General features: G+C 56.3%; 2 protein-coding genes and 1 long non-coding RNA gene across 5 annotated transcripts in view; all 3 read right to left on the minus strand.

Annotated features, from left to right (window-relative positions):
- Positions 1-3,661, minus strand: part of LOC135983288 (uncharacterized) — a 4,175-nt gene extending 514 nt beyond the window's left edge. Inside the window, exons 1-2 of one of the 2 annotated variants that reach the window (XR_010600866.1) lie at positions 3,314-3,661; positions 1-1,949 (exon numbers count right to left, since the gene is read on the minus strand). The exon at positions 1-1,949 is cut by the window's left edge and continues 514 nt beyond it. This is a non-coding gene — a long non-coding RNA (uncharacterized LOC135983288). Of the gene's footprint in view, positions 1,956-3,313 lie in introns of both variants that reach the window. The other variant, XR_010600867.1, reaches the window with a different exon arrangement.
- Positions 3,662-9,290: 5,629 nt separating this feature from the next.
- Positions 9,291-19,329, minus strand: LOC122172792 (uncharacterized). The gene is made up of 3 exons (XM_065591050.1): positions 18,233-19,329; positions 10,802-10,932; positions 9,291-10,545 (listed from the first exon to the last, which is right to left on the minus strand). Exons 1-3 carry the CDS (start codon positions 18,864-18,866, stop codon positions 10,426-10,428), a joined length of 885 nt encoding a protein of 294 aa, XP_065447122.1. The 5' UTR covers positions 18,867-19,329; the 3' UTR covers positions 9,291-10,425.
- A 5,554-nt stretch (positions 19,330-24,883) lies between these two features.
- On the minus strand, positions 24,884-53,830 carry LOC122172793 (uncharacterized). 2 transcript variants are annotated; one of them, XM_065594120.1, is made up of 14 exons: positions 53,682-53,830; positions 51,370-51,699; positions 50,962-51,261; positions 49,860-50,159; positions 49,436-49,540; positions 48,833-49,276; positions 45,424-45,735; positions 44,780-45,133; positions 43,248-43,601; positions 39,994-40,347; positions 32,786-33,097; positions 32,141-32,494; positions 30,986-31,328; positions 24,884-27,522 (listed from the first exon to the last, which is right to left on the minus strand). In XM_065594120.1, the coding sequence occupies exons 1-14, from the start codon at positions 53,761-53,763 to the stop codon at positions 27,129-27,131; spliced, it is 4,338 nt and encodes a 1,445-aa protein (XP_065450192.1). In that variant the 5' UTR covers positions 53,764-53,830; the 3' UTR covers positions 24,884-27,128. The 2 variants fall into 2 exon arrangements, with proteins under 2 accessions (XP_065450192.1, XP_065450193.1); XM_065594121.1 differs by lacking the exon at positions 43,248-43,601.
- Positions 53,831-60,948: the final 7,118 nt, after the last annotated feature.

Raw genomic sequence — 60,948 nt, forward strand, 5'->3', positions numbered from 1 at the left:
ACTTAGTTTGTTTACAATGTAATAAGAACAATGTAATAGGGACCGAGCCTTTTATAACACAAGCTATACTTTTGCAATTGTTGTATAGACATTCATTTTCATTTAAAGTACATTACTAATATTTTTATACGAAATGTAATGTTTAACGGCTAAAATAAATGCTCACAATCTTCCATGAGAAGGTGTATTGATTTCCCTTGCTGAACAATTTGTTTCAGCAAAGGAGTTAACAGAATTTTTACCAAGCTTTTTAGAGTTAATTTGCTTGATACCAATTTCACTTTTGTTAACAGTTTAGAAGCACAACTTTAACAACCACTGCTTCCCATTAACATAACATAACAAAAGAAAAGCATAAAAAATTAAACCAACTATAAAATTAAATCAAAATAAATTTTAAGTACAGTACTTTGAGGGTATTTGAGGGTATACTTTTATGATGCTTTGCTATGTTTGGGAGCCAAAGGTGGAAACCTGTTCAAATTGTTTGGTTAGCTTTATGCATAAATTGTTATTTTAAAACATTTTGGTTATGATATTCTTATTACTATATTTAAAAGTGCAAACAAGTTTATAAAAAGCCCAAACAAGAAATTAACATTTTGTTAATATTATTTCTACCTTAATGTTGAGGTTTCCCATTACATTTTTTCTTTGAATAACAAAATAATAATAAAAAAAAAATCTTAAAAAACAAAACAAAACTGTGATTGATAAGAGAATATTTTTTGTTTGCAATTGCATTATTTGTTGAGGCAGAAATATATGTACATATATTTGTAACTGAAACCTTTTTGAACTTTGCACAAAAAATTGGTGCTAATAATACTATGATTATACCCCAACCATGATCTTAAAATAGTGTGGTACTACATACATAATTTTTTAAAAAGGGTATAAAATTGACTTTTGTTGCAACAAAATAAAAATAATAAAAAATAGTCACGTGACCCACACAACATACAACACAAGACAACACACATGACATACAGGACAAACTTACAATTAACAACAAATGGCACCAGAATTCTATCCATAACTATACAAAGTACGGCAAACAAAAATAAAAAATAAAAAGGGTTATATTTGAATAAACAAATTATTACCTTATTTAAAACTTGTTACATAAATTGTTAAAAAAATATTAATATTTGCCAAATGTATTGTATTAATTTGGTAACACGGAATTTTGCATTACTTTTTATTTAACATTATTTTAAAACTCTGCTACATGGAAATAAGAAACGCCCATGTTTCAAATATTAGTGAGTGTGACGAACTGGGCCTGTTCTCACTGTGGTCTGTGAATGCTGACAGGGGAGTGTGCTGGGATAGTCTGCACTGGAGGATGGGAGACTGCCCGAGGGCGCATACCTGAGTGTGTAACATGAGAACCCAGGAAGGGGTTGGAGGCCAGGTGACTCCTTAGCCCGGGAAACTGAACAAAGGCTGTGGGAGGGGTCGCTGAAGGCAGAGGGCTGGAAGCGAGCTGGAAAGATGGCTGGGAGGCAGAGATGGCTCTGACCCCCCAAAGGGGGGTGGGCTGGGATGCCCTGGGACCCCAAGCTGGACTTAACTGAGGGGGGTCCTGTTGTCTGTGCCTGCAAGACCTGTCTTGGACTGTATTCCTGTCATCCAAATAAACCTTCTGCTTTACTGGCTGGCTGAGAGTCATGGTGAATCGCAGGAAGCCAGGGGTGCAGGGCCCTGAGTCCCCCAATACTCCGTGACAGTGAGTGGTTAGGATTAGAAGCAGAGTGTGCATTTCTGTTGCTTGGCAACCATATCTTCAAGAAAGTTAGGGATAATTCCAGCTGTTGCATTCCTGAAGGGTTAAAATACTAAATTTACTGGGATTTATTTAAAGTAAAGTTTTTACCTTGTTTTCTTTTTGTTTCTTGTTTTATTCTGTTTTCAATTGCTTTATCTTTTGGAGGTTTCTGTAAAAACTATAACTTTTAACTTTTAAAACAAAAAGAGAGCAGAATTGAGGAGAGGCGGGGGAGATGGGGGGGGTGTGAAGAGCAACCTAGGAAGGTAGTGAGACCTGAGCCAAGAGAGATTAACTCTATCAAAATATTTGAAAGTACAGGCAGCAGCAGCAAGTTTAGCAAACTAAGAAAGCATATAAAGGACAAAACTTAACCGGTATGTAAAAATATTTGAGAAAGAATGTTCTATTTTCAGATATGAGCATGGAGAGTGGTTCCGTGGGTCAAAGCAGTTGGGAACCTGCACAGTTAGGAACCGCGCCCCTGTTTTTTATCCTGGCTTTGAGAGGAGAATGGGGGTAGTTACCTGCTCTTGTAAAACTTGAATTTGTTTTCCCAATGTCTGTTGCTTTTGTGTGCATGCCAGATGGATGGCGGGAGTGCCCTTTTTTGCTGCAGTTAACTGGTTTTGGGCAACTCCATGTGTTAATGCATTAATTCTAGGTGTTAACCCGCTTCATTTTGGTTTTTTACTTTGAAATGCTTTTTTATTCACTCCCCTGCGATCGAGTCGCAGCTCCTGTCTCCTAATGTGCTCTGTGAACTGTTCTATATTTTCTGTCATTTGATTTACCAATTCTGTGAAAGTATTATGTGCTACTCTTTCCTTCTGTGCACTTACTTGTCCTGTTCTGACAGGCACCAGTCTAGGTCTCAGTTTAAGTTTAACTGGAACCTGGCTTTTAGCATAAGGTGGTGGTTGCAATGCAGTGGACCCCGTTTCATCTTTTAATTTTACTAGGACCACTTTTTTCCACTTCTGTCCCCATTCTTCAGGCACAGGGGAGCTACCTGAAGCCTGCTGTTTACCACCAATATTTATAACAGGGGACGGCACTTTTTGCTTCTGCAGGTTTTCTACAGCTGTTTCCAATTTTATATTTTCCTGCTTCACTTGCTCGAGCATATCATGAGTTTGGACCACCTGTTGCTCTGCTAACAGAGCGTGGGCTTTCCAGTGCTCGACTGCCTGGGTTACCTCTTCTACTTCTCCTGTTTTTTCTGTTACTTGTTTGGCCAGCATTCCAGCATGCTGTCTGAGCCGTCTCACTGCCAGAGACATGAGTTGCAAAATTCTTGCTTTTTTACTCTTATTACTGTTTCTCAGAGCCTCGGTTTCTACCATCGCTCTACATAAGCCAGTCCATGTTTCCCCACTCTCTTTTTTAAATTCATATGGACCCCCTTACTGGCAATCCAGCGGGTCCAACAGTTATCAAACTCCGTGGGGATCATAAGGGAGGGGATAAGGGGGTTCCCTAGCTCAAGGTTTACTGCCATGTTAGATAGCGATTCTTACCACGGCAGTTTTGCTTACTTACCAGATCAGCGGTCGGGGTCACCAGTGTTGTCAGATGCTACCGGTGTGGTGCTTCTGCTTCCTCCTGTTGATATCACTCGGCTGCATGCGTGTGTTCCCTCTGTGTGCTGTCCCAGCTCTGCGCAGATAGCTGACACAGCAGACCCGACGAGAACCCCCAATAACCACAGAGTCTAGTAAGGTACAAAGGCACCTCGGCCAGGTTTATTGCGACCCTGACACAATTTCAGTTCCCCGTAGATTATTTAGTCTACCGGGCATACTGGTAGAAAGTGCCGCTCGGCAATGGACTCAGCTCAGTGGCGGGACTTTTCACTGCCCCCTCAGCCGGACAAAGACACCACCCCAGGGACACATTCTTATACACAGGTACAAACAAGTAGGGTTACCATACGTCCTCTTTTTCCCGGACATGTCTGGCTTTTCGGCAGTCAAACCCCCGTCCGGGGGGAATTGCCAAAAAGCCGAACATGTCCGGGAAAATGGCGGCTCTGCTCCTCCCCGACTCTTCGGCTCTGTTTAAGAGCCGGGCTGCCCGAGCGCTACCGGCTTTGGGCAGCCCCTATGCCTCTGGACCTTGCACCCCCAGCCGGGCACTTCCCCTCCTGGGCTCCGGCGGCGCAGGGTCTGGAGGCATGGGGGCTTCCCGAAGCCGGTAGCGCTGGGGCAGCCCGGCTCTTAAACAGAGCCGAAGAGGAGCAGAGCCTCCAGCCGCGGCAGCTCTGCTCCTCTTCGGCTCTGTGTAACTGACACAGTGTAAGTTACGCAGAGCCGCCGGAGCCCGGGAGGGGAAGTGCCCGGCTGGGGGCGCAGGGTCCGGAGGCAAGGGGGCTGCCCAAAGCCCGAGCGCTACCGGCTTCACGGTTTGCTGGGCAGCCTCCAGACCCTGCGCCCCCGGCTGGGCGCTTCCCCTCCTGGGCTCCAGCTGCGCTGGGGAAGCGCCAGCTGGGGGCGCAGGGTCTGGGGGCTGCCCGGCAAACCCTGAAGCCGGTAGCGCTGGGGCAGCCCTTTCCGCGTGGCTGGGAGTGGGAGGGAGGAGGGGGCGGAGTTAGGGTGGAGAAGGGGCGGAGTTGGGGCGGGGCTATGGGTGGGGAAATGGGCGGGGCCAGGGCCCGTGGAGGGTCCTCTTTTTTTATTTACGAGATATGGTAACCCTAAAACAAGTTACACATCACTCCTGACGTTTTGAGGTGCAACCCCTCTACGCAGTAAGGTGCAACCCCTCTACGTAGTAAGGTGCCGCCTCTCACCTTGTACATGTTGGTTCGATCAAAACAACTCTATCCATCATTTTACCCTTTTGCCCCTGTCATTGGGATGGGTCGGCCTGTTCCATGTTATCTGTGGAATGTTCCGGTATAGTGTATGTTCTGATATCTGGTGTTCGGTACCTTGTAGGTATGTCTCTTTTTGCAGCATCAGCCCTTTCCTTGCCAGCTTCTGTGAGCAGGGCCTGCCTCTGGCTCACAGCTTCACTTTGCTTTATGTTTGCAAAGTCTTGACCATTACTTTAGTTCAGGCCTCAGGCCTCATACCAGGCCTCTGATACCAAGGTTTATATCTCAGGGCCTCCTCTTACTACATGAAGAACAGTTAGCCAAAGACTCAAAAAGTAATAGCAAAAACATTTTTAAGTACATCAGAAGCAGGAAGCCTGCTAAACAACCAGTGGGGCCACGGGACGATCGAGATGCTAAAGGAGCACTCAAGGACGATAAGGCCATTGCAGAGAAACTAAATTAATTTTTTGCATCGGTCTTTACAGCTGAGGATGTGAGGGAGAGTCTCAAAACAGCCATTCTTTTTAGGTGACAGATCTGAGGAACTGTCCCAGATTGAGGTATCATTAGAGGCCTCTTAGTCACCTGGTCACCAGTTGTTGGGGTTCCCCATCTCCAGGACGTTGTCTGGGGCTCCCGGCTGCCAGGCGAGGTCACACCTGGTCCTCTGCAACAACAAACCCTCTCCCACCACCTTGTTAAACATGCAGCACACAGGGAAACTGAGGCACGCACTATTCATGTAAAACACTACAAAAATCCCCAACTTGGTCACAATTAGAAAGGGATAGATAATAAGACAGAAAATATCATAACTCCTCTATATAAATCCATGGTACGCCCATATCTTGAATACTGCGTGTAGATGTGGTCGCCCCATCTCAAAAAAGATATCTTGGACTTGGAAGAGGTTCAGAAAAGGGCAACAAAAATGATTAGGAGCATGGAGTGTCTGCCATATGAGGAGTGATTAATAAGACTGGGACTTTTCAGCTTGGAAAAGAGATGACTAAGGGGGGATTGGATAGAGGTCTATAAAATCATGACTGGTGTGGAGAAAGTAAATAAGGAAGTGTTATTTACTCCTTCTCATAATACGGGAACTAGGGGTCACCAAATGACATTAATAGGCAGCAGGTTTAAAACAAATAAAAGGAAGTATTTCTTCACACAATGCACAGTCAACCTGTGGAACTCCTTGCCAGGGGATGTTGTGAAGGCCAAGGGTTCAAAAAAGAACTAGATACATTCATGGAGGATAGGTCCATCAATGGCTATTAGCCAGGATGGGCAGGGATGGTGTCCATAGCCTGTTTGCCAGAAGCTGGGAATGGGTGACAGGGGATGGATCACTTGATGATTCCCTGTTCTGTTCATTCCCTCTGGGGCACCTGGCATTGGCCACTATCAGAAGACAGGATACTGGGCTAATGGACCTTTGGTCTGAACAAGTATGGCCACTTTTATGTTCTTATCCTCTATAACAGCCCATCATTTCCTTTTTTGACAGGGTTGTTGGTCTAGTAATTAGGGGGAAGCACTAGCCAGGATATATCTTGATTTTTGGTAAGGTTTTTGACACAGTCCTACAGGACAGTCTTATAAGCAAACCAGAGAAATATGGTCTAGATTAAATTACTATAAGGTGGGTGTGACATTCTCTACCTTGGGGGAGCATCCTGGAACCCCCATAGTCCTCATTTTTATATAATCATGATCTCACATAGAAAGCAGGCCTTGTAAGGTATCCGGGGAAAGGTTATGATCTGCTGGGAGTCATTTCTCTATCCCTAGATGTGTATCTTTAGTGCATAGGAAGTTATGAGATTGTGTTGTGTGGTTGTCACTGAACCATGCTGTGAGTTGGGGAATCGCCCACATATTAGCTCCCCAGAGGCAACAGCAAGGAAAGTAACTAACACCCGGGCGGGGTGTGAAACAGCCCATCACCAGCCATTGTCCAGCCAGGGAGCTACAATGCAATGACTCACCTGCACGAGGCCACACCAGGGGAATTGCTCAGCCTGGCCTGGGGACTCAGCAACGCCCCCAGACAGGCCTGGCCTTGTGTGTCCCAAGCACATGGACTGAGGGTATGAAACAGACACAGGGGCCCCACGCTGGGCCTTTCTCCTCCCCCCACCTATGCTGCAAGCAACAAGGGTGCGCAGAAGACTCCAGCTGAGGGGACTGGGCCAGGTTTCAAGGGTGAAATCTGTGTACTAGGAACTGCAATATCCCAGGGGGCAGTCAGGAATGCAGGGTGGGGGGTTGGATGGGGCAGCAGGGGGCAGTCTGGGGTGGGGGTTCCGGGGGGGGTCAGGGGACAGGGAGGGTGGATGGGGCAGGGGTCCCAGGGGGACCGTCAGGGAACAGTGGGGTTTGGATGGGGCAGGAGTCCGGGGGGGGGCGTCAGGGGGCCAGAAGCGGGGGGGGGCGGATAGGGGGTGGAGGCCGGGCCACGCCCCCCTCCCCTAACTGGCCCTCCATACAATTTCCAAAACCCGATGTGGCCCTCAGGCCAAAAAGTTTGTCCACCCCTGGTGTAGAGGGTCCCCCCAGGGACCGGACGGAGCTGAGAGAGAGCACAGGGCCTCGGAGTGCATGACACCGATAGATGTGCACGGGAGACGGGGACGGCAAACAGAGGAGTTTGGCTAGTTAGCGGTGCCGTGGTTCAGGTGGCAGACGGGCACGGGGGACAGGGACAGCAGGGAGGATGTTTGGCTGGTTAGCCGTGCCATGGTCCTGTCCCTTGCTGGCAGGTCCTAGTGCTGCCCCAGTCACACTTCCCTGTGGCTGGGAACTCAGTTGCTCCAATGCCCCTTGGGTTCTCCTGGGGCATTGGCCCTGCTCACAGGTTTGTGACCCCCCCTCTCTCCAGCTGCCCCGCTGCCCCCATTGCTTCTGTCTGACAGCTGTCACTTCCAGCAGCCGTGGAACCTTCCCGCCCCAACGTTCCATCACCCCAAAGGCCATGGAACCTTCCCGCCCCCAATGTTCCATCACCCCAAAGGCCATGGAACCTTCCCGCCCCCAATGTTCCATCACCCCAAAGGCCATGGAACCTTCCCGCCCCCAACATTCCATCACCCCGTCATAAACATATAGCTACAGGTAGCATAAAATCCCTCCTTTACCTGTAAAGGGTTAAGAAGCTCAAATAACCTGGTTGGCACCTGACCAGAAGGACCAATAAGGGGAGAAGATACTTTCAAATCTGTGGGGGAAGGTTTTTGTTGGGGCTGTTGTTGTTCTCTCGGGAGACAAAGAGAGAGACCAAGCAAGTAATCCAGCTCCTACTGAATGATACATCTAAAAGTACAGAAATTGTAAGTAATAGCAAGGAAATGCATTAGAGTATCTTTTGTTTTAGCTTGTGAATTTTCCCTGTGCTAAGAGGGAGGTTTATCCCTGTTTGTGTAACTTTAAAGTTTTGCCTAGAGGGGAATCCTCTGTGTTTTGAATCTGATTACGCTGTAAACTACCTTCTATCCTGATTTTACAGAGGTGCTTCTTTTACTTTTTCTTTATAATAAAGTTCTGTTTTTTAAAAACCTGATTGGTTTTTAGTGTCCTAAAAACCCAAGGGGCTGGTCGGTGCTCACCTTGGTTACTCTCAAGCCTCCCCCAGGAAAGGGGGTGAAGGGGCTTGGGGGGGATATTTTGGGGAAACAGAAACTCCAAGTGGTCCTTTTCCTGAATCTTTTTCTAACTCACTTGGTGGTGGCAGCAGTACCCATCCAAGGGCAAGGAAGGAATTTGTGCCTTGGGGAAGTTTTTAACCTAAGCTGGTAGAAATAAGCTTAGGGGATCTTTCATGCGGGTCCCCACATCTGTACCCTAGAGTTTAGAGTGGAGAGAGAACCCTGACATGGCGGCAGAGCGATGAGATCATTTTGAACCAGAAGCACAAACCTCAGGATATTAAAAGGATTTTTTCCCCCTTTCTTTTGGCTGCTTGGAAAGCAAGGGAGTTTTTTTTTTTAAGAAGGACACTTTATTTTTGTTTTTTTAGCTGAGAGCAGTTGGAGGGTTTTTTTCTCTGCCTCAGGGCAGAGTAGTTAAGTCCTGCAAGGGAATTCACAAGCTGTTTTTTTTTTCTTTCTAGCTCTCGGGTTAGGCTAGGCTAAGCGCAGGAAGGCTAGGCAGACAGAAAGTGATGTCCAGAAAAAACTAGAATTAGCCAGATTTGAAGCTGAAGAGAGCCAGAAAGAACATGAAAGACAGATGGAGGCAAAAATGCTTGGAGACAGAAGTGGAGACAAAACGCTTTGAGGCAGAGGTGAAACGCTTCAATACAGAGAGCTGAAGCGCTTAGATCTGGAAAGGGCTAAGATGGGTCTACCGAATAACCCCAAGAATCCTTCCCCAAAAATCCACAAATGGGAGCAACTATGTCCAGAGTATGATGAATCCAGTGATATTGCTGAATATTTCATCACCTTTGAGAGACCAGCCAGCCAGAGAGCACTTTGGTTTTATCCCACTGGCTAACCACAAGTCACACAAGCAATTCCCGTAGACACTCCAGTTTCCCAGTATCACCACCAGTGCCACTCGTTATGGGGACAAATGGTTATGAAAACCAATATCCCAGTAAAAGAAAAAAGGTTCTCCTGATCCCAAAGGACCAAGCCCCAGACCCAGGTTAATATACAAATCAGATCTTACCCACAAATCATGCTGTTGCCAATCTTTTAGAATCTAAAATCTAAAGGTTTATTCATAAAAGGAAAAAGATAGAGATGAGAGTTAGAATTGGTTAAATGGAATCAATTACATACAGTAATGGCCAAGTTCTTAGTTCAGGCTTGTAGCAGTGATGGAATAAACTGCAGGTTCCAATCAAGTCTCTGGAACATCCCCAGCTGGAATGGGTCATTCAGTCCTTCTTCACATCTGTACCCTAGAGTTTGGAGTGGGGAGAGAACCCTGACAACCCCAAAGGCCATGGAACCTTCCTGCCCCCAACATTCCACCACAAACACCTGTCAGGGATGGTCTAGATAATACTTAGTCCTGCCACGAGTCCTCTCGAGGTCCCTTCCAGTCCTATGATTCTATGATCATCCCAAGGGCCATGGAACCTTCCCGTCCCCAACGTTCCATCACCGCAAGGGCCATGGAACCTTCCCGTCCCCAACGTTCCATCACCGCAAGGGCCATGGAACCTTCCCGTCCCCAACGTTCCATCACCGCAAGGGCCATGGAACCTCCCTGTCCCCAACGTTCCATCACCGCAAGGGCCATGGAACCTTCCAGTCCCCAACGTTCCATCACCCCAAAGACCATGGAACCTTCCTTCTGCGTATTAAAGGGACTCCTCCCACAGGCAGCATTTCCTGTCTTGTAACCCAGCCTGACCCCATTTGAGGTGTTGGGGTCGCTGACCCTCTTCAAGGGGGTGCAGGGTAAGGGCCCCTCACAACCTGCCAGGAATTTAACCACCACAGCACACCCCATGGAGTCCAGCGAGACAGTTTATTTTTCTGGTCCGGGCACTGACCAGCCATTTGTGTGGGGTCAGAGCGAGGGGGGAACCACATTCCAGCCACATGCAGGAGTGAGGGGCTGGAGCAAGGCCCTGTGGGGCTGAATCTAAGGGTTTGCATGAAAGCGACAGAGAGGGGATACAGGGTCATCCTGCGTCTGCCGCACAGGGAGGGGGATGGGCAGCTTTTATTGACACCCGGATCTCGGGGAGCAGGGATGCTGCTGCGACCTCGCGGGGGAGACAGGACCGACAGACGCAGGGATGGACCCATCAGCAATTCAGCTGGGGCCCCAGTGAGAACGAGGCGCGATGCACAGGCAGCTCCATGGGCCGCGCTCATGGGATCCCCTTCTCTAGCCGCTCTGCAGGGACGGCACCGCCTGTCCCTCTGCCGCTTCCTCTGGCTGCGCCCCACGGTAATCTCCAGCGTCGGGGGGTCCAGATCGACTCCCGCACCTGTGCCAGCAACAAGGAGAGCGTTAGAGCCCAGGCAGAGGGGGACACGGTCGCTGGCAGTGCTGGGTGGGCAGAGCTCTGGCAGGTCCCTCGGACCAGTTACCCCACAGGGGAGATGCAGCCACGTCCTCCCTGCCCAAGGAACTGGCTTCCTGACGTAAACTCGTGTCATCAGACCGAGGGCTGGCGTCCCGGCAGGGCCGTACCAGTACCAATGCTGTGCTCGCCCGTAGGGGCCTCTGCCCTTAGCCCTTACCTGCCCACGCCTCCTCCCAGAGCAGTAACAGCTCCAGCCCCCCAGCACCATGGCCAGCAGGAGAGCCCCTCGCAGCATCCACAGCAGGATCTTCAGCCCCAGCTCCAGGCGGCCGCGCTCCTCCTCCGGCCCTGGCAAAGGGAGCAGGTGAGAGAGAGACGCCCGGCACCTCTGCCCCCCCTGCTCCTGCCGTGGTCCCTGTGACCTGCGGCCTAGCCAGGGAGCTGAGCCCAGCTCCTGGGGAAACGCCTGGGGGTTCCCCCGCCCAGCCCGTGGACACTACGGGAGATTCCCCCGGGACGTGCCTGCCAACGGGAGCCCAGGTGTTACCCCCTGTGACGTTATTGATATAATCTGGGACCATATAGATCATTGTTGCAACCAAGGTCCTGTAGTGGCACGCAAATCTTGTATAAAGGGGGTCAAATGGGGTGTCTAAGACAAGGTTATGGTTTACTGGTTATGATTATGCTGTCTATATGTGTGTATCACTTTTGTAGTTGAAGTTATGAATATTGGCTCTATACTGTCTGTATTTCAAACTTATGCTATGCTGCTGGGTGACATCCCAGACAAACTGGTGTTAGCTCTGCCTAGCCTGCTTGATGGCCCATTAAGGACCATCAGCTATACAATGGACCCATTGAGAGAAGGCAGATACGCCTTGTAACTCAGCAAAGTATGCAGGGACTGGCCCATGTGACTCCAGACTCCATTTTGCTGTAATTTTCAACAGTAAGAACAAAGAGGTGATCTTACACCTGGAAAAGACTATATAAGGCTGATGCCTGATCTCCATCTTGTCTTCAATCCTGCTTCTTACCTCTGGAGGAACTTTGCTACAAGCTGAAGCTTTGAACAAAGAACTGAGGACCCATCCCAGCGGGGGATGTATTCCAGAGACTTGATTTGAACCTGCAGTTTATTCCATCGCTGCTGCAAGCCTGAACCAAGAACTTTGCCATTACTGTATGTAATTGATTCCATTTAACCAATTCTAACTCTCATCTCTATCTTTTTCCTTTTATAAATAAACCTTTAGATTTTAGATTCTAAAGGATTGGCAACAGCGTAATTTGTGGGTAAGATCTGATTTGTATATTGACCTGGGTCTGGGGCTTGGTCCTTTGGGATCAGGAGAACCTTTTTCTTTTACTGGGGTATTGGTTTTCATAACCATTTGTCCCCATAACGAGTGGTACTGGTGGTAATACTGGGAAACTGGAGTGTCTGAGGGAATTGCTTGTGTGACTTGTGGTTAGCCAGTGGGGTGAGACTGAAGCCCTCTTAGTCTGGCTGGTTTGGTTTGCCTTAGAGGTGGAAAAAACCCCAGCCTTGGGCTGTAACTGCCCTGTTTGAGCAATTTGTCCTGAGTTGGCACTCTCAGTTGGGTTCCGCCAGAACCGCATTGTCACAGTGGCGTAGTCGTGCTTGGATCCACAGAACCAGGTCAATTAAGCTTTGGATCAGAACCCCACGTTATCCAAATTTGAATTTTGGGATTGAGAGTTTGGTTGGTTAAAGAACAGTTGCAATGGGTGAGCAAAGAGCATATGAGGGCCTTGACAAAAAAGCCCTGAAAGATTTGTGTTCAGAAAAGGGGATAAGCTTTAGAAAGAAAGCTACAAATCAAGAACTGAGAGATCTGTTAATGGCCAGTGATCAGAAGGCAGAAGCAATTGAAAAGCAAAAGGCAGCAAGTAAACTGCAACTTGAACATGAACAAAGACTGGCAGAAATTCGATTGCAGGAACTAGAAGCTGAGGCAAAAGTGCAAAGATTTCAGCTCCAAGTCAAAAAAGCAAGGGAAGAAAAGCAGAAATTGTATCCTCTTGAAAGTCCGGTTTAGAACAATGTTGGTATGTTGTATAACTCTGAGCAGTTGTCTGGGTGTAACCAAATGTACCCCAATTCTGCCACCTTTTATGTAAATGCTTTTACTGTGTGTTCAGTAAAGAGTGGCTCCATAACTGGTGCCAATGCTCTGTATGGGAGTGGTAATGAAAGATTCACAGAGAATGTAAAAGTCAATGGTAAAAGCTGTGTAGGGCAAATTATGGCTTCTAACATCACTCTTGTTAAAGCAGATCTTGTCAAAGAGGAAGATTATTTACCAAATCAGAGTGTGAATGTTGTAGTCCTCTATGAGTTTACTGTCCGTGTGCCTTTAGCCAGAATCCACCTTGAATGGAATGGTGCTAAGCATGAGGTTATAGCTGGTGTAAGGAAGTTATTGCCTAAGGATCTTTTGATTGGGGAAAATGTTAAAGCTTTGTTCAGTCCAGGTGGTCAGTCACAGGACAGGAATGATCTTAAACCTGTGTCCATTGTGGGCAAGGATTTGCCTGGGGAGGGTTGCTCCAAAGGTTTGTCTGAAAAGAGCTATTTGTCGGTAAATGAAGTTTCTGAATGTCGGTCTAGTGTCTCAGAAGTGAATCTGGAGTTAAATCAAGAGCAGCAAAATCTTATTGGGCAGGAAAATGTTTCTCTGGAGCAGACTAAAGAGGATGGTCAGGTGGAAGCCCTAGCTGAGGAAGGAAAGGGTGGATTTTTGATGGGTGATGCTTTGGTGGCTAGTACAGCTTGTAAAAGTGAATCTAAAAAGGGTAACTGTGATTTGCTGGCAGTGGCTCAGTGTAGTAAAAAGAGCAGTTTATCTGCTGGGAGTGGCAAGGTGCCGGGTAAGGAAGCTGCCCCACTCTCCCAGTCTTTGTCTGTAATCAGCCCTGTGTGCTGGGACAAAGGAGAGGAAGGCAGGAAAAGTTTGGAGGAGCCAAGGCGGCCTTGTGAGCTGATGGCTTTGTCTAGTCAGCAGTTTGGGAAGGCAGGGAGAGGGGAAGATGAATGTCCCTATACCTTACCTGTTTCCTGTGTGGAGAATAGTGACAGTGAAGGAAATGTGCCTGTGTCTGTCAGGGGTATTGACTTGCCTATGGAGGAAGCTACCTCAGTCTCCAAGCAGTTGTCTGTGAACAGCCCTGTGTGCTGGGACAAGGGAAATGAAATCCCAAGCTATGTGTCTGGTAAAAAAGGTGTCTCCAGCTCTTCTTTGTCTGTGGAGCAGACAGAAGGTGCCTTTCGGCCTGTGATGGTTGAGGTTAGTGCAGTTGTCTCAAAGTTGGTTCTGAATTCAACTAAAGCCCAGGAAGGGAATGGTCCTAAGTCTGTGTCTGCTGGGGAGAATGGCACTGTAACTAAGTTGCATCCAGTTAGTGTCTTAGCAAAATCCCAGAGACCAGACAATTCTGGTGCTTGTATTTTGCCTATTGCTAGTGTGTGGTTGGTAAAGGGTGTAGCAACTCTGTCTAATCAGGGTAATACCCTAGCCGGGGCACACAGAGAGCATGCAGGTGATTTGGTTGTGTTATCTACTGATGGTGTGGAAACTTGTAGCAAGAAGGAAAGGATTCCTAAACTTGTGTGTGGCAAAGGAAAGGGAAATGTTTCTAACCTTTCATCTAGGAAGTCTATGGGTTTGCCTGAAAGGGGATTGTGTAGAAATCTGCCTGATGGGCCGAAGGAGATCCTGGATGTAAGTAAGACTCAGAAAAAGTCTGTTGTTGCTCAGGAAAGTGTTCCTTTAGAGCAAGCCCTAGGTGAAGAGGGTAAGGGCAAAATTTCTGTGAGGGGTGATTTGCTGCTTAAAAAAGCTCCTGGGGAAAGGAATCCTCATGGTAATTTGTGCAAGCAGTTCCCTGCAAATGAAGGGTGTGAGAGTAATTTAATCAAGGAAGTTTCAGTTCCTAACAGCCAGAAATTGTCTGTTGTGAATGGATCCACTGACTTTCCTTTCGAAAGATCCAGTGTGGGTAGCTTTGAGAAGGTCTCAGATGGAGTAAAAGCTGTTAAGAAAGTTGAGCAGCCCTATAACCGAGTGGCTGTGTGTGGCCAGCTTGTTGGGAAGACAATGGTGTTGGAACAGGAATGTCTCCATTCTAATTCTTTAAGTGAGCAGTCTGTGCTTCAGGGTCTGAGGACAGATTTGGTTACTGGTGTTTCAAAGCAGAACAGTTTTATGGCTAAATGCTTGAGGATGCAGGAGAGAGCAAGCAAACTCTCACCCTCAGACTCTTTGAATTTGTGTGGTATCTCTTTAAGACAGAGTCCAGCCTTGGAAATGATAACAGTTAAGGATATGAAAACTGGTGGACTGGCGTCTGTCTGTGGTAATGCAAATTACTTGTCTGGCTGGGAGGGGAAGGACTTGCTAATAGCTGTTAGCACAGAGGGCCCACCCCATCAGCCAGTAAATTCTGTTAAGCAAGAAAAATCAGGGTGTGATCCTGCAGGACAAGGAGGAAAGAGAAAACTGAATTTTGCAAAGGAAAGCCACAGGTTAACCCTAAAATGCCCAAACTCCAATGGTATTAAGCCAAAGGTGTGGCATGACAACCATGATTGTAGATGGACACTTGCAATGGATTTATTGTTAATGCTAATGGTAATTTTGTAACTGATGTGTTGCTATTACCAAGAACTGTAAGAATGTACAGTGTTTCTAATCTGTTGGAAAATCCCTTGAACATGTTAAAAGGAATACATGAGAACACACTTTATGTTAAAAGGCCTTGTTATACTGATGTTTCACAGTTGATGCCTGTAAACAGTATTGGAACTTTTCACAGAAGAAAAAACATTCCAGACCTAATGTGCTGTATGAGAAGGGAAACTAAGGCACACTACCATATTGCCTTCATGGCTAAATGCCAAGATTCCTGTACTATGAACATCATTAATATCTGCATTTATTTGATGTTAATTGGGTTCCAAACATTTGCCCGAGCTTGTATGGATAAAGTAGCTGTTTTCTTTAGCTCTTGGCAAGGTCACATAAGACATACAGGAACCATGCTGCAAAAGCAGATCTAATCCACTATTGTTCTAACCAAGTTTTACCTTGTTTGTAAAGAGGTTCAATCATGTTGTTGAACACAATTTTGATAAACCATTTCTGTTGTTCTTTAGCCAGCTAAGCCATAGTGCCTAACCCCGATACTAGCCATAGTAAGATAAACCCAAGGATGGGGAGCTCTTGGGATGCAGTCAGTGATGTTTGTGTCATCCCTTCCTGCATCAATTTTGCGTTGGGGGTGTGACGTTATTGATATAATCTGGGACCATATAGATCATTGTTGCAACCAAGGTCCTGTAGTGGCACGCAAATCTTGTATAAAGGGGGTCAAATGGGGTGTCTAAGACAAGGTTATGGTTTACTGGTTATGATTATGCTGTCTATATGTGTGTATCACTTTTGTAGTTGAAGTTATGAATATTGGCTCTATACTGTCTGTATTTCAAACTTATGCTATGCTGCTGGGTGACATCCCAGACAAACTGGTGTTAGCTCTGCCTAGCCTGCTTGATGGCCCATTAAGGACCATCAGCTATACAATGGACCCATTGAGAGAAGGCAGATACGCCTTGTAACTCAGCAAAGTATGCAGGGACTGGCCCATGTGACTCCAGACTCCATTTTGCTGTAATTTTCAACAGTAAGAACAAAGAGGTGATCTTACACCTGGAAAAGACTATATAAGGCTGATGCCTGATCTCCATCTTGTCTTCAATCCTGCTTCTTACCTCTGGAGGAACTTTGCTACAAACTGAAGCTTTGAACAAAGGACTGAGGACCCATCCCAGCGGGGGATGTATTCCAGAGTCTTGATTTGAACCTGCAGTTTATTCCATCGCTGCTGCAAGCCTGAACCAAGAACTTTGCCATTACTGTATGTAATTGATTCCATTTAACCAATTCTAACTCTCATCTCTATCTTTTTCCTTTTATAAATAAACCTTTAGATTTTAGATTCTAAAGGATTGGCAACAGCGTGATTTGTGGGTAAGATCTGATTTGTATATTGACCTGGGTCTGGGGCTTGGTCCTTTGGGATCAGGAGAACCTTTTTCTTTTACTGGGGTATTGGTTTTCATAACCATTTGTCCCCATAACGAGTGGTACTGGTGGTAATACTGGGAAACTGGAGTGTCTAAGGAGATTGCTTGTGAGACTTGCAGTTAGCCAGTGGGGTGAGACTGAAGCCCTCTTAGTCTGGCTGGTTTGGTTTGCCTTAGAGGTGGAAAAAACCCCAGCCTTGGGCTGTAACTGCCCTGTTTGAGCAATTTGTCCTGAGTTGGCACTCTCAGTTGGGTTCCGCCAGAACCGCATTGTCACACCCCCGGCACCAGAACGGGGGCCGGAGGGGGTCGTGAGGGGTACATGCCCCGTCCTGGCTCTGAAAGGGTTAATGTGGGCCGGAGAGGCCCATCACCCACCTGGCTGCACCTGGCGGAGGGCTGGCCCAGCTGAGCTGAGTCCGAGGGGAGAGGGGCCGGGTGTTATGGAGGCAGGACGTGTGGAGCAGAAGGGGTGTGAGGCCCAGGGCCTCCGAGCCAACCCGGAGCCCTGTTGTCAGGACATTGGGCTGGTACTCGTTGGCCTTTGGTTTCCCTGGCAGGGGCGGCAGTAAAACGTGAGCTGGCCGGAGAGCGGGGTCAGGAGAAGGGAGACCGCGGCAGAGCCAGAGCGACGGCTGGCAGGGGGCACTGGCCGAGGGGAGCCCGATACGCCACGTCCAGCCACGCGGGGGCGCCCCAGCCGTGAGTCGGTTATTTACCGGGAGCGCAGAGACCCCGACGGGATCCGGCAGGGGGAGATCACGGGGGTCAGTGACTCTATCTCGGCATGTGGGTATGGGAGGGGGGGGTTCTGACGTGGGGGGCTCCAGATGGGGGGAGGGAGGGATAGTGCAGGGGAGAGCCAGGAGTAACGGGGTGAAATGATACAAGGGGGTTCTGGTTGGAGCATAGAATTAACCCTGGTGTAGGGGGGGTCTGTGAGCCAGGGAATCCCCTCTCCGTGGGAAGGGCCGGGAGCCCAGAGCTGGGGGGTCTGTGAGCCGGGGGATCCCCTCTCCGTGGGAAGGGCCGGGAGTCCCAGAGCTGGGGGGGTCTGTGAGCCAGGGAATCCCCTCTCCGTGGGAAGGGCCAGGAGCCCCAGAGCTGGGGGGGTCTGTGAGCCAGGGAATCCCCTCTCCGTGGGAAGGGCCGGGAGCCCCAGAGCTGGGGGGGTCTGTGAGCCAGGGAATCCCCTCTCCATGGGAAGGGCCGGGAGCCCAGTGCTGGGAGGGGGGTGTCTGTGAGCCGGGGGATCCCCTCACCATGGGAAGGGCCAGGAGCCCCAGAGCTGGGGGGGGTGTCTGTGAGACGGGGGATCCCCTCACCATGGGAAGGGCCAGGAGCCCCAGAGCTGAGGGGGGGGGTGTCTGTGAGCCGGGGGATCCTCTCTCCGTGGGAAGGGCAGGGATCCCAGAGCTGAGGGGGGTTGTGAACTGGGGGTCCCCTCCCCAAGGAAAGTCTGGGAGCCCCAGGGCTGGGGGGCAGGTTGTGGGGGATCCTCACACCCTGGACGAGGCAGACGTGCTGAGGCCTCACCCCTGAAGGCGATCCGGAAGTCGGCCTGGCGGGACTGATTCAGCAGGGGGTGCTGTGCCCGGCAGGAGAACAGCGCCCCCAGATCCCGCTCCGTGGGGGTGAAGCTGTAGACGGTCACCAGGCTGAAGGTCCCGTCCCGGTGCCCCCGGCGCGCGGCAGAGACGAAGGAGGCATTTAGCTCCTGCCCGTCCCGGAGCCAGGACACTGCGATGTGCTGGGGGTAAAACCCCCGCACGCAGCACACCAGGGCGCTGTCCTCGTCCCTCCGCACCACGGGGCTGGGCACCTCGACCCGCGGCAGCACTGGGGGAGACAGAGACGGGGAGTCCAGCGAGCCAGGCAGGGGAAGCTCTGCGGGGAGAGGAGGTCGCAGGGGAAGCGGCTGGGGTGGAAGGTCCCAGCTGAAAGGGCTGGGAACAGTTCTCCAGGTGTCCAGCGCCCCCCGCGGTGTCCGTCCCTGCTCCCCATCCAGGGCAGCCTGGGGCATCAGCCCCATCACAGGCTTTCCCACCAGCCAGTGCTGGCAGCCCCAAACCCGCCCCGTCCCCTCCACAAAGGCCCCGTGGCTCCTCCAGCCCCCCGGGAGCCCTGGGACTCGCTCACCTCCCCCCAGAGAATGCGGCTCTGCAGCCATCCCGGGGCTTGTCCGAGCTCGTCAGGGGCCCAGTGACACAGCCGTGCCCGGCCGGGAGCACGGGGCGAGGCCGGGGCGTGACTCTACCTGCCACCTGTAAGCGGACGCTGCCCTCTCCGCGCCGCCCCCCGTAGCGCACGGAGCAGCGGTAGGGGCCCTGGTCGGCCAGCGTGACGCGGGGCAGGAGGAGCGAAGCGTTGCCCCTGGGCAGCTCCAGGGCAAAGAGCTCTGCCCCCTTCCTCGTGGTGACCGCGATGCCGTCCAGCTCCATCAGCGTCTGGCCCTGGAAGTACCAGGTCACCCGCAGCTGCCCGGCCCCCTCGTCTGCCCCATGCGGGGCCGCGGGGAAGCTGCATGTCAGGAGCACGTCGGAGCCCAGGAGCGCCGTCAACGGGGAGGGGTCGGTGGAGATGAGGAAAGCGCCGGCTGTGGGGGAAGCACAATACAGATCTGGGGTCCTGGGGGGAAAGGCCTCATGTCCCATTCCCCCCACAGCCTGCCAGCCCCCTGCCCTGGAGCCGGGTGGGAGCTGGCACCCCCCAGAATGGAAAGGCCCCATGTCCCATTCCCCACCCCATCCCCCACCCTGAGCCAGCCAGCTCCGGGCTGGGGCAGGGGGTTGGGTTGTGTGAGGGGGCTCCGGGCTGGGGCAGGGGCTTCAGGGTGTGGGAGGGTCTCCAGCCTGGGGTAGGGGGTTGGGGTGTGGAAGGGGGCTCCGGGCTGGGACAGGGGGTTGGGGTGTGGGAGGGGACTCTGGGCTGGGGCAGGGGGTCGAGGTGTGGAAGGTGGCTCCAGGCTGGGGCAGGGGGTTGGGTTTTGTGAGGGGGCTCTCGCCTGGGGCATGGGGTTGGGGTGTGGGATGGGGCGAGGGATGCGGGCTCTGGGCAGGGCTGACCTCAGGCAGCGCCTGGGAAGCAGCGTCACGTCCCACCGGCTCCTAGGCAGAGGTGCAGCCAGGAGGCTCCACGTGCTGCCCCTGCTTCTATTGGCCGCAGTTCTTGACCAATAGGAGCTGCGGAGCCGGTGCTTGGGGCAGGGCAGTGCACGGAGCCCCCACGGGAGCCCCTGCAGCCTGCTTGTGAGAGCTGGAGGCATGTGCTGGCCGCTTCCGGGAACCTCACGGAGCCAGGTAGGGAGCCTGCCAGCCCCTCTGTGCTGCCGAGTGGAAAACCGGACGCCTGGCAACCTTACCTCGAGGGGATGGGGAAAGTTCTCATATCCCATTTCCCCCCCAACCCCACCCCCGAGCCCACCAGTCCCCACCATGGGGCTGATCAGAGCTGGTGCCCCCTAGAGGGACGAGCCCATGTCCCTGCAGCCCGATGCCCCCCCATAGCTGGTCAGCTCACGCCCCGGGGCAGGTTATTTCAGTTCCCCTCTAGGCCTGTGGGCAGGAGGGGGAAACAGCCATGGGGTGCCGGGGGGGGGGAGGCTACGACAACCCCACACTGAACCCTGTCAAAGCGGGACCCCCCCAGTTACACCCCAGCTAAAACTCAATGTGTATCCAGGCACCAGCCTGCGTCTCTGGAGCGAGACCATGGGCCGGTCTGTGTCTGCCCAGCCCGGGGGGACGGGAGCTTGTACTGCACAGAAACATCACTCACTGCCCCTACCTGCGCCAATGCCCCCGGGGGGCAGCTCCAGGCCCCTGCTGGTCTCTGCGGGAGCTGAGACGCTCGGAGACGCTGCATTCGGGGCACGGGAACTGGCTGGCATCGGGGAGCCTGAAAAGCCCCCAGAGAAGGGCAGATCAGAGCACGGCTTGGGCTGAGAGACTCTCGTCTGCTGGCACCCTCCCTGAACCCCTGCCCCCCACTGTCCCCAGTTCCCCGGCCCCCCACTTACTGCCCCCCTCTCGCTACCCACTCACTGCCTCCCCTACTCACCCCTGTCCCCCTGTTCCTGGCCCTGCCCCTACTCCCTGCCCCTCTGCTCCACGCCCCCCCCCCAATGGCTGCTTCCCCTGTTCCCTCCAGCCCCCATCCCAGCTCAGCCCAGACCCCTGTGTCTCTCTGGGTTCGGGCAGCGCCTGCAGCTCCCCTGGGCTGTCCCTGCTGCCGGCGTCAGCCCCTCCCATCAAACTCCAGCCCCGTCCTGGGTCTCAGCGACCCCCCACAGGGCAGGGCCCCCCCAGACCGTCACTGGCTCAGCCCCGGCCCTGCAGGGCGAGCAGACGGGGTCATTTCATCGCCCTGCCCCCGCGGTCGCCCAGGGAGCCAGGTGGGTCCCAGCTCCTACACTCAGGTCCCGGCTGCTGTGTGGGTCGGCCTGGGGCTGGGGCCGGAGACGTGTCAGACCCCAGGGCGTGGGGCAGCCGGGGGCTCCGTACTCACCGGCACTCCCCAGCCACAGGAGCAGCGCGATCCGCAGGGCCATGGCTGCACTGAGCCGTCCCGGGGGGGCCGGGTCAGTTTCACATCATACCTCGGAGGTGAGCGACTAATACAGGATTTCCGCTTCTCTCCACCCCCCCCCCCATGTGTTTGTGGGGACGTGGGGCCAGGCTGCCCTGGGCCCTGCAGGGCTGAGCGGGGGAGACCCTGCTCCACAATAGCTGTGTCTGTCCTGGGCCGTGCACGGGCTGCTTGTCCTGGCTCTGAGGAGCAGCCCCCCCACATGGGGCCAAGACCCCCTCCCCCGGCCCATAGAGGGGAGGGGTCTGCACTAGCCTGGTGCAAACAGCTGCAGGGGCTCTGGGAGCGCTGGGCCGGATGGTCCCATGGGGCTGGGCTGGGCTAGGGGTTCTGGGGGCTCTGTGCTCCCCCCAGGGGCTGCTGGGCCCCAGGCCGGGACATGGGCTCTGTGCAGGGCGCTTGGTGACACGGGAGCTGTCCTGAGCAGGTCCCTGTCCCCGGGCGCCGAGTCGCCAAGGTGCAGCCCCCAGCCCCCCAAAGCCGGGGTAACAGGCAGTGCAGGGTGAACGTCTGGCTGGGCCTGTCTCTGCTGGGGGCTGAAAGCAGCCACAGAGCCGGGAGCAGCCCAGAGCTGCCTCTAACCAGCTATTTCAGTTCCTCCCCGGCCAGGGCCTGAAATAGCGTCTGCTTCTGCTTGGCTGTGAGGTGGGCGGCAGCGTGCGCACGAGTCTCGGTCTGGGCTGGAGGCGTGCTGCTGCGTGCAGCTCTTGGACATTTGCAGTGAGTATTCGAGGGCCCTGCAGGGTCTGTGGCTGGGAGATTTGCTATCGAATCACTCGTGGCTTCAGCACTGGCTGCAGGGTCTGAGCTGTCATTAGTACAAATGCTGTGAGTTCCTAAGGCTGTAGGAAACCTTATCACGCAGCCAGAACGTACCTGGTGCACCGACACTGCCTGAGTCTGCAGCGAGCCTGCGACAATCGCTCTGCGAGGGGATCTGCCACTGGGACAGCCGGTTCGGAGCCGATGTAAATCATGGCACTGAGGCAGCCCTTGCAGGACGTCGGCCAGGAGCTCTCGTCCAGCTCTTGGGGGATTTCCCCTGTGCAGTTTTGCAGAGCTCCTTGTAGTAGGAAGAGAGCCTGAGATCTAAGCCCTTGTATCAGAGGCTGGTATGAGGCCTGAGCTAAAGCAGTGGACAAGCTTTGCTGATATAAAGGAAAGTTAGCAAAAGTCCGGCTGTGAGCAAACGTCAGGCTCCGCCTGCAAGTTCACAGAATCTGGCAAGAACAGGGCTGATATCGCAGAACACACTTTCCTGAGAAGTGCTAGGCACAGAGCTCTCCTGCAACATATCCCGATAGCAAGGATGGTTCGGACACATTCCCCAAGGAGAACAGGAACACACTGACCCCTTCTAAAGGATAAGGTCAGGATGACGGTACGTAATAGAGATGTTTTGATCAAACCAACATGTACAAGGTGATGGGTAATAACTAGCCACGTCAGGGGGCAGTAACTACCTATGTCAGAGGCAGTACTAACTTGTTTGTATTGGGTATAAAGAGGTATCTTGAAGAGAGTGTCTTGGTCCAGCCAAGGGGGGAATGGAAAGTCCTTCCATTCACTGAGCTGTGTCCATTGTCACGGGCATACATCTTGGTATCCTTGTAGAGTCTGCCAGGTGCTATTACTGTGCTTTGTTGACAATAAACCTGGCCTGGTGCCTTCGTCCCTTAACGGATCTTGTGGTCTTTGGGCGGTTCGCTTGAGGTCTGCTGCGCCGGCTGTCTGTGCAGGGCGGGGGCAGCACACAAGGAGAACACACACATGCAGTCAAACATTTAACCACACTCCTGGCAGGCAGCGCCGCTGTCAGTGTGACAGGTGAATGGCTGAGCGGGGGCATTGGAGCAAGCTCCATCTTCCTTTGCTTGTCGTGGTGCAGCCGGGGTGCTGCCGACAGACCCCAGCTAGGCGTGTCCCTGGCGCTCCCCACTCGGGGACATAACAGGGCTCTTTCTGGGGCTGTCTGCGTGCTGGTTTCTGTTCCTGCGGTGAGTGCATGTGGCACCATGGGCTGGCTGCTGGCCCTTGCCATGTCCCCCCACAGGACATGCAGCGCTTGCTGTTCTCAGCTGCCCACTGCTCCGCGTTGGGTTCCGCCTGTTCTGCTCCTGCTGCGGGGTCCCGCACCACTTCCGCTGTCAGACGCTTCCCAGTTGTGTAGTGATTCATAGATTCTAGGACTGGAAGGGACCTTGAGAGGTCATCAAGTCCAGTCCCCTGCCCGCATGGCAGGACCAAATACTGTCTAGACCATCCCTGACAGACATTTATCTAACCTACTCTTAAATATCTCCAGAGACAGAGATTCCACAACCTCCCTAGGCAATTTATTCCAGTGTTTAACCACCCTGACAGTTAGGAACTTTTTCCTAATGTCCAACCTAAACCTCCCTTGGTGCAGTTTAAGCCCATCGCTTCTTGTTCTATCCTTAGAGGCTAAGGTGAACAAGTTTTCTCCCTCCTCCTTATGACACCCTTTTAGATACCTGAAAACTGCTATCATGTCCCCTCTCAGTCTTCTCTTTTCCAAACTAAACAAACCCAATTCTTTCAGCCTTCCTTCATAAGTCATGTTCTCAAGACCTTTAATGATTCTTGTTGCTCTTCTCTGGACCCTTTCCAATTTCTCCACATCTTGCTTGAAATGCGATGCCCAGAACTGAGGGGGTCACTCTGTGGGGCTATAGGTGATGGGCGTGGGGAGCAGAGGCAGACACTGATGTCTCTCCATGGAGACCGTTGTGGTCTGTGCTGAGAAGTGGCGTTATCGGACACCTAGAGGCCTTGAGGGGCACATAGTAAATGTGATGGGCCGGGGAAGGACTCCGGTTTCTCGGGATTTGGCCTTTCAGATCCAGTGGCAGGGGGAGGAGGGGGGAAGAGGTTGTGGCGCTGGGAATTTCTCACCTTGTCTGAGCCTCGAGGAGATAAATCCGGGAGCTGTGTAGCATTAGGGGGGTTGTGCTCCCTGGCACTGTGCTCCGTTGGGGCCCAGAGCTGCTAGTCCTGGTCAATTGGCTGGTTGTGCCGGGCCCCACTCAATGAACAGCCCCCGAGCTAATTTGTGTCATTTCTGTTCTGCCACAAGGAGCCTTTTCTGTCACCTGGTCACAGCTGCTGATTGTCTCCTCGGGGCTGTGGCTGTTCAGGGCTCCCACAGGGGCCTGGGGCTGGGTCTTGGGAGGTTTTCCAGTATTTCATATCACTTCCCCCATTGGATCCCGGGTGGGCAGCGGCTTCCAGTTTGGATTAAAGACCAAAGCCAGACCGAGCAGGGTCATCTTACAACCATAACCCAGCAGGGACCATTCAGGGTGTCAGCATGAGACAAGCAACGCATCTCTCCTACGTGTTATATCAGTGCAGAGATGGTTAAGCTACGACACACCAGTGAGCTGTGAAACAACAAACCATACATGAGAACCCCCCGAGGAGAACACACCCGCAGTGTGGATTTCACAGCCGCTGTTTTACAAGTGGAATGAGGGTCACGGAGTGTTTCTGGCTGAACAGGGAGAACAGTCGATGAAGCTGGTGACTTCGTACAGATAATAATTACACAAATAATAAGAAATAGGGCAAGGCGAAGTATTATTAGTATTTAGTATTTATTGGTGTCACCCAGAGACCCACTCAGGTGCCGGGCTCCATTGTGCTGGGTGGGTGCCATACAGACGTGGGGAACAGGCCAAGACCTGACACTCCAGGGAGCTTGGCATCGAAGCACGTCCAGATTCCGGCTTTAGGTCTTTGGGCTCCTCAGTAAAATCTTAGGGCCAGATTCTCTGGCTCTCTCACACCCCTGTACAACGTGTGGGGTCACTGGCTCCTCTCTCACACCCCTGTACAGTGTGTGGGGTCACTGGCTCCTCTCTCACACCCCTGTGCAATGTGTGGGGTCACTGGCTCCTCTCTCACACACCGTCACTCGATGGGCTGTGTCTCCCACTCATTATTTGTATCACAGTGGTGCCTGGGGCCTATCATGGCCCGGGACGCTGTGGTGCTAGGGGCTGTACACAAGTGGCCTGTCAATCAGCACAGGGCAGTAAAGCGACACTGACTGACACCTGCTGGGGATGTGGCCCAGCATCTTGCTCTTGTTTGTTGGGAGCCAAGTGTCACGTGTCCAGGGGAATCCCTCCACGCCGAGGGCTGGGCGGAGCAGGGGTGGGGGGAGGCGGCTGCCTCCAGCTGGGCAAAATCGAACTCTAAGATGGGCCATTTTCACACTGTCTTAAACAAAGGGGATAAATTCCACAGTCTCCGGTTTAGTGACCACTTCCCTGTACAGCCCGGAGCTTATTCTGCTGCCATTGCCCGGTATAAAGCCCTGGCCAGGCCCCGGTGAGCTTGAAGGTCTCCCCCTACCCCGCCCAGGCTGAGCATCTCCCCAGGGGAGCCCCGGAGACACCAGCAGGCAGGCAAAGCGGGTAACAGGGGAGGGGTCCAGGCTGGGAGCTGCCTGCGGGGTGGGGGGTCCATTTGAAGGACTCTCCCCCCACCCCCCCCCAATGCCCCCGCACAGAGTCCCAGCAAACTCACTGATCACAGCCCTCGGGGGTGCAGAGAACTGACCCCTGTTGTGACACAGGAACAGGCCGGCCGCCCGCAGGGACTGGCTGCTGGGAAGGGATGCGGAGCAGCCTCTTGGCCCCTGTTCAGGGAGTTCCCAGCTCAGGGTTCAAGGCAGGGGGAACGACTCACTGGATACCTGCCCCGGCTGGGTGGGAGGCTGCCCCTGCCTGACACAGGCAGACCGCCCCGTGACCCCTGCGTGCGACCCCCAGGCCTGGCTCCAACCTGGGGACTGTGACTGAACTCCAGCGCCGGCCAGCGAGAGTGCCTGGCACCTGTGCTCTGGGACCCACACGGGTGCCCATTAACTACTGGCTCAGATCCAGCCCCCCATGGGCTGGGCCCTGGTGACGCAGGGACTGACTCTCCCCCCAGGACGTAGGGCTGGTCTCCAGGAGAACGCTGCAGCCGTGTAAGCGGCTCCGGGCGGGTCACTCAGTTGGGGCCTGTTTAACGCTGTCCGTGTAAACTCGCACCGCGGGTCCCACCGGCACAACTCTCCATGTGGACACGCCAAAGCCCAGGAGCATGGAACTGTCAGCAGCAAGGGGGGGCTGGGGACGGGGCTGACAGGGGGAGGAAGGGGGACAATTGTACCGGGTCAAGCTCAGATGCCCCCCAAAACATCTGTGCACTGGGGGTGAAATGGGCGGAGATGGGGACCAGGGCCCCAAATGTCTCTGGATGGGCCTGGCTAGGGGACAGTCTGCTTCGTGGGGTCCCAGCCACAGGAGAGCAGAATGACCCATGTGCTCAGCCCCTGCCGGAGGAAATGCCCCATCCCTGCGCCTCAGAGACCTCACCCCAGCATCCAGCTCCCGCAGAGTAACCGGTGCCCAGGGGAGGCTGCTGGGAGAAATAGCTCCATGTCCAGGAACGGGGGTGAGGAGCTGGGGTTAGACGCTCTGGGGAGATTGTGCACATCTGGCACAGTGCTCCGGCACCACGTGATGAGACAGAGACTAGACTGAGATACCTGCAAGCAGGGCCGGCCCTAGCGATTTTGCCACCCCAAGAAGCAAAAAAAAAAAGCCGCGATTGCGATCGGCGGCAGCTCTACCGCCGCTTCATTCTATGGCGGCAATTCGGCGGCAGGTCCTTCGCTGCAAGAGGGAGTCACGGCCCCGCCGCCGAATTGCCGCAGAACTGCTGGACGTGCCACCCCCCTCTTCATTGGCCGCCCCAGGCACCTGCTTGTTATGCTGGTGCCTGGAGCCAGCCCTGCCTGCAGGGACTTAGACTCTGCTGTCTTTCCAGTTCAGAGCAGTGGGGTGTCTCTGCCCCCCTGGCCGCATGCAGGGATTATGGATAAAAGCGGCTCTGTATGTGCCCCAGGAAACCAGTACTCCTGCCCCTTTGTCCCACAAGGTTCCCTGTCCCGGCTGCCCCCTGAGCCCTGCTCGGTGCGGGTCCCTGGGAGAACACGTAGCCGGCGCTGGAGGCTCACTGGGCGCTGCTCATCGGAGGATGCTGGAGAGACTGAACCACAGCAGAGGCTGAATCCTGAACTTTCCATGGGAGTAGCGGTGCGTGGGGCAGTTTGTTCTCTCCCCTCCGAGCTGTTGGGAGGTGTCTCTCTCTCCTCAGCTCTGGCCGTGGTGCGACTGCAGGACGGCTCATGCACCGCCCTGTCTCTGTTGGGAAGGGGCCACCTGGAGGGAGGAACAGAACGGGAATGAGGCCCCTGCCTGGGACCCTGTGAATACACCAGGCTCAGTCCCCGCGAGCTAAACTCCCCACGCTGCCCAGACCCTGCCGTCTACAGAACAGACCCTGCTGGAGACGGGGAGAAAACTCCCCATGACCTCACCCAGGTGTCAGGTTCTGGGGGCGTCGTTAACCAGAGGCCCTGACCCCCCCCCCCCCCCCCAGCAGGAGAGTCAGTGACAGGGGCAGTCGGAGGCCGGGGGGCTCCATGTGGTTCTGTGACACCCCGTCCGTCTCAGCCCCGATCCCCAGGGCCGGCGCGTTGTCCCAGCAGGAATTATTTCCCCAGCTTGGAGCGAGCTCCCCCCTGCCTGACCTCCCCTGGCCGAGCGCCAGGCCCTGAGCGTGGGGCTATGTGATGCTGTGACGAAGTGGGACTGTTCTTAATAAGAAGAACAGGAGTACTTGTGGCACCTTAGAGACTAACAAATTTATTAGAGCATAAGCTTTCGTGGACTACAGCCCACTTCTTCGGATGCATATAGAATGGCTGTTCTTAATGTTTCCTCTGAATACTGTGTGTGTGCCTCAGTTTCCCCAATGCATTTCTTAAGTCTCTAGGTGGAGGGATAAAGGCCAGTGTGCATAAATCACTGACACTCTGTCTCCCTGGCAACAAATGGCCGGGGCCCTTCCCTCCCTGCAAGGAAATAGCTAAAGGTGAACAAAGAGATCAGGTGACCTCCTGGCCCTGGAAAGAGACAAAGCCCAGAGGAGGAGGGGCTGGAGGGGGTTTCAGGTTGGAGCTGGCTGCGAATGTGGAGTGAGGGCAGAGGTGGGTGTCTGGCCCTCTGAACTAGGGTTACCATATTTTGTGCCTCCAAATGGAGGACACTCCACGGCCCCCGGCCCCGCCCCCAGCCCCGCCCAACCCCGCCCCCTCCCCAAAGTCTCAGCCCCCTCCCCTGCTTCCCGCGAATATTTGATTCGCGGGAAGCCTGAAGCAGGTAAGGGGGGTGTGGGGGGAGGAGGCGCGGCCCAGGCTGGCCCCCCGGCGTTTCCAGCCTGGGTCAGCTCGGGCCCTGGGGTGCCGGCCCCGGCCGACCACCCCCGGCCCGCCCAGCACTGCCGGCCCCCGGCGGCCCGGCGCACCCCACGGGGACCCCGGCCGGCGGGGAGCCGGGTCAGCCGGGCCCGCGGGGGGCCGGCAGTGCTGGGCGGGCCGGGGGTGGTCGGCCGGGGCCGGCACCCCAGGGCCCGAGCTGACCCAGGCTGGAAACGCCGGGGGGCCAGCCTGGGCCGCGCCTCCTCCCCCCACACCCCCCTTACCTGCTTCAGGCTCCCCACCGGCCGGGGTCCCCGCGGGCCCGGCTGACCCGGCTCCCCGCCGGCCGGGGTCCCCGTGGGCCCGGCTGACCCGGCTCCCCGCCGGCCCGGCTCCCCGCGGGCCCGGCTGCCCCGGCTCCCCGCGGGCCCGGCTCCCCGCGGGCCCGGCTGCCCCGGCTCCCCGCCGGCCGGGGTCCCCGCGGGCCCGGCTGCCCCGGCTCCCCGCCGGCCGGGGTCCCCGCGGGCCCAGCTGACCCAGCTCCCCGCCGGCCCGGCTCCCCGCGAGCCCGGCTGACCCGGCTCCCCGCCGGCCCGGCTGACCTCCCGATTTTCCCGGACATGCCCGGCTTTTGGGGATTTCCCCCCGGACGGGGATTTGAGCCCCCAAAAGCCGGACATGTCCGGGAAAATCCGGACTTATGGTAACCCTATCTGAACCCCATAATGGACCCGGCCGAGGGGTCCGGTTCTCTGGACCCACAAGCTCTGTTTTAGACCGTGTTCCTGTCATCGAATAAACCCCTGTGTTACTGGCTGTCTGAGAGTCACGTCTGACTGTGAAGTGGGGGGTGCAGGACCCTCTGGCTCCCCCAGGACCCCACCGGGGCGGACTCGCTGTGGGAAGCGCACGGAGGGGCATATGCTGAATGCTCCCAGGAGAGACCCAGGAGGTGAAGCCGTGTGAGCGTCTTGTCCTGGAGACAGTCTGCTCCGAGGGAGAGGAGGCTCCCCAGAGTCCTGACTGGCTTTGTGGGGAGCAGTTCCAGAGCATCGCCCAGGGACTCCGTGACAGATGCCCTCAGAGCTGGGGCGACTCCCCACTGCCCCAGAGGGGAGGGGAGCTGTAGATAAATCTCTGATAATTTTCACATGACTCTACATTGTGCCTCTTCATATAACCTTGTGGTGGGTCTACCCACGTGTGACCTCTGTTTTCATGGGACTTTGTATCAAAGCCTCATTTAGAAACTTTGCATTGCCCTTGGTATAATATTATAGCCCCTAAGAATAAAATAAGATAGAAGAAAAATTTCTTTTTGCTAGCAGTAAAACAAGAACTCTCCCCCCCCACTCTTAATCAATTGCCCTATTGAATGAATGAGGTGTGAATGAGCAAGGCATGGAAGGCAGCACCTCCAGACAGCCTCAACTGTTGGAGAGGGGCTGGGAGCCAAACCCAAGGACAATAAAGCGTGTCAAGTGGGCTCATTAAAGACAAGCAGACATACTGACGTCCTCGGGGGTTAGAAGCAAGCACCTTCTTTTGGAAACACCCTTTTTGCAGCATTGGGACAACACTCAAAAGAAAGCAGCACAAAGGACCAATAGACACAGACACAGAGTTTGAATCTGGTCTAGATTTGCATAAGAGGAAACCTGCTATAAAAGTGAGGTGTCTTGCAGAGGACCCCGGGTCTCGTCTTGTCAACATGGGAGCATCGATCCGGATCGGCAGAAGCCCGGCTCCACCCCCTCCCCCATCTAACTCACCTGGCCAGTGAAGTTAAGGGGAGCAACTAATTGGTAACAACAAGACGGAGTGTGTTTGTGTGTGTGTGTGAGTGTAAGTGTAATATATTATATGCATATAATACAGTGTTAATGAATACATGTATTACTAATAAATGTGGCGTTTTGCCTTATTCCCCCTGAAAAGATCCTGTGCAGTACTTCAAGTACAACAGAGCCAGACGTGGGCTTGTTCCCACTGGGAGACTCAGGGCTGTGCGAGGCCTGACCCAGAAGTGGGGAGCAGGGGGAGGGAACAAGGAGCTGCACCCCCCACTCTGCCCATCCCCCACCACAATGAGAGCCCCGGAGACAGCTGCAGCCCCTTCACTCACAGGAGCGTGGGGCTGCAGCCCCCCAAAGGGAGTGGGGGGAGGTGGGGCTGCCCCCCAATGGCACATGGCCCTGGCTGGCAGGGAGAGGGGAGGGACTGCACCGTCCCCAAGGGTGAGGGACTGAGCACCCAGCCCCTGCACTCACTGGGGCTCCAGCGTGGGGGACACGTGGGGGTCAGTGAGGGGCTGATGGGGCCAGAATGGCTCCGATTTCACGGGCTGTGTTCGGCCGTTTTCCTTCACTCCCGGAATGGACGAGACGCTCCAGTGACCAGAGATTTCAGACAGAGACACTGACCTGTCACCTGCAGCTCCCGGCTGCGTCTCTCCAGGGGGGTCTGTAGGGCGACGTGTCCCACCCGGCAGACATACTCGGCCCCCTGGTCTCTCCGCACCGAGGGGGTGAAGCTGAGTCTCGTCTCCTGCTGGAAGATTTTCCCGTCCTGTGTGCGGGGAGCTCCGGGCTCGATTCTGTACTCGGCAGAGCCCTGCAGGGGAACAGCAGCCCCGGCCTCCCGGCCCCTCCTGAGCCAGGTCACGCTCAGCTCCTTGGGGTAGAACCCAGATATTTGGCAGCTCAGCGTAACCTTCTTCCCAGGGGCCAGGACCTGTGGCCGGGAGATCTCGCCGAGAACTGGAGCCTGTGGGAATAGAACATGTGGAAATTGCACGTCATAGTTACAGCACCTGGAGATCTGACACATGCCGCCCCGTCACCATCTGGTCTGACCTGGCCCCGTGTCCCCAGCAGCCTCTGCCAGGCCCTCCCCTCACCCAGCGAGAGCTCCCTGCCGCTGTGGGGAGGCCAGAGCCCTTTAAATCCCGCCCGCAGCTCCGGCGCCTGGGCTGGGGCCGGGATTTAAAGGGCTCGGAGCTCCCTGCCGCAGCGGGAGCTCTGGGCCCTTTAAATCTCAGCCCCAGTCTGGCAGGGCTCGGGGCTCCCCCACAGCCACGGGAGCTTCAGGCCCTTTAATTTGCCATGGAGCCCCGGGGGCTCCCAGCCACCTCTGCACCTGGGAGTCCTGGGTTGATTTAAAGGCCCTGGGGCTCCCAGCCATAGCCGATGCCCCAGGGCCTTTAAATCTTGAGAGGCCCCGCCTCTTCCGGATGAGGCCACGCCCCCCCAGGACTCCAGCAGTACCAGTAAGTCCTATAAGTTACTTTCACCCCTGGTGGGGTTACAACTGCCCTGCCAGTGGGGTCAGTCAGTGTGTTGAGGTCACAACCCCACTGCCTGCAGGCGTTACGCAACCCACTTCCCTGCACACACAAACGAGCCAGACTGCTCCAGTCACCAGCGAGCTCAGATGTGGCACCAGAGGGTCAGAGGAGCCCAGGGTCAAGTTCCCCAGCGCTCGGTACAAACACGCCGAGCTCTCCTGTGAATCTCGCCACTGACTCTGGTGCCTAAACGGGAGCTGAGCTGTTTGGAAAAGGGGCCTTGGAAACTGACCTTCCACGCGCAGCTCCCGGCTGTGTCTCTCCAGGGTGGTCCCTAGGGCGACGTGTCCGACCCGGCAGACGTACTCAGCCCCCTGGTCTCTCTGCACCGAGGGGGTGAAGCTGAGTCTCGTCTCCTGCTGGAAGCTTTTCCCGTCCTGTGTGCGGGGAGCTCCGGGCTCGATTCTGTACTCGGCAGAGCCCTGCAGGGGAACAGCAGCCCTGGCCCCCCGGCCCCTCCTGAGCCAGGTCACACTCAGCGCCCCGGGGAAATGCCCCGTCATGCGGCAGCTCAGGGTGATTTCCTCCCCCGCCGTCACTGACTGGGGTTGGGAGATTTCCGACACCTCTGGGGGCCGCAGGAGACCTGGGGAATGAAACATCCAGAGACAGTTACAGGCCCCGCAAGGGGGAGACGGGGCCTGGTGGGGTCTGCTCCCCCCTCACTTCAGACAGGAGAGATCTGACACCTCAGTGGGGCTGTTACCCCATAAAATCACCCCCGTGTGTGACACTGCTACACCCCGTCCCATTGGCGTCTCCAGCCAGAAAGGGGGACGAGAAATATTAGCTCCCAAAGCTCCTTCACCCCTCAGGGACGCCGCGGGGGCAGCGATTCCTGCTCATTCCCCATGTGACCCCAGGGAGCCCCCCTCACCTGTATCCCCAGCTCTGATCTCTCTCTTGATTGGAGTCTCCCAGGGGCTTTGCTGAATGGACACTCGGACTCTGAGCTCCGGACGGTTCAGTCCCCGGCTGGGGATTCTCCAGACGCTGGTAGCACTGAACGTGAGATCCGGGTTCTGGTTGATTTCTGGGGTCTCGTCTCTCCATCTCTCTGCCCCGTCCCAGCTCCACTGGATCTGGTGAATCCTCCCAGGGTAAAAGTTCTGGATCTGGACGGCAAACGGCACCTGATCCCGGGGCTCCCAGTGCGATAACACCTGGATCCCGGACACCTGCGGCAGGGCTGGCGGGACAGCAGGAGTGTCAGTGAGAGCAGGGGCTAGTAAAGGGGAGAGCTGTGTGACAAAGTGGGACTGTTCTTAATGGTTCCTCTGAATACTGTGTGGGTGCCTCAGTTTCCCCTATGCATTTCTTAAGTCTCTAGGTGGAGGGATAAAGGCCAGTGTGCATAAATCACCGACACTCTGTCTCCCTGGCAACTAATGGCCAGGGCCCTTCCCACCCCCTGCAAGGAAATAGCTAAAGGTGAACAAAGAGATCAGGTGACCTCCTGGCCCGGGAAAGGGACAAAGCAGAGGAGGAGGGGCTGGAGGGGGTTTCAGTTTGGAGCTAGCTGGGGACGGGGAGTGAGGGCAGACGTGGGTGTCTGGCTCGCTGGGCCCCAGAATGGACCCGGCTGAGAGGTCCTGTTCTCTGTACCTACAAGCTCTGGTTTAGACCATGTTCTTGTCAACTAATAAACCTCTGTGTTACTGGCTGGCTGAGAGTCACGTCTGACTGCGAAGTGGGGGTGCAGGACTCTCTGGCTCCCCCAGGACCCCACTGTCACGGAGTATTGGGGGACTCAGGGCCCTGCACCCCCGGCTTCCTGCGATTCACCATGACTCTCAGCCAGCCAGTAAAGCAGAAGGTTTATTTGGGTGACAGGAATACAGTCCAAGACAGGTCTTGCAGGCACAGACAACAGGACCCCCCCTCAGTTAGGTCCAGCTTGGGGTCCCAGGGCATCCCAGCCCACCCCCCTTGGGGGGTCAGAGCCATCTCTGCCTCCCAGCCATCTCTCCAGCCTGCTTCCAGCACTCTCCTTTCAGCCACCCCTCCCACAGCCTTTGTTCAGTTTCCCGGGCCCCGGAGTCACCTGACCTCCAACCCCCTCCTGGGTTCTCATGTTACAAGCTCAGGTATGTTCCCTCGGGCCGACTCCCATCCTCCGATGCAGACCATCCTAGTCACACTCCCCTGTCAGCATTCCCACACCCCAGCAAGAACAGTCCCAGTTCGTCACATCTCTCCCCCCTTCGAGACCGAACTGAGCAGGGTCACTTTAGCCAGTGACCTGGGGAAGTTCGAACCTACCCCCGTTCCCATGGATGCCCCCGCATCCCTCCAGTTCCTTGGTGGGAATTACACCAGGCCCCTTCAGTTTCACGCCCCCCCCTTAGGTCGGGGTGCTGGATGGCACTCGCAGTTCACATGTGGGAAGGTTTATGCGGCCTGTGCCCTTTTCCCACCCCCATACCTCTGGGGTTCCAACTGGGCTGTGGTCTTCTCCCAGCGCTCCAGTCTGGAGGTCTGTGCTTTGGGCTCTCTTGGTTTAGAGCCGCCCTTTTAACCTTGGCCACCCTCTGGAAAGGATCCTTATTGCTGGGCAAGGGTCCTAAAGCTGTTTTCCCCTTGTCCCAGGCCTTCCTCCCCCTCTGACAGGGGTCACAGGATCGGCAGTACTGTCGGACAGTAACAAAGACCCCAGGCCAGTAAAAGCTCCGTAGCAGCCTCTGCTGGGTACGCCAGGTTCCCTGGTGCCCTGAGAGGGGAATGTCATGGGCCCGGCACAGCAGCTGGCGGCGATACTTCTGGGGTACCACCAGCTGCCTCCTGATCCCCCCTGACTCCATTTTCCCTGGGGGAGCCCATTCTCGGTACAGGAACCCCTTCTCCCACAGGAACCTTTTCCGGCCACCTCGTCCCATGGTCTGTACCGCATTGAGGTCGGCCAGGTCCCTTATCTTCCGCAAGGAGGGATCTCTCTGCAACTCGGCCTGGAACTCCGCAGCTGGGACAGGGATGGCCACCTGCTCTTTCTCGCCCGCTGGGTCTGAAGCTGCAGCCTCCCTGAGCCGTGTCCCTGGGCGTTCCCTCCCCACCAGGTTAGGGTCCTGCGCCTCAGGCAAGGCACCCCCCCCAAGACCAGGGCGCAGTGCCCCTCGCCGGCTCTGACTGCGGGTCACAACCAGTGCCTTTTGGGGGTTGCTTGGCCAGTTCTCCAGGTCCCCCCCATCAATACCTCAGTGGGCAAATACGGGTGTACCCCCAAATCCTTGGGGCCCTCCTTGGCCCCCCACTTCAGGTGTACCCTTGCCACGGGCACTTTGACTGGTGTTCCGCCCACCCCCGTTAGGGTCAGGTAGGAGTTGGGCACCACCTGATCTGGGGCCACCACCTCGGGCCGGGCCAGCGTCACCTCTGCGCCCGTATCCCAGTATCCATTGACCTTCCTCCCATCCACCTCCAGGGGAACAAGGTACTCTCTCCGGAGGGACAGCCCCGCGCCCACCGTATAAACCAAAAACCCTGAGTCTGGGGCATCCAGCCCCCTAGAGGAGCTGGCCTGGGGCCCTTCTCTCTCTTGAGCAGTTGATAAGCTGCCAGCCCCTCTTGCGTGAGAAGCCTGCCCCTCGTCCGTCTGGGCCTCTACCAAGTTAACCCTATGCGGGTTCGGTCTGCTCAGTCTGTCCTTGAGCTTGGGGCACTGGGCCCGAACGTGGCCTCTTCGGCCGCAGTAATAGCAGCTCATGTCCTGTGGGTCCCCTCGAGCCGGTCGGTTGTCCCTGACGCTGGGCATTCCCCGTGGGAGGGGATTCCCCATATTCCCCCTTTGGGGGGTCCCAGGGTGACTCTCTCTCTGCATCGCGGCGGGCCTGTTCCTTTGGGGCTCCTCCCTGCCACCCCCTGACCGGCTCTTTACAAACTCATCAGCCAGCTGCCCGGCGTGTCGCGGGTTCTCTGGCTTTCTGTCCACCAACCACAGCCTCAGGTCGGATGGGCACCGCTCATACAGTTGCTCCAGTACCAGCAGTTTAATCAGGTCCTCCTTCGTCTGGGCCCCACCAGCCCACTTGCTGGCGTATCTTTCCATGCGGATGACTAGTTGCAGATATGAGATCTCAGGGGTTTTATCTTGACTCCGGAACCTTTCCCGGTACATCTCAGGAGTCAGCCCAAACTCACGTAGCAGGGCCTTTTTGAATAGTTCGTAGTCCCCTTTCTCTGCCTCTCCCAGTTGGCGGTACAATGCCACGGCTTTGGGGTCCAGTAAGGGGGTAAGGACCCGGAGTCTGTCCGCGGGATCAACCCGGTGCAGCTCGCAGGCCGTCTCAAAGGCCTCCAGGAAGTCATCCATGTCCTCCCCCTCCTTGTATGGGGCCATGATGCACTTATCAAAGCTCCGTGCAGTCCTGGGTCCCCCCTCACTCACCGCAGCCGGGGGTTCGCTGCCCTTCAATCTCGCCAGTTCCAGGTCATGCTGACGCTGTCTCTCATTCTCCTGTCTCTGTCTCTCTTCATGCTGTCTCTGTCTCTCATTCTCCTCCCGTTCATGCTGTCTCTGTCGTTCACGATCCTCCAGCTCTCTCAGTTTTAGCACTTTCTCCCATTCCAGCCAATTCCGCTCCACGGAGGCCGAACGTCGCCGGGAGGATCCTCTGCTGGCCGGCGGGCTTCGCCGGGGGGATCCCCTGCTGGCCGGGGGGGTCACAGCGCCTTCGGTATTTGCTGGGCTCCTCCCCACCCTTCCCCTAGGCATAGGAAGGAGGGGTCTCGGGAAGCCCTCAGCAGCCGGCTGACCACTCCCAGCTGGGACAGACACTGGTGCCTGCGCTGCATTTGCCAGGCTGCTTCCCTGAGACACAGGGATCAGTTCATTCGCGCGATCTTCCGCCTCCAGCTGGGCAATGAGCTGTTCTTTGGTGAGCCTCCCAATGCGCAGCCCCCTCTGCTTGCACAGCTCCACCAGGTCGCTCTTAAGCCGCTTGGCATACATCTTCCTGCTGGCCACTCACCGGCCTGTGTGCTCACAGCTCCCCACAGTTCCCAGGGGGACCCCTAGTGTGCCAGCCCTTCTCGAGGTCACCGCCTCTCTGCCAGGGTCGAGCTGCAGACTCCTCCGCCCCTGGGACCACTCGCTGCGATCCCCCCGGGGGACCCTGTTACTGCAAAAGTCCTTCTCGCTGGTCACACACTCCCAGGGGTAATAACCGTCTCTCTCCCACTCTTCAGCCGGCCTGGTCCCCGTCAATCCCCCTTCGTTTTACTGCTCCCCAGTCACTTACTGCAGGAAGCGCCATCCACGGGGTGCAGTAGATCCCGCCGCTGCCACCAGTTGTCACGGAGTATTGGGGGACTCAGGGCCCTGCACCCCCGGCTTCCTGCGATTCACCATGACTCTCAGCCAGCCAGTAAAGCAGAAGGTTTATTTGGATGACAGGAATACAGTCCAAGACAGGTCTTGCAGGCACAGACAACAGGGCCCCCCTCAGTTAGGTCCAGCTTGGGGTCCCAGGGCATGCCAGCCCACCCCCCTTGGGGGGTCAGAGCCATCTCTGCCTCCCAGCCATCTCTCCAGCCTGCTTCCAGCACTCTCCTTTCAGCCACCCCTCCCACAGCCTTTGTTCAGTTTCCCGGGCCCCGGAGTCACCTGACCTCCAACCCCCTCCTGGGTTCTCATGTTACAAGCTCAGGTATGTTCCCTCGGGCCGACTCCCATCCTCCGATGCAGACCATCCTAGTCACACTCCCCTGTCAGCATTCCCACACCCCAGCAAGAACAGTCCCAGTTCGTCACACACACCTGGGCGGACTCGCTGTGGGAAGCGCACGGAGGGGCAGAAGATGCTGAATGCTCCAAGGTCAGACCCAGGAGGTGAAGCCGTGTGAGCTTCTTGCCCTGGAGACAGTCTGCTCCCAGAGAGGAGACTTCCCCAGAGTCCTGACTGGCTTTGTGGGGAGCAGTTCCAGAGCATCGCCCGGGGACTCTGTGACAAGCTGTAACATGTCTCTCCAGAGAACTGACTCAGGTCTCACTGGGAAAGGTGGCGGATGGGGACAGACAGGGCTGATCTCACACGAGATGCCCAAGTCCCGGCTCTAGTATTAAATCCTACGCACCTGAACGAGGAAGCAACAGGACTGGGCCAGGAATCCCCATGGGCTCGTAATGTGCTTGTAATGGCTGAGCCCAGGGGGACCTGCTGACAGCTGACTGTAGTTCGGCTACCCACGGTGAGGAGGGGATCACCAGCTGCTCCTTAAATCCCGGGGAATCCTTCCCTCCTTGGGATAAAGGGGCAACATCCCTGCCCTACCACCTGCCCCAGGCTGCTGTGGGCGATGCTGCACACGCTGTATTTACAGCTGCACAAGGGTTTTCATTCTACACGTTTGTTAAAGTTCCTGAGTAACAGCCGTGTTAGTCTGTATCCGCAAAAAGAAGAACAGGAGTACTTGTGGCACCTTAGAGACTAACAAATTTATTAGAGCATAAGCTTTCGTGGACTACAGCCCGAAGAAGTGGGCTGTAGTCCACGAAAGCTTATGCTCTAATAAATTTGTTAGTCTCTAAGGTGCCACAAGTACTCCTGTTCTTCTTTTTGTTAAAGTTCCTGTGAGGTTTGGCCCCCGAGGTGACTCGTGTAACGTCTGGGCAGGATCCCTGCAGCCATTTGCGCTGGGGAAGAATGAAACAGAACAAACGAATCTCTGGCCCTGGTGTGAAAAGCTCCCAGCCCCACTGACCGGAGCAGGGCTGGCGCCGAAGGTGCTGACAATCTCCCCGCGCTCCGCGTTGAGCTGAGCACAGACTAGGAACCCAGAGAGCTGTGTGTACGGGGCGGGCGCAGGGACAGCTTGGTGGTGTATTGGCAGGGAGATGCGGGTGCCGTTTGCAGTGTGTCCGTATCTGGCCGGGCACGTCTACACAGCAGCCAGGAGGGGTCATTCCCAGGGGGACAGACAGACGGCCTGGTGCTAAAAACAGCCACGTGGCCGCAGGAGCTCAGGCTAGTCACCGGAGTACAGCCCTGCCTGGCCCCTGGGGGCGCACTCGGCGCTAGCCTGGCCCCCCACCCGCCGCTGTGCCCACACGGCTATTGTCAGGCGGTAGCTGGAGCAGCTTGAGTGCGTGTCTGTCGACCCGGGCTGAGCATGGCGCGTCCCAGCGGCTGGGCACACCCCTTCCAAGCCCCAGGAGCTCCCCTGCGAGGTGCGAGTCTGTCACCGTCCCTGGAAACGTGTTGTGGGAGCGTCAGGGGACGGCTAAGAGATGGTGGCCACCTTTGGTAAGGGCAGCCTCATTTTCACGTGGTCGGCCATCTTTCCTAAGAGCAGCCGGTCGATTCAGTGCCATTGAAACAACAGGGGACAGCAGCCATCTTTACTGTGGGCGGCCTCGCCAGTGGAAAAGGGACCGTCTCTGCTGAGGGTTTGAGTAGCTTCAACCCCATGAGGTGGCGTCAGTCCCACGGCGCGGTGTGGGGAGCAGCAGCTCTCCTGGGCAAGGGCCAGTTGTGCCCGTAAGATCAAAGACTGGGTACACCATTAATCACTTTGCTTAATTACAGCTAAATGTCTTCACCTGTCCCTTTGCCGTTAGTTTTCAGTGGGGTTTAGTCATGGCAGCGTGGGAAGGAGACAGACCCAGCTGATACTGGCAAAAGGTGTCAACGAAGGTCAGATGCTTTAGGTAAAACCTTCTCAAAGATCCCATTCCCAAACCAGATCCCAGATTTAGTAGAAATTCCCTAGAAAATTTCTCCTTTGCCCTCAGACCCTGGGCTGTGAGTTTGGGGAGGACACATTGTTCTCCTCCTGCGAAACAATGAGGGTGAGGCCCTGTCCTAAATAGAAAACTGAACCCAGTTTTAAACAGAGAGGCTGCTGCAGCCGCCCATCAATTCTCTCCAGACCTGACACCCTCTTTCCCCAGCACTGGGAGGACCTGCAAGCAGCCAACGGGCCAGTCCCCAAACGTTCCAGGAACCGTCCCACGCGCTGGGAACCGGCCAGAGGAGGCTCAGCCCAAAGCGATGCTTTGTCTGGACGCTCCAAGTGCCTGAGAACAGAGACCTCCTCAGCCACAACAACCCCAGCGTCAGCGCGGCGCTGCCCGGCCCCGCTCACTCGTACCTCGCAGCTCCAGCGGCCCAGTGGATTTTACTTCAGCCTTCTTTAGGGTTTGATGTTCCACAGAACACAGGTACTTTGCCCCGTCGTCCTCGGGCAGCATGGGGGTGAAGCGGAGTTGGGACGTCACGCTGTAGGATTTCCTGTCTGAGGCGGCTGTGGGGTCTGGGGTGACAATCTTGTGGGTGTTCGGGTTGTCTAAGTGCCTGAACGCCGACTCTCCTCTTCCCCGTCGGTGCCAGGTCACTCTCAGCTCCTTGGGGTAGAACCTGGATATTTGGCAGCTCAGTGTAACCGGCTCCCCGGGGATCAGGACCTGTGGCCGGGAGATCTCGCCCAGAACTGGAGCCTGTGGGACTAGAACATGTGGAAATTGCACGTCATAGTTACAGCACCTGGAGATCTGACACACGCCCCCGTCACCATCTGATCTGACCTGGCCCCATGTCCCCAGCAGCCTCTGCCAGGCCCTCCCCTCACCCAGGGAGAGCTCCCCTGAACGACTCCTGTAACACCCACAACCTCAGAGGTGCTTGGGTTACCCGGGAGAGGGGTCAGGAGTCGGTGTGGGGCCACAACTGCCCTGACAGTGGGGGTCAGTTGAGCTCACAACCCCACTGCCTGCAGGTGTTACTGTGACAAAGTGGGACTGTTCTTAATGGTTCCTCTGAATACTGTGTGGGTGCCTCAGTTTCCCCTATGCATTTCTTAAGTCTCTAGGTGGAGGGATAAAGGCCAGTGTGCATAAATCACCGACACTCTGTCTCCCTGGCAACAAATGGCCAGAGCCCTTCCCCCTTGCAAGGGAAAAGCTAAAGGTGAACAAAGAGATCAGGTGACCTCCTGGCCCGGGAAAGGGACAAAGCAGAGGAGGAGGGGCTGGAGGGGGTTTCAGTTTGGAGCTAGCTGGGGACGGGGAGTGAGGGCAGACGTGGGTGTCTGGCTCGCTGGGCCCCAGAATGGACCCGGCTGAGAGGTCCTGTTCTCTGTACCTACAAGCTCTGGTTTAGACCATGTTCTTGTCAACTAATAAACCTCTGTGTTACTGGCTGGCTGAGAGTCACGTCTGACTGCGAAGTGGGGGTGCAGGACTCTCTGGCTCCCCCAGGACCCCGCCTGGGCGGACTCGCTGTGGGAAGCGCATGGAGGGGCATATGCTGAATGCTCCCAGGAGAGACCCAGGAGGTGAAGCCGTGTGAGCTTCTTGCCCTGGAGACAGTCTGCTCCGAGGGAGAGGAGGCTCCCCAAAGTCCTGACTGGCTTTGTGGGGAGCAGTTCCAGAGCATCGCCCGGGGACTCCGTGACAAGCTGTAACATGTCTCTCCAGAGAACTGACTCAGGTCTCACTGGGAAAGGGGGCGGGTGGGGACAGACAGGGCTGATCTCACACGAGATGCCCAAGTCCCGGCTCTAGTATTAAATCCCACGCACCTGAACGAGGAAGCAACAGGACTGGGCCAGGAATCCCCATGGGCTCGTAATGTGCTTGTAATGGCTGAGCCCAGGGGGACCTGCTGACAGCTGACTGTAGTTCGGCTACCCACGGTGAGGAGGGGATCACCAGCTGCTCCTTAAATCCCGGGGAATCCTTCCCTCCTTGGGATAAAGGGACAACATCCCTGCCCTACCACCTGCCCCAGGCTGCTGTGGGCGATGCTGCACACGCTGTATTTACAGCTGCACAAGGGTTTTCATTCTACACGTTTGTTAAAGTTCCTGTGAGGTTTGGCCCCTGAGGTGACTCGTGTAACGTCTGGGCAGGAGCCCTGCAGCCATTTGCGCTGGGGAAGAATGAAACAGAACAAATGAATCTCTGGCCCTGGTGTGAAAAGCTCCCAGCCCCACTGACCAGAGCAGGGCTGCCGCCGAAGGTGCTGACAATCTCCCCGCGCTCCGCGTTGAGCTGAGCACAGGCTAGGACCCCAGAGAGCTGTGTGTACGGGGGGGCGGGGGGCGAGCAGGAGCTCACAGGGACAGCTTGGTGGTGTATTGGCAGGGAGATGCGGGTGCCGTTTGCAGTGTGTCCGTATCTGGCCGGGCACGTCTACACAGCGGCCGGGAGGGGTCATTCCCAGGGGGACAGACAGACGGCCTGGTGCTAAAAACAGCCGCGTGGCCGCAGGAGCTCAGGCTAGTCACCGGAGTACAGCCCTGCCTGGCCCCTGGGAGCGCACTCGGCGCTAGCCTGGCCCCCCACCCTCCCGCTGTGCCCACACGGCTATTGTCAGGCGGTAGCTGGAGCAGCTTGAGTGCATGTCTGACGACCCGGGCTGAGCATGGCGCGTCCCAGCGGCTGGGCACACTCCTTCCAGGCCCCAGGAGCTCCCCTGCGAGGTGCGAGTCTGTCACCGTCCCTGGAAACGTGTTGTGGGAGCGTCAGGGGACGGCTAAGAGATGGTGGCCACCTTTGGTAAGGACAGCCTCATTTTCACGTGGTCGGCCATCTTTCCTAAGAGCAGCCGGTCGATTCAGTGCCATTGAAACAACAGGGGACAGCAGCCATCTTTACTGTGGGCAGCCTCGCCAGTGGAAAAGGGACCGTCTCTACTGAGGGTTTGAGTAGCTTCAACCCCATGAGGTGGCGTCAGTCCCACGGCGCGGTGTGGGGAGCAGCAGCTCTCCTGGGCAAGGGCCAGTTGTGCCCGTAAGATCAAAGACTGGGTACACCATTAATCACTTTGCTTAATTACAGCTAAATGTCTTCACCTGTCCCTTTGCCGTTAGTTTTCAGTGGGGTTTAGTCATGGCAGCGTGGGAAGGAGACAGACCCAGCTGATACTGGCAAAAGGTGTCAACGAAGGTCAGATGCTTTAGGTAAAACCTTCTCAAAGATCCCATTCCCAAACCAGATCCCAGATTTAGTAGAAATTCCCTAGAAAATTTCTCCTTTGCCCTCAGACCCTGGGCTGTGAGTTTGGGGAGGACACATTGTTCTCCTCCTGCGAAACAATGAGGGTGAGGCCCTGTCCTAAATAGAAAACTGAACCCAGTTTTAAACAGAGAGGCTGCTGCAGCCGCCCATCAATTCTCTCCAGACCTGACACCCTCTTTCCCCAGCACTGGGGGAACCTGCAAGCAGCCAACGGGCCAGTCCCCAAACGATCCAGGAACCGCCCCACGCGCTGGGAACCGGCCGGAGGAGGCTCAGCCCAAAGCAACGCTTTGTCTGGACGCTCCAAGTGCCTGAGAGCAGAGACCTCCTCAGCCACAACAACCCCAGCGTCAGCGCGGCGCTGCCCGGCCCCGCTCACTCGTACCTCGCAGCTCCAGCGGCCCAGTGGATTTTACTTCAGCCTTCTTTAGGGTTTGATGTTCCACAGAACACAGGTACTTTGCCCCGTCGTCCTCGGGCAGCATGGGGGTGAAGCGGAGTTGGGACGTCACGCTGTAGGATTTCCTGTCTGAGGCGGCTGTGGGGTCTGGGGTGACAATCTTGTGGGTGTTCGGGTTGTCTAAGTGCCTGAACGCCGACTCTCCTCTTCCCCGTCGGTGCCAGGTCACTCTCAGCTCCTTGGGGTAGAACCTGGATATTTGGCAGCTCAGTGTAACCGGCTCCCCGGGGATCAGGACCTGTGGCCGGGAGATCTCGCTCAGAACTGGAGCCTGTGGGACTAGAACATGTGGAAATTGCACGTCATAGTTACAGCACCTGGAGATCTGACACACGCCCCCGTCACCATCTGATCTGACCTGGCCCCATGTCCCTAGCAGCCTCTGCCAGGCCCTCCCCTCACGCAGCGAGAGCTGCCCTGAACGACTCCTGTGACACCCACAACCTCAGGGGTGCTGGGGTTACCCGGGAGAGGGGTCAGGAGTCGGTGTGGGGCCACAACTGCCCTGACAGTGGGGGTCAGTTGAGCTCACAACCCCACTGCCTGCAGGTGTCACTGTGACAAAGTGGGACTGTTCTTAATGTTTCCTCTGAATAATGTGTGGGTCCCTCAGTTTCCCCTATGCATTTCTTAAGTCTCTAGGGGGTGAGATTGTTGCAGAGCAAAGGGCCAGTGCACATAAATGGCCGGCACTCTGTCTCCTGGCAACTGATGGCCGGGGCCCTTCCCCCCTGCAAGGGGATAGTTAAAGGTGTTTGGAGAACAAAGAGATCAGGTGACCTCCTGTCCAGGGAAAGAGACAAAGCCGAGAAGAAGGGGCTGGAGGGGGGTTCAGTTTGGAGCTGGCTGGGGACATGGAGTGAGGGCAGACGTGTGTGTCTGGCTCACTGCCCCCGAAGATGGACCTGACTGAGGGGTCCGGTTCGCTGTACCTACAAGCTCTGTTTTAGACTGTGCTCCTGTTGTCTAATAAACCTGTTTTACTGGCTGGCCGAGAGTCACATCTGACTGCAAAGTGGGGTGCAGGACCCTCTGGCTTCCCCAGGACCCCACCGGGGCGGACTCGCTGTGGGAAGCGCACGGAGGGGCAGATGCTGAATGCTCCAAGGTCAGACCCAGGAGGTGAAGCCGTGTGAGCTCCTTGCCCTGAAGACAGTCTGCTCCGAGGGAGAGGAGGCTCCCCAGAGTCCTGACTGGCTTTGTGGGGAGCAGTTCCAGAGCATCGCCCGGGGACTCCGTGATAGTTACGCAAACCCACTTCCCTGCACACACAAACGAGCCAGACTGCTCCAGTCAACAGCGAGCTCAGATAAGGCACCAGAGGGTCAGAGGAGCCCAGGGCCACGTTCTCCAGCGCTCAGTACAAACACGCCGAGCTCTCCTGTGAATCTCGCCACTTACTCTGGTGCCTAAATGGGAGCTGAGCGCTTTGGAAAAGCGGGGCCTTGGAAACTGACCTTCCACCTGCAGCTCCCGGCTGCGTCTCTCCAGGGGGGTCTGTAGGGCGACGTGTCCCACCCAGCAGACGTACTCGGCCTCCTGGTCTCTCTGCACCGAGGGGGTGAAGCTGAGTCTCGTCTCCTGCTGGAAGCTTTTCCCATCCTGTGTGCGGGGAGCTCCGGGCTCGATTCTGTACTCGGCAGAGCCCTGCAGGGGAACAGCAGCCCCGGCCCCCCGGCCCCTCCTGAGCCAGGTCACACTCAGCGCCCCGGGGAAATGCCCCGTCATGCGGCAGCTCAGGGTGATTTCCTCCCCCGCCGTCACTGACTCGGGTTGGGAGATTTCCGACACCTCCGGGGGCCGCAGGAGACCTGGGGAATGAAACATCCAGAGACAGTTACAGGCCCCGTAAGGGGGAGACGGGGCCTGGTGGGGGCTGCTCCGCCCTCCCTTCAGACAGGAGAGATCTGACCCCTCAGTGGGGCTGTTACCCCAAAAACCACCCCTGTATGTGACACTGTTACACCGCGACCCATCGGCGTCTCCAGCCGGAAAGGGGGATGAGGAATATTAGCTCCCAAAGCTCCTTCATCCCTCAGGGACCCCGTGGGGGGCAGCGATTCCTGCTCATTCCCCGTCTGACCCAGGGAGCCCCCCTCACCTGTGTCCTCAGCTCTGATCTCTCTCTCGATCGGGGGCTCCCGGGGGCTTTGCTGAACGGACACTTGGACTCTGATCTCCGGACGGTTCAGTTCCCGGCTGGGGATTCTCCAGATGCTGGTAGCACTGAACGTGAGATCCGGGTTCTGGCTGATTTCTGGGGTCTCGTCTCTCCTGCTCTCTGCCCCGTCCCAGCTCCACTGGATCCGGTGAATCTCCCTGGGGTAAAAGTTCTGGATCTGGACGGCAAACGGCACCTCCCCCGGGGGCTCCCAGTGCGGTAACACCTGGATCCCGGACACCTGCGGCCGGACTGGGGGGATAGCAGTGAGAATGGGACTGGGGTTTTAGCCCAAGCCAGGATCCCCTTGTCACGGAGTGTGGGGGAGTCAGGGCCCTGCACCCCTCTTCCTGCGATTCACCATGACTCTCAGCCAGCCAGTAAAACAGAAGGTTTATTGGACAATAGGAACGCAGTCTACAGCAGAGCTTGTAGGTACAACCAGGACCTCTCAATCAAGTCCTTCTGGGAGGTTCAGGGAGCTTAGACCCCAGCTTGGGGTTCCCTGCGTTGCACCACCCAGCCCAAACTGAAACTAAACACTCCCCCAGCAGCTCTCTCCCCCCTCCCCTCTGCCCCTCCTCTCCTTTGTTCAGTCTCCGGGCAGAAGGTGTCACTTCCCCCAACCCCCTCCTGGCTCATGTTACAGCTCAGGTATCTCCCTGCAAGGGCAGTCCCTAATCCCCAATGTAACTCCCCTGCTCCGTCACACCCCTGCAGGTGAACCCCCTTCCTAAAGAGTTAATCTGCACTGTCTGTCTGGTTCACTCTCCTTATAACTGCTGGAGACCCCGCGACGCGCTCAGTGACATACGGGTGTGACAGAGCCTGTGTGTGGACGCGGGGTCTGAGCCAGCTCTGCTCTGCCAGCTGGCGATGAACTGGGCACGAGACCCCAGGAGCGAGCTGCATTTCCACACACACCCCTACTCTGCCACAGCGATCCGATTGGCTGCTGTGCATTAAAACTCGCTTTAGTCTGGGCTGTGGGGCAATGAAGTGTTCTCAGGCTGATTGTGTGAGTACAGGGCAGCAGAACTGTGCATAATGTGTCCTAATGGGGACAGGAGACACCCTGACAGGACCCACTCTGTGAGGGGAGAGAAATATGCTGAATGGAAGGGAAAGACTTGGGGGAGTTGAATCAGAGTAGCGGGATTTGAAGGCAGAGCCGTAACAAGGAATTTTTGCACCCGAGGCAAGGGCCGGCTCCAGGCTCTTCGGTGGCAATTTGGCGGCGGGTCCCTCAGTCCCTTTTGGAGGGAAGGACCGGCTGCCGAACTTCCGCCGAAGAATGAATGAAGCGGCGGCGGTAGAGCTGCCGCCGAAGCACCACCGATCACGGCTTTTTTTTTTCTCCGCCCCGCTTGGGTGGTAGAGCAGTGCCCCTCTGCTTTGCGCGCCCGAGGCAAGTGCCTCACTCGCCTCGCCCTTGTTACGGCACTGTTAGAAGGTTTTGACCTGTTTGCTCCGTTTTTGAAGCTAGAACTGATGTGACGGAGTCGTGGTTCATTCCCGCTGTACTTGGCATCTGCCGATCACTGCAGCTGAACACGGAGCGCTGGGCTAGGGGAAGAAACCTCAGAACAGGGGGCAGAGGCAGAGGATCCACTCAACCAGCCCCCCAGGGGTAGGAGCAACCCCACCCTGGACGCTGGGATGTTGCTGCTCTTGGACAACTAACCATGAGTGGGGTGCCGTGGAGAAACAGGGGGAGCAGCATGTTACAGGGACATCCACCCTTTACATTTAACATTCCCTCAGTTTCCCGCCTTTGCAAAGGGCACTGCCCAGCAAACTGGGGGGGTGGGTGTTTGCTTAGGGGTTTGCAGGCTTTGGAATCATTGTTGTGGTGTTTTCCCAAATGAATGCTGAGTCCCCTCTCCCTTGTAACGAGGGTTTGTTTGTCAGACCCTCTCAGTGCTTGCGAGTGGGGGAATATTCTCTCATAGAGGCACCTAGGGGTGGGGTTTGATTTTCCTGGATTCCTGGGTGGGGCCTGGAGCTGGTTCTGTGTTGTGCTGTTTTACTGATAAAGCAACCGTAGCTAATCGATGGCTGAGAACGCGCTAAACCTGGGGGGATGGTGCTGGGGTGGGAACACGCCTTCCCCAGGCAGGATACAGCCCAGGCTGGGGTTTCCTGCCTGTGTCCTGAGCTGTGACCAGAGCCCCCGGCCCCCAGGACTGGCAGATACAGACACCTGCACCGGGGCCCAGTGGCTGTTTATCCCAGCCGGAGGCTGCTGGGGTCAGTGCTGGGATCCCCCCACATTAACCAGAGACCGTCCCCCAGAGCGGACACAACGCACCCGCCCTGCACTGGCTGGCCCGGGCTGGGAACCCTGCACAGGGGTCAGGAGTGACTGAGCCAGACCCGAACTCCCGGGTTACCTAGGGAGGTGGTGGAATCTCCTTCTCTGACGAAGTGGGACTGTTCTTACTGTTTCCTCTGAATACTGTGTGGGTGCCTCAGTTTCTGATGGACACTCTGTCTCCTAGCAACTAATGGCCAGTCCCTTCCCCCCTGCAAGGGGATGCTAAAGGTGTGGGAGAACAAAGAGATCGGGTGACCTCCTGGCCCGGGAAAGGAACAAAGCAGAGAAGGAGGGGCTGGAGGGGGTTTCAGTTTGGAGCTGGCTGGGGACAGGGAGTGAGGGCAGACGTGGGTGTCTGGCTCACTGGGCCCCAGAATGAACCCGGCTGAGGGGTCTTGTTTGCTGTACCTACAAGCTCTGGTTTAGACCGTGTTCCTGTCGTCTAATAAACCTCTGTGTTACTGGCTGGCCGAGAGTCACGTCTGACTGTGAAGTGGGGGGTGCAGGACCCTCTGGCTCCCCCAGAACCCCGCCTGGACGGACTCGCTGTGGAAAGCGCATGGAGGGGCATATGCTGAATGCTCCCAGGAGAGACCCAGGAGGTGAAGCCGTGTGAGCTTCTTGCCCTGAAGACAGTCTGCTCCGAGGGAGAGGAGGCTCCCCAGAGTCCTGCCTGGCTTTGTGGGGAGCAGTTCCAGAGCATCGCCCGGGGACTCTGTGACAGTTGATCCTGCTTTGAGCAGGGAGTGGGACTAGGGTGACCAGGTGTCCCGATTTTATAGGGACAGTCCCGATTTTTGGGTCCTTTTCCTATATAGGCTCCTATTACCCCCCACCCGCTGTCCTGATTTTTCACACGTGCTGTCTGGTCACCCTAGGTGGGACTAGATGACCTCCTGAGGTCCCTCCCAACCCTGAGATTCTATGATTCTCTGACAGCCCATCGGCTGCTGGATTCCTGGGCACTCCCTGGACTCTGCTTGGCTCGGGGGAGGGGTCCTAGCAACACATCACAGCCCTGGGGACACTCACCCCACGGCCGGATCTCCCTGGACTCTCGCTGCTCTCGGATCCCTCTGGCCTCGTGGTGGAAGCTGCACCTGACCCGCGCCCCGTCGTCCTGCACCGTGGGGGTGAAGCTCAGGGAGGCCGTGAGGCAGGTCCGTGATCTCTCCTGTGTCGCTCTCCAGCACTGGGGCTGGGGGTGTAACAGCGGCTGGTGGTCAGGCCCCTCCCCGGCCTCACTGACCCCGTCAGTCCCGATCACCGTCCTGTCCTGTCCGTGTATCCGCTCCCACGTCACAGCCGTGTCCTTCAGGAACTTCCCCTCCATGGAGCAACTCAGGGTCACCTCCTGTCCCAGGGGACACCACTCCGGTCCCAGCACCTCGGAGATGGAGTAGGGGGCTCCCCTGCCTGGTACCTTGCAGACGGAGTAGGGAACTTTCCCATCGGTGCTGGTGGGGACACAGCGGCCTAGGCAGAGAGGGAAGGTGAATAGCATCGACAAGGCACAGACTCAGTGGCTAATGGACTCTCCCCGACCCGCTGCTCCCTCGGGGGTCCTGTGGCCCCCCTGTGGTGGCGAATGGATCCGCCCCCTCCCCCCCAGTGGCTCATGGCATCGGCAGTTACCTTTCCATCGGCACCAGAAGTAAGTGGCTAACGCTGTCGTCACCGCGGCCAGTGTTACCGAGATCCCCAGCACTGCTGTGAGCGCCGTGGTGGAACCATGCGCCTCTGCACGGGGAGGAGACGGAGACAGGGTCAGACCTCGCCCCGTACCGCCCCTCGCCCCCGACCTTCACAGCCCTCTCCTGCGGCTGCCGAGCTGGTTCCTGCACACGGCAAGGACACGCACAACCCCCGGCCTGCGGGTCACTCCTGGAGCTGTTTGTGGCAGGCCCTTGGCTCCGGCCCGGGTTGTACATTGCCATGGTTACCGTACCCCGACGCAGCAGCAGTGCAGGCTGTGCCATGTTCCTGACCACTCAGCCCTGCTGTACCGAGTCCTCCCTTCAGCACGTGGCGTTTTACGGGGTCTCCAGCCCAGACTCACCTGTGACATCCAGGGGGAACTCCTCCTGCAGGGGCTGGGCCAGAGCCACGTGGCTGGCGCGGCAGGAGAAGATGCTGCCGGAGTCGCTCTCGGTGGGGGTGAACATGTAAATTGCAGTGAGGTTAAAGGTCCCGTCCGGGTTCCTCTGGGGGGCAGAGCGGGTGGCGTCAGTCAGAACCCGCCCGTCTCTCAGCCACGTGACGGTGACATCCCCGGGGTAGAATCCCCACACGTGGCAGGGGAAGAAGGTCTCTGTATTTCTTACGGCCAATCGCCTGGGAACAGAGATTCTCGGAGGAGCTGAAAGTGCGGAAGAGGCAAATATTATGGGTCTAATAGAAATTCACCGAGTGTCTGTCTAACCTAGCACAACGCCCCAGTGCTGACAATACTGTGCCCAATAGGTCCTCCGGGTCCTCTCAGATCCGGCCCATCTGCATCTGTAGTCTGGACAATCCCAGTCTGGGCCCCGTTCTTACAGGAGACACGGCCAGTTCCAGCAGGGCCCCATCTCGCTGTCTGTCGGGCTGCTGAGGGTCTCCCATCACTGGGTTCCCAGTGCTGCACCATCGCCCTGAGGGTGGGCGTGTCCCGGTTAGTCTGTGCCACGGGAATTGGTGTCTTTTGTCTGCGCTTTGGGGCTGGAGCAGAACTGGCCCATGTCTGGGCAACGCCAAAGGTTTGTGCCCAGGCCGCAGACCCCCCGCGTCCCCCCTTGTCTGCACGGATGGCTTGGGGGACATCTCCCACCTTTGCCCCCGTCCTGCTGCGGCAGCGGGCGGGAGCTGCTGTCTGGAGGCCGTGCTCAGATCACGTGCCGTTGGGCTCTCTGACCCTGCACAAAGCTCGTCTACACACGGGTTAAAGTGCCGTGGGCCGGCCCACACGGGCGCTCCCTTTGCTGTGGGTGCCCATGGAGCCGCACCGGTGTTACAGCAGTGATGGGAGATGGCTCTGTAACGGCCAGTGCGGACAGGGCCTGAGCCAAGTGGAGCGGGTCTCCCTTGGGGGCGCCCCCAGCTGAGCTGGCTGCAGTGGGGCGGAGCTGGTCTCCGCTCTGCCTCTCAGGGAAGCTGCTGGGGGCAGAGAAAGCTGCACTCACCTCCAATAACCAGAGGGAACTCCTCGCGCAGGGGCTGGGCCAGAGCCGCGTGGCTGACGCTGCAGGAGAAGATGCTGCCGGAGTCGCTCGCGGTGGGGGTGAAGGTGTAGGTCAGGGTGAGGTTAAAGGTCCCGTCCGGGTTCGTCTGGGGGGCAGAGCGGGTGGCGTCGGTCAGAACCCGCCCATCTCTCAGCCACGTGACAGTGACGTCCTGGGGGTAGAATCCCCACACGTGGCAGGGGAAGGAGGTCGCTGCGTTTAACACTCCTGCTTTCCGGGGGGTGGAGAGTCTGGGAGCAGCTGGAATGAGAACACGACGCCCAGAGTTTAACTTGCTATAAATACGAGATATGGAAAAAAAACAGGACTTCAGCCTCCCACCCAGCCAGGAAGCTGCAGCAAACTCACCCGTCACCTGCAGCTCCAGCTGCTTCTCCTCCTTGTCGGGCGTGTAGATGACGGTGCTGGTGTATCTGCCTCCGTCCCGCACGGCCACTTGGCGCAGCAGCAGGGAGCAGTTCCCCCTGCTCAGCTCCTCGGGGAAAAGCTCTGATCCCTGCTGGTAGATTTTCTGTTCTCTGACGTACTCGGCCACCCTGTGCCCCCCCAGAGACCAGGCCAGGTAGAACTTAGTGATCTCAAAGCGCTCCGTGACGGTGAAGGTGCAGGGCAGCTGTACGTCGGAGCCCAGCGCAGCCCTCACCGGGGAGGGGCCCACAGACAGGACCAGCTGGGAATCTGAAGAGGAGGTGGGGAGAGAGTTAGGCAGGGAGACGGGGCTGGGTGTGGGAAGTGACAGCTCCAATGATGTGCAACAAATAAATGTCAGGTTAATTGCTGGGTGCACCCTGCTGTGTCTGGGCTCTCAGACCCCGTCCTCCCCTTGTCCTCGCTGGGATTCTCCCCCATTCTCGCCAGCTCCTGTCACTCTGGGGCATTCACACGGGCTCAGGACAGACTCAGCGGCTGAGGCCGGGCAGAGCCCGGCAAATCGTGGAGCAGGTCCTCAAGGAATCAATTCTGAAGCACTTGGAGGAGAGGAAAGTGATCAGGAACAGTCAGCATGGATTCACCAAAGGTAAGTCATGCCTGACCAACCTGATTGCCTTCTATGAGGAGATAACTGGTTCTGTGGATATGGGGAAAGCGGTGGATGTGATTTATCTTGACTTTAGCAAAGCTTTTGATACGGTCTCCCACAGTATTCTTGCCAGCAAGTTAAAGAAGTATGGGCTGGATGAATGGACTATCAGGTGGATAGAAAGCTGGCTAGATCGTCGGGCTCAGCGGGTAGTGATCAATGGCTCCATGTCTAGTTGGCAGCTGGTATCAAGCGGAGTGCCACAAGGGTCGGTCCTGGGGTCGGTTTTGTTCAACATCTTTATCAATGATCTGGATGACGGGATGGATTGCACCCTCAGCAAGTTCGCAGATGACACTAAGCTGGGGGGAGAGGTAGATACGCTCGAGGGTAGGGATAGGATACAGAGGGACCTAGGCAAATTAGAGGATTGGGCCAAAAGAAATCTGATGAGGTTCAACAAGGACAAGTGCAGAGTCCTGCACTTAGGACGGAAGAATCCCATGCACTGCTACAGACTAGGGACCGAATGGCTAGGCAGCAGTTCTGCAGAAAAGGACCTAGGGGTCACAGTGGACGAGAAGCTGGATATGAGTTGACAGTGTGCCCTTGTTGCCAAGAAGGCTAACGGCATTTTGGGCTGTATAAGTAGGGGCATTGCCAGCAGATCGAGGGACGTGATCGTTCCCCTCTATTCGATATTGGTGAGGCCTCATCTGGAGTACTGTGTCCAGTTTTGGGCCCCACACTACAAGAATGATGTGGAAATTTGGAAAGAGTCCAGCGGAGGGCAGCAAAAATGATTAGGGGTCTGGAGCACATGATTTATGAGGAGAGGCTGAGGGAACTGGGATTGTTTAGTCAGCAGAAGAGACGAGTGAGGGGGGATTTGATAGCTGCTTTCATCTACCTGAAAGGGGGTTCCAAAGAGGATGGATCTAGACTGTTCTCAGTGGTACCAGATGACGGAACAAGGAGTAATGGTCTCAAGTTGCAGTGGGAGAGGTCTAGGTTGGATATTAGGAAACACTATTTCACTGGGAGGGTGGTGAAGCACTGGAATGGGTTCCCTAGGGAGGTGGTGGAATCTCCTTCCTTGGAGGTTTTTAAGGCCCGGCTTGACAAAGCCCTGGCTGGGATGATTTAGCTGGGAATTGGTCCTGCTTTGAGCAGGGGGTTGGACTAGATAACCTCCTGAGGTCCCTTCCAACCCTGATCTTCTGTGACTGACCAACCTGTCCCCAGGCCCTGTCCCCAGGACTTTACTTTGCCGGGGAGTCCCAGAGCCCTGCCCTGCCCTCCCCCAGGACATCAGGGGATCTGTACTTGGCAACCCCAAGGATGAGGAGGGAACAAGGAGACCCCCCCAGCCCCATGGTCCCCACCCTTCATCCCCCCAGAGTCGCCATCTCTGGGGCTGGTAGGAGAGCCCTTCACTCCCCATGGGTCACACGGGCTAGAACTGGAAAAACAGGTAACAAAGTGCAGGTGAGAATTCATTGGTGTTTGCGCAGCACCGCGCCTGTCAGCACTGCCAGGCCGGCCTGTGGTGAGAGCAACTCCAGGTCTTCCCCCCTGCGACTCCTGCCAGGGCTGAGATCCCTCCCCGCCCCGGGCATTCCAGGGGGTCTGTACTTACCGGCCACCCCAAGGAAGAGGAGGGGGATGAGGAGTCCCCCCAGCCCCATGGTCCCTGCCCTCCATCCCCACAGAGTCGCCATCTTCTCCGGGGCTGGCAGGGCCCTCAGCGAATTCCCTTTCACTTTCCACGGATCACAGGGAGGGGCTGTAACAACGGGCAAAGTGCAAGGATCAGGAGTTCTGATGTCGCTGGGTGAGGCTCAGACACACCTGCCCAGCGCTGGCACCAACGTGCTCCCTGGGACAGTCTCTGCCCCCCTCAGACACCGTCAAGGACTGGCTCAGAGGTGGCACCCACTTGGCCTTGCCAGGGAGCCGTTCACTGCTGCACAGACCCACAGCCGGACAGCAGTCCCCACTCCCAGCGCTCTGGGGCGAATCAGCTCTGGGTGCCCTGTGCCGGCCGCTCCCCCCACCTGGCATTCAGACCAGAGGGGGGAACGGGGCCTGATCCACCCCCTGGCTGTCACCAGGCAAAGGCAGGCGAAGGGTTAAGGAGAGAGGGGCAGTTGGGAGCCATGTGGGGTTGGGTTTCTCAGCCCCTCTCAGGTACCTGTGGCCTGGGACCCCCAGGTCTGCAGGGGGTGGGGGGCTGTACTGAGACTCAGGCAGTAACTCCCCAGCTGTCTGTGAGCTGGGGGGGCTGGGATATGGAGGTGCCCCGATGGCATCACGGCCCAGCCCCTGTAGGGCCAGCTGGGATATTCGGTCCCCCTGCCCCCCGCCCCCCAGTGCCCCCAGGCCCAGCTGGCTCCTGTGAGAGCAGCGTTGGGAGGCACCAGGCTGTGAGCGCAGCCTGGTAACCCTCAGCCCCTCTTCCCTGGACCTCTCTCCCTTGGCTGTTCGTTACCAACGTCGTGTCAGAATTTCCTCTGCATGAAAGACTCCTAGGGCGGGATGTTCAAGAAGTGCCCACCGGACGTAGAAGCTGACGTCCCAGGGACACTCCTGCTCTTTAGTCTTTACAAAAGGCCACCTTTAATCTAACAAAATCGTACAGTGAATTTTATGTTCGGGGCCCTGTGGATTCCACAGCTGTGGGATCTGCCAGAGAATCCAGCTCGTGTTACAGGCGTGTGGCCGGGATCTGAGATTTCAGTGGAGGGATTGATGTTCTCAGCACTTAGGGTGGCAAAGAACACATTAAAATCTGAACCACGTGTAAATGATGCAGCAACGCTGCCTGAGTCTGCAGAGAGCCTGGCCCAGTCGCTCTGAGAGGGGAACTGCCCCGTGGATCCGGCTGATGGTGCTGAAACCGGAAGGTGGCGATGGAAATGACAACACTGTGAACCCCTTTGCTGCCGACCTTTTTAGCAGAAAGATCCGGCTAACGGGCTCATCTCTCATTCCCAGCCTGGCCCCCAGGCCCTCTCACAGCACCATGGGCACAGCCAGACTGGAACCATTCACAGGCTGATTGTGTGTGTGCTGCTGCACAAACCTCTTCCTTTTACTGCTGCCTTTTGCTTTTGTCCAGTGGCCCCTTGTAACGAGATGGGTGAATAGCAGTGGGGGGGTGGGGGGGGGATCTGCCTTCCCCATCCCAGCTGGTATTTTACATCCCTCTGATTCATCCTCTGTAAACTAAACACTCCCAGTCTTTTCAGCCTCCCTTCGACCCCGAATTCTTCCCACTGCTGGTCTCTCAAGCCCTTTCGAATCTGCTGTACCCTCCCCGCCCCTGCGGCCGCACTGTGAGTGAGGGGGGCGAGTCCCGGCTGGCACAGACACGCTGGCACTAGCTCACATGGAGCCCGCACGCTGAAATCGCCGTGTAGCGCTAGTCGCAGGGACAGCCGCAGCCCCCTGCCGGCTGCCCTATGTACAACCCCCCTGAACCCCATAGGTGCATCCTCGGGGGGGCCGACATGTGCTGCCATCGCCCGTGTTACGGTGGCTGCCCCTAGCAGAGATGAGAGCTAGCGCGGGTACCTCTGTCTGAGTTAGGAACCCCACCCCCCGCTCGTGGGGCAGACCTAGGAGAGGTGGGGTGGGACCGTGCTGCGCGCGGTGAGCCGGGGAAGAGGAGCTGGTTCCCCCAAGCAGTCCATGAAAACCAAACATCGCCAGGATGGGACGGAGCAGCTGGAGAGTAGCCCTGAGAAAGTTCTAACACCTTGGTGTGAATCGGGGGCTGCCCTCCCCTCGGTCTGGCCCCTGTGAGCTCCGCTAACTGGGGCCCAGCCGTGGGCAGGAGGAGTCCACAGCGGCAAATCACCCAACTGACCTCAGCCAGCTGGTTCCCCTCACGCCGCCATCACCTCCCAGGGCAGGTCTGTTCCCCCGCACTGAGAACACGGGGTTAGCGTGACATCACTGGGATCCGATATCGGTGTAACGAGCTCTGGGGAAATGGTGCTGACGAGTTCTTCATCCCCGTCTCCGATTCCACCAAGGCCTCCATCCCCGAGACGACATTGGCCTGCCCCAAAGTTTCCCAGCCCCTGCCCGGGGTCGTGGCAGAAGCCAGGCCTGCTCGTACCCGATGCTGAGTCTGTCTGTGGGAGCTGTGAGGCGGCAGGCACTACAGGGGCACTGCATCAGGGTGTGGGCGTGTCAAGGGGTGTGCTGGGGGCGCACTGCGTGTGACACACCCAGACCTGGATCCCAGCGCCTGAGGGGCAGGGCCGGGGTGTGATTCAGGGCCCAGCACAGAGACTGCAGGACACGGGGATCTAAGGCACTTCTGGTTTATTCAGCTGACCACAAATCACAGCACTGACGTGACCCAGGCTGTTACGGGGGGAAGGGACTCGGTCACAGCCCCAGCCGCTCCCCCCCCCACACACCTCAGTGAGCAGCGCTGACTCCGGGGTACTGGGCCCAGGAACAGCTCCGTTGCGACCCTCCATGGTAGCTGGTTGAGGCCCGGGGCTGGAGCTGCGCTGAGGTGACTGGAGAATTGCTGCTGAGCCCAGCGTGGCAGGACAAGGCCGAGCGCCTGTCTCAGCGAGGTGGGAGGGGAGCAGTGTTCCTGGGCCCTGATCTTCCGGCTGGCGTCAGCTCACTGCCCATGTGGACCAGCCTCATGCCCGCCAGTGATGGGCAAGGTGCTCCTCTACATGGTGGCTGATCCGCGTTTTCTGCAGCCATGTCCGAGTCCTCGTCTGCCTTTGCTGCCTGTTCATGGCTCAGCTGCACATCCTCTGCCTCCTCCTGCTGATGACTGCTTGCTTGGGGGCACAAACCCTTAAACAGTGTCCCAGGGCGGTGCTGGATTCTCCATCACTGGCAAATTTCAAACCAAGATTGGGGGGGAAGGGGTAGGTTCCCGAAAGATCTGCTCCAATTCAGCCAGGAATTAACTGAAGGCAGGTCTCTGGCCAGGGGATGTGTCAGGGTTCCCTCCTCACTCTGAACTCTAGGGTACAGATGTGGGGACCTGCATCAAAGACCCCCTAAGCTTATTTCTACCAGTGTAGGTTAAAACTTTCCCAAGGCACAAATTCTTCCTTGCCCTTGGATGGGTACTGCTGCCACCACCAAGTGAGTTAGACAAAGATTCAGGAAAAGGACCACTTGGAGTTCCTGTTTCCCCAAAATATCCCCCAAGCCCCTTCACCCCCCTTTCCTGGGGTGGCTGGAGAATAATATACCAACCAAATAGGTAAACAAGGTGAGCACAGACCCGACCCTTAGTTTTTTAGGACACTAAAAACCAATCCGATTCTTAAAAACAGAACTTTATTATAAAGAAAAAAGTAAAAGAAGTACCTCTGTAAAATCAGGATGGAAGATAATTTTACACGGTAGTAAGAGTTAAACCACAGGAATAAACCTCCCTCTTAGCATTGGGAAAATTCACAAGCTAAAACAAAAGATAATCTAACGCATTTCCTTGCTATTACTTACAATTTGTAATCTTAGAAACTTATTTCAGATATGGTTTGAGGAGATGTATTTTTCCTGCCCTGTATCAGGGGGTAGCCGTGTTAGTCTGTATCTACAAAAACAACAAGGAGTCTGGTGGCACCTTAAAGACTAACAGATTTATTTGGGCATAAGCTTTCGTGAGTAAAAACCTCACTTCTTCGGCTATGCATCCGAAGAAGTGAGGTTTTTACTCACGAAAGCTTATGCCCAAATAAATCTGTTAGTCTTTAAGGTGCCACCAGACTCCTTGTTGTTTTTTCCTGCCCTGGTCCCTCTCTGTCCCGGAGAGAACAACAAAGAAAGACAAAACAAAAACCTTCCCCCACAGATTTGAAAGTATCTTCTCCCCTCATTGGTCCTTTTGGTCAGGTGCCAACCAGGTTATTTGAGCTTCTTAACCCTTTACAGGTAAAGGAGGGATTATATGCTACCCTTAGCTGTATGTTCATGACACGCCCCCCAAATCACAGATAGTGCTGGACAGCCTACTCCACACTGGCTGTGATTTCTTCCTGGAACTCTAGGAGAAAACAGAATTAATAAGACACATACACCCCTAGATATACTACTGATTATATAAAAACTAACAATATTTTCCACATTTTAAGGACGATTTTAACCAGTTGATTCTGGGAAACTTTCATGGGAGAGTGCATCAGCCACTTTGTTAGAAGCTCCTGAAATGTGTTGTATTTCAAAATTAAAATCTTGGAGAGCTAAACTCCACCGAAGCAGTTTTTTGTTATTGTCCTTGACGGTATGAAGCCACGTTAGCACAGCATGGTCTGTTTGCTGATGGAAACGCCGTCCCCAAACTAGCTTTTCCAGCGCGTACACAATGGCGTAGCATTCCTTTTCGCTGATTGACCAGTGGCTTTCCCTCTCAGACAGTTTTTTGCTGAGAAACACGACAGGATGGAATTCTTGATCCGGTCCTTCCTGCATTAAAACTGCTCCTACACCTCGCTCGGACGCATCTGTGGTTACTAGGAACGGTTTGTCAAAGTCTGGGGCCCTTAGCACAGGGTCAGACATAAGTTGGTTAAAGGTCTTCTGACACTCTTCAGTCCACTGAACTGCATTTGGCTGTTTCTTTCTGGTTAGGTCTGTCAGTGGGGCGGCGATTTGGCTGTAGTGGGGTACAAATCGCCTATAATATCTGGCCAAGCTTAAGAAGTATTGGACCGGTTTCTTTGACTTTGGGACCGGACACTTTTGGATAGCATCCACTTTGGCCTGTAGGGGGTTGATAGTTCCTTGACCCACCTGGTGTCCAAAGTAAGTCACTCTGTTTAGGACTATTTGACACTTTTTAGGCTTAACAGTAGGTCCTGCCTCGCTTATGCGCTCGAAGACTTTTGTAGATACTCCAGGTGTTCTGCCCATGAATCAGAAAAGATGGCCACATCATCAAGGTAGGCGATTGCAGATTCTCCCAATCCCGCTAGGATACTATCTAAAAGTTTTTGGAAAGTGACGGGTGCATTTCACAGCCCAAAAGAGAGCACAGTAAATTCATACAGCCCCTCTCATGGCTGAGAGTCGCTCCGGTCTGGAGAACAGGGCGGGGGGGTGGGGAATCATTCCACCTGGGAGTGGAGGTGTGACGAAGTGGGGGGGTTTTCTTGTTTTCTGTTGAGTTTCAATGGTTTGCATGCGGAGGGGGTGGGACTCAGTTTCCCTGGGTGTTACTGGTTTAACAAGGTGAGGGGAGAGGGAGTTTGTTTTGCAGAGGACCGGAGAGAGGACTTGGGGACCCAGCCGATGGCCGGGAGGATGGATACCCCAGCGACCGGTGACCTGGCGACCCGGAGACCCAGCTGAGGAGACAGAGCCGGTTCTGGCCAGTGGGCGGACAATGGGCTGCAGAGTGAGGACCCAGTGACCTAACCAGCCGGTTCCAGCCAGAGGACAGAAGCGAGGAGAGGAGGCCCCAGTTTACAACCCTGTTTACCTGGAGAGAAGACAATGGACAGAGGTGGGGCTTGGGGCCGGTGATCTCAGATGCCCAGCTGGGAGCAGGGGGGCTCTGGGCTGGAGAGGGGGAGCAGGCAGAGCCCACCTGGATGCAGAGAGACTGGGATGTGCTGGGCTGAGGGAGGCCAGGCCTGAGGCCCTGAGAGTTTCCTGTGCTGTGTTCAACTCTCCATAAATCCTCCTGTTTTATGCTGGCTGAGAGTCACTCCAGTCTAGAGAACAGGGTTGCATCAACCCCTTCGGGGGTGGAGGACCCAGGGGTCCAGAGCAAGGGGACTCCCTGAGGGGGCCCACGGCAGAGACAGACGTGCTAAGGCTCAGAGAGGTGCAGATCCAGGAGGTGGAGGGGCCGGACCCCGAGAGAGAGTGGACCCCCGAGAAGGGCTGTTGCGCTGAAAGGAGCACCCCCCACGGACCGCACGGGGCCAAGAGTGGGCACGATCTGTGAGTCCGTGACAACGTGGTGTCAGCAGTGGGATGTTTCGCGGATGTACCCTGTAGACGTTGGCTGCGGGCGCAGGCGCTGTGCAGTGAGTGGCTGCCAGCGATAGAACGAGGGTATTGAACGGAACCAGCCTGGACATGGCCTAGAACCAGCTCCGTCAGAGCGACCTGGCCCGTCTCTGCAGGGAGAGGGGGCTGAGCGTGGGGGGGCTCACTAAGGAGCGTCTGATCGCTCAGCTGGTAGAGAATGACCCGTCTGAGGTGCAGGCTCCAGACCCCAGGGGGGCTCCCGGGGTGCCCGGAGAGCCGGGGAGTAGCCAGGGGGGCAGTCTGTGTAGTGACCGGGAGTGTGTCAGACCCGACTCCCCAGTCAGTACAGGGAGACCCCAGTCAGGTTCCTCCCTAGAGGAGCTGTGGAGACTGGAGCTGCAGCTGAAAGCGAAGGAGCTGGAGCTGGAGGAGCGGAGGCTGGTGGACAGAGAGAGAACGAGCGGACCGTGTAGAACAGCGGAAGCACGAGTTGGAGATGGATGAGAGGCGGGCCAAGAGGGCCTGCCGCGGGGTAAGTGGGGGAGGGCCCCGAGAAACCGGTGTTGGGGGGAGTTTAGACCCCAAACTGCTGCCCCAGTTCGAGGCAGGGGCGGATATTGATGCCTACCTCACAGCCTTTGAGAAGGCTTGTGAACTGAACCAGATTGACCCTGCAGACAGGCTTCGCTGTCTGACCTCCCTGCTGGGTCCCAAAGTCATACAGGCGTTCAGCCAAATGGATGGTGTTGAGACGGGGGACTACAACCTGTTCAAACAGGCTTTGCTGCGGCAGTTTGAACTGACCCCCGAGGCGTACAGGAAACGATTCCGGGGTGTGTGCAAGGCCTCAGGTGTCTCTTACAAGGAGGTCACCAACCTGCTGGGGGAATATCTCTGCAAGTGGGGGAAGGGCGCAGGGGCCACTACCGCAGAGGACG

This window comes from Chrysemys picta, chromosome 4, assembly GCF_011386835.1.
Source record: "Chrysemys picta bellii isolate R12L10 chromosome 4, ASM1138683v2, whole genome shotgun sequence".
NCBI classification, from domain to species: domain Eukaryota; kingdom Metazoa; phylum Chordata; order Testudines; family Emydidae; genus Chrysemys; species Chrysemys picta.

Excerpts from the sequence above, each read along its gene's own strand:
- LOC122172792 (XM_065591050.1), bottom strand. The coding sequence starts at position 18,866 with ATGGCTGCAGAGCCGCATTCTCTGGGGGGAGGTGAGCGAGTCCCAGGG. Across the intron at positions 10,933-18,232 it reads CTTCCGGATCGCCTTCAGGG|GGCCGGAGGAGGAGCGCGGC; the intron begins GTGAGGCCTCAG and ends TCCCTTTGCCAG. Across the intron at positions 10,546-10,801 it reads CTGGGAGGAGGCGTGGGCAG|GTGCGGGAGTCGATCTGGAC; the intron begins GTAAGGGCTAAG and ends TTGCTGGCACAG.
- LOC122172793 (XM_065594120.1), bottom strand. The coding sequence starts at position 53,763 with ATGGCGACTCTGTGGGGATGGAGGGCAGGGACCATGGGGCTGGGGGGA. Across the intron at positions 50,160-50,961 it reads GTTCCCTCTGGTTATTGGAG|CTCCTCCGAGAATCTCTGTT; the intron begins GTGAGTGCAGCT and ends CCGCACTTTCAG. Across the intron at positions 33,098-39,993 it reads TGGGCCGCTGGAGCTGCGAG|CCCTGCCGCAGGTGTCCGGG; the intron begins GTACGAGTGAGC and ends CTGTCCCGCCAG.